This window comes from Phyllostomus hastatus, unplaced genomic scaffold (assembly GCF_019186645.2).
Source record: "Phyllostomus hastatus isolate PE091 unplaced genomic scaffold, TTU_PhHast_1.1 phas_contig_80, whole genome shotgun sequence".
Lineage (NCBI taxonomy): Eukaryota > Metazoa > Chordata > Mammalia > Chiroptera > Phyllostomidae > Phyllostomus > Phyllostomus hastatus.
The window spans coordinates 1,968,584-2,039,536 of record NW_025333960.1 but is presented as its reverse complement, the minus strand read 5'-3'; the positions used below and the strand labels follow the sequence as shown (position 1 = coordinate 2,039,536).

At 46.4% G+C, this 70,953-nt stretch overlaps 2 protein-coding genes across 7 annotated transcripts; one reads left to right on the top strand and one right to left on the bottom strand.

Annotated features, from left to right (window-relative positions):
• Positions 1-25,537: 25,537 nt before the first annotated feature.
• TPRA1 (transmembrane protein adipocyte associated 1) lies at positions 25,538-50,269 on the bottom strand. 5 transcript variants are annotated; one of them, XM_045850152.1, is made up of 13 exons: positions 50,106-50,269; positions 42,960-43,073; positions 42,366-42,654; positions 34,847-34,987; positions 34,515-34,647; positions 31,937-32,023; positions 31,771-31,843; positions 31,581-31,660; positions 30,891-31,001; positions 30,708-30,768; positions 30,389-30,491; positions 30,215-30,295; positions 25,538-28,881 (listed from the first exon to the last, which is right to left on the bottom strand). In XM_045850152.1, exons 4-13 carry the CDS (start codon positions 34,969-34,971, stop codon positions 28,638-28,640), a joined length of 1,098 nt encoding a protein of 365 aa, XP_045706108.1. In that variant the 5' UTR covers positions 34,972-34,987; positions 42,366-42,654; positions 42,960-43,073; positions 50,106-50,269; the 3' UTR covers positions 25,538-28,637. The 5 variants fall into 5 exon arrangements, with proteins under 5 accessions (XP_045706108.1, XP_045706105.1, XP_045706107.1 ...); XM_045850149.1 differs by lacking the exons at positions 42,366-42,654; positions 42,960-43,073 and adding an exon at positions 46,997-47,166; XM_045850151.1 differs by lacking the exon at positions 42,366-42,654.
• A 93-nt stretch (positions 50,270-50,362) lies between these two features.
• MCM2 (minichromosome maintenance complex component 2) lies at positions 50,363-70,190 on the top strand. Of its 2 annotated transcripts, XM_045850229.1 has the most exons (16): positions 50,363-50,448; positions 51,285-51,511; positions 54,941-55,116; positions 55,229-55,489; positions 56,246-56,465; positions 56,769-56,976; positions 58,668-58,802; positions 59,130-59,321; positions 65,156-65,249; positions 66,147-66,397; positions 66,511-66,637; positions 67,202-67,560; positions 68,339-68,521; positions 68,745-68,900; positions 69,369-69,510; positions 70,036-70,190. In XM_045850229.1, exons 1-15 carry the CDS (start codon positions 50,443-50,445, stop codon positions 69,477-69,479), a joined length of 2,706 nt encoding a protein of 901 aa, XP_045706185.1. In that variant the 5' UTR covers positions 50,363-50,442; the 3' UTR covers positions 69,480-69,510; positions 70,036-70,190. The 2 variants fall into 2 exon arrangements, with proteins under 2 accessions (XP_045706185.1, XP_045706184.1); XM_045850228.1 differs by having other exon boundaries at positions 69,369-70,190.
• The last annotated feature ends 763 nt before the right edge of the window (positions 70,191-70,953 follow it).

Sequence of the window (70,953 nt, the reverse complement as noted above, 5' to 3'; positions counted from 1 at the left end):
AGTCCCAAAGAAGTTGGACCCAAAGAGGAACACACCAAGGCACATCATCATCAAGTTACCCAAGATTAAAGACAAAGAGAGAATCCTAAAAGAAGCAAGAGGAAAGAAGAGAGTTACTTACAAAGGAGAGCCCATAAGGCTATCAGCTGATTTCTCAAAAGAAATCTTACAGGCAAGAGAGGGCTGGAAAGAAGTATTTGAAGTCATGAAAGGGAAGAACCTACATCCAAGATTACTCTATCCAGCAAAGCTTTCATTTAGAATGGAAGGGCAGATAAAGTGCTTCCCAGATAAGGTCAAGTTAAAGAAGATCATGATCACCAAGCCATTATTATATGAAATGTTAAAGGAACTTATCTAAGAAAAAGAAGATGATCAAAAATATGAACAGCAAAATGACAACAAACTCATAACTATCAATAACTGAACCTAAAAAACAAAAACAAACTAAGCAAACAACTAGAACAGAAACAAAATCACAGAAATGGAGATCACATTGAGGGTTATCAGTGGGGAGTGAGAGAATGGGGGAAATGGTACAAGGAATAAGAAGCATAAATTATACTACAAAATAGACAGGAGGAGGTTAAGAATAATATAGGAAGTGTAGAAGCCAAAGAACTTATATGTATGAGCCATGAACATGAACTAAGGTGTGGGGTTGGGGGATGAATGCTGGTGGGAGGGTGGGTGCAGGGCAGAGATGAATAAAGGGGAGAAAAATGGGACAACTGTAATAACATAGTCAATAAAATATACTTTAAAAAAAACAGATCAATAGCTGGATTTGTGTCTCCCAGTTCCTGGCCCTTCAGGAACCCTGTCCAGAGCAGGTCCTATCAACTTGTCATGCTCTGAGAGGCAGAAAGTCTGGGTCTGCTAAGCGGTCCAGGGCCCTTAGAGATCTGTAGAGTCCCAGGGGACCCCATGTGACAAGATGTTCTCACTGAAACCTTCAGAAGCTGGGAGTCCTGGGAAAGTACACCAACACTGGCTCCAGGCCTTGGGGAGCCAGAGTCAAGGGGCTAAGTCTTTCAAAGGGGCTCAAGCAAAAGGGAAGTCAGAGCTAGAACAGAGATGGCCTCAGGCTGGAAGGAAGAGCGGGCAGGGAAGTGAGAGTCACTTGCACCACAGACGAGCAGTCAGGTCAGATTCTAGAACAGAAGCAGCATGTCCCTAGCACTGTGAGGCAGCCCAGCAGCAGGAGGAGGTTACCTCTTGGCAGCTCTGTGTGTGCACCTTGGCTTAGCACCCATCCCCTGTTAAACAAATATAGTGACAGGCCTGCTCTATGCACCCAGGGACAGCAATAGCACTCGGGTGCCACTAAGGGTGGCCCATAATGGGAGCACTTATGCAGCATAATAGATTCTCTCATTCCAATGCAGTCTTGCAGTCTTGGTCACAGTCAAATGAGACATACTACACATGACACACCAGGGAAGAATCATGGGCCTGGGCCAAGGATGCTCCAAACTTGGGCCTCACACACATAGGTAGAAAGGAGGCAGCACCCACAGTCTCTCCTGCCCCACCTGGCACCTATTTATTCATCCAACAACTATCTAGTAAGCACCTATTATGCATGGTCACTGTTCTGGGGCCTGGGATACAATAGGCAACAAAGCCACTGAAAGCCTTCCTGAAACTTACATCCTAATGAGGGAGGCTAACAGTAGACAAAAACATAATGTCTGGGAGCAATAAAGAGCTAAAAAGGAAAACCACAATGTGAAGAGGATAGGGTATGACTGAGAGTGGTCAGGCATGGTATCTTTGAGGCTTTTGAGCAGAGACCCAGAGGAAATGAAGGAGCTGAGTAGGGCTCCAGAGGAATAGCATCCAAGCATATTGGGAATAGCACAAGCAAAGGCCCTGGAGCAAGGTTGTGCTTGCCATGTTCTGGGACTGGTAAAGAGATGGGTGTGATTGGAATAGAGTAAGGGTTAAGGAAAGAAGCAGGTCAAGAGGACAAAGAAGTACCCAGAACAGATTCTGTGGACATGTCCTCTGCAGAAAGTAGGGGCATGGAGGGACAGGATCTGACTTCAGTTTTGATGGGGTCCCTCTGGCTGCTGCAGGTGGGTAGAGGAAGTTGTGGCAGGGTGTGGGGGAAGAGGAGCTGACCCACTTCTTTTCTCCTGATTGCAGCAACCCAGGAGAAAAGGAGTGGGGCAGCTCAGACCAGAGTGCTAATAGTGGGGATGGGGAGAAAGGTCAATTCTGAGTGTATTTCAGAAGTAGAGATGGCTGAATTTCTTTACAGACAAGAATATAGGGAGGGATGTTGGAAGGAGAGAAGGCAAGGAGGGCACTGAGGAAACCTCACTGCGCCATAGGCTTTCCAAATAATGCTGAATTTTCTTATTGATTCCATCATTCATACATTCTTCTTTTTGGAGAGGGAATGGGGGGAGAAATAAAAATGTTTATTGCAGCATTAATTATAGGAGTAAAATTGGACACAAGCCACAAGCCTCAGCAATGACCTCATAAATTGTTGCTCAGCCCTAACTGGTGTGGCTCAGTTGGTTGGAGTGTTGTCCAGTAGGCCAAAAGGTTGCAGATTTGATTCCTATTCAGGGCACATACCCACATTGCAGATTCAGTCCCAGATTTTGGGTTCAGTCCTCAGCAGGAGCATGTATGAAAAGGCAACCAATCAATGTTTCTCTCACACAAAGATGTTTCTCTCTCTCTCTCTCTCTCTCTCTCTCAAAGCAATGCAAAAATATCCTCAATGAGGAAAATAATAAATAAATAAATAGATAGATAGATAGATAAATTGATAAATTGATAAATAAATAAATCAAGACTCAGCCATACAATAAAAGAATAAGCCTCTCTGAAGTTCAGGTCTTTGGAGAATTTCCCATCCATTGGTCTTTCTCTCTCCAGCCATGAGAAGGACACTGGTAGCCCTGAGACAAAGCAACCCCAGTCCAGCCAGGAGTAATAGCAGGTGAGCTGGAGTGACCCCAGACTGGCAAAGCAGTGAGAGTGGCCCCAGTCCTGAAAGACAAGGGGATTCAGCCGGGACAGAGACTTGCTAGCCAGCAAAGATCAGGAGGGAAGTGGGAGCAGAGGGCCTTTTGGAAAGCAGGGTCTGTGAGAGGCTACAAATCCTGAGACTTTAACCAGCTGGCTGAGGATGTGCACTTTGTCCTAAGGCCTCCTGGCAGATTTTGAAGGACTAGACATAACCCTGGTGGTCAAGTGGAAGGAAACTGGCAGCGCTGGTGCTATGATGAGGAAGAGGGGCATTGGCCTGCACTAAGGCAGAAAGAGGTCTCAGTCTGTTACCCATCCCACCAAAAGGACAGAGGTTTGTATGCCCTGCCACAAAGAACCCCATCACATCCTCACCCTGCCTTTGCCTACTGAGCTTATCCCTGCCCAGGCCTAACTGTGTGATGATGGGGAAGTCCTCTGCCCTCTCTGAGTCTCCAGGGAAGGCCTGAACTTATGATCTTGGACCAGCCAGTCCTGAATTCATGCTTCTCCTTATAGAGCCCACCAACACTGGGCCAAAAGGGAGCAATAGCTCTTGAGAGCAAAAAACTGTTTCCACCTTGGTGGTGCCCCTGAGCACCCAATTTCAGCACTTTTAAACAAAGCCTCCAGATGGACCTTGGCTGCTGGAGAGGGCTGGCCAGCTGCTGCACTAACCTGGCCAGCTGTTGCTCTGGCACTCAGGGATTTTCTGCTAACTGGATCCTCAGGGAAGGAAAACAGCTCCCTCCCCAGCCAACCCATCCATCCATCCACCCATTGAGAACCTCCAATGTAGATGAGGGAACTGAGCTCAGCTTTGTGGATGCTTGGGTGAACAAGATAAACTACTCACAGAGGGAGTTCACACACTGCTAGGAAGGCCCACAATAAGTGCCCAGGGAGAGATCCAATGCAGTATGCAGCAGGAAGAGTTCAAGAGAAAGGAGTATAGTGTGTTTATTTGGAGGGCTGCTTTTCTGAAGAGGTGGAATTTGAACTGAGACCTGGATGGCCAGATGGAATCAGTGAGGGGGAAGGAGGCAAAGGGAATAGCAGGTGCAAAGGCCAAGAAACCAGCTTGAACATGGGGGCTGCTTAAAGACCAGAAAGAAAGTCATGTGGCTGAGCCAAGTGGGCATGAGAGGGAATGAAGGGAGTAGAGTTCAGAGATGTCAGCGGGTGCCCACTCAGGTAGGGCTTTGTTTCATCTAGGAAGAAGATGGGTTTTATGTGGAGTACACTGGCAGCCCTGTGGAATGGGAGAGGGCAGGGACAATCCTAGGTTGCTGTGAACCACTCTCTCTTCATGGTTTGGACTGATAATGCTACTCACCCAGGCAAGCCAATCATTCCAGGTCCCTTCATATCCACTTACTCTAATTATCCCCCTCTAGGAGAGGGTATGGTGCTCATTTTACAGATCAGAAAACTGAGGCTCAAAAAGTTAGTTACTGAACCAAAGTGATAACCAGAACTTGATACTAGCAGGGACTTAAGAGTCCAGTCATTCCAGCTGGATCCAGCCCATAGAGATATTTTGTTTTCCCTGAATAGTTCTTAAAATTTGAATCAGTTGCCAACATTTAAAAATTGGGACGCTTCACATTAAAAATGTTTTGGCTTTCCAGCATCTTTTGAATAATCAGTCTGTGGCAGCACTGACCCCTTACGTGGGATCAACTATGACTGCCCCTTCAGGGGAGACTCTCTGGTTTAGCTCAGCCCCCTACTCCCAACTGTGTCACACTTGGCCTTTTCCTTCATTTGTGTCTCCCCTTCCACTGCCCCCACATACACACACAGCCCATGTGGCATCAGAGATTGCTACCATAAGCTGCTTCTGGTGGGGCCCACTAGCTGCTGCAAGCCCCTTCCTTTATTCTGCTGAAGAGGGAGTACCCGCATGGTGGATTCTCTTAGGGAACCAACAACCCCCCATCTCACTTCCGAATTCCATGGCTATCTCCTGACTTTCCTGCCCTAGGACTTGAGACACCAAAATGCAGCTTTCAAGATGTAGATTCAGAAGCCTTTCATCCAGAGACCATGAATAGGGACATTCATGAAACTGAAGCCCATCAGGGTCCAGGACCACTCACCCAGTCATTCCCATAACTCCTGGAGGTACACTGTAAAGAAGCATATTCTTAAAACCCTTGGCTCAGAGCCCTAGCCCTGCCTCCATTGAACTAGGAGACTTGAATTACAGGCTTCAGTTGCCCCATTGGTTCACTGAGAGGTTCATTGCGATGCTCTCTGAGGTCTCTCCTATCTCATGTACCCATTGTCTCAAGAAAGAAGTAGTTGGTCTCTCTGGATTCAAACTCAGTTGCCTCTGTTACTAGCTGTGTGACTTCAAGTAGATGGTTTAACCACTCTGAGGGTTGGTGTCTTTACCCATATAATGGAGATGTAATCCATGGGGTTATTAAAAGATCCCATTAGATGATTCAAGAAAAGTACTTAGAATGTAGTAAGTGATCAGTAAATGTGAGCAACTTTGGGAGTTGTGAGATGACCTTCACCCCTTTCCCCCAAGGGCTTTGGCCAAGGTCATGTGTCATCAGCAGGCCAGTGTCCCAGGCCAGGTATGAAGGCCAGCTTCCAGAGAAAGCCAAGCTCCAGGCCAACTGGTCAGTTGTCCACTTGCCTGAGTGATAGAGTTACCCTTCACACCTGTCAGTAGGTCCTTGCCATGTATAGGCAACCTTGTCAGCATTGAGGAGAGGTGTCTTGGAGACCAAGACTGTCAAGGCACTGCCCCTGATGTTGGGGTGGGAGTGTGGGTGGCAATGAGAATAAAATATGAGCCAGGGTTGGTGGAGGTTGGAACAGAAACAGCCAGTTAGAATAAGCTGGGCACAAGATGGCTGTCTGCATTCCTGGAGACAAAGAGGACAGGGGAAGGAAACAAGACGGTACAGAAAGGAAAGAGAAAGATGGCACTGGAACTTCCAGACAAGATGGAAGCATAGATAGATACACTTTGCCTCCTTGCACAACCAAAAGGACAACAAATTAAAAAAAAAAAACAGATCTGCCATAAATTTGAACTATATCAAAGTCCAACAACCAAAGACTTGAAGAAACATTCATCTAGACTAGTAGGAGGGGAGGAGATGGGCAGCCAAGGACATGAGGCAAGGTGGTGGCTGAAGGGCTGGGTGGGCAAGATAGTGACTGGTGACCCACATTTGCATCTGGATAAACCAGGAGGAACAACTGGGAAGTGAGACAGACCATGAAACCCATTGTTCTAGCATGGAAAAGAAAGCCTCAAAACCTCTGGCTGTAAAAATCTGTGGGGGTGTGGTGGCAAGAAAGACTCCCAGCCTCACAGGAGAGCTGTTGGAGAGACCCACAAGGTCTTGGAACATACACAAACCCGCCCACCTTGGAATTAGTACCAGAAGGGCCCAATTTGCTTGTGGGTAGCAGAAGAAGTGACTGAAAGATGGCTGAGAGCCAAGCAAGCAGCATTGTTCCCTCTCTGACCCTTCTCCCACATACAGCCACACAACACAGCAACCCACAACACAGCGACACGGGTTGCCCTGCCCTGGCAAATACCTCAGGCTCCTCCACCCCTTACAATGTAACAGGTGCACCCAGACAAAGAAATATGGTTCAAATGAATGAACAGGTCACAACTCCAAAAATAGAAGAACTAAGCAATGAAGAGATAACCAATCTATCAGATGCACAGTTAAAAACACTGATAATCAGGATGCTCACAGAAATGGTTGAGTATAGTCACAAAATAGAGGAAAAAGTGAAGGCTGTGCAAAGTGAAATAAAGAAAAATATACAGGGAATCAACAGTGAAGGGAAGAAATCAATGATTTCTTTAAAGGAACTCAAATCAATGATTTGGGGCAGAAGGAAGAAATTAACAATTACCCAGAACAGAATGAAGAAACAAGAATTCAAAAAAAAAAATGAGGAGAGGCTTAGGAACCTCTGGGACAATTTTAAATGTTCCAACATCTGAATCATAGGAGTGCCAGAAGAAGAACAGCAGCAGCAAGAAAATGAAAACTTATCTAAACAAATATTGAAGGAAAACTTCCCCAATCTGGCAAAGGAAATAGATTTCCAGGAAGTCCAGGAAGCTCAGAGTCCCAAAGAAGTTGGACCCAAGGAAGCACACATGAAAGCACATCATAATTATATTACCCAAGATTAAAGATAAGGAGAGAATCTTAAAAGCAGCAAGAGAAAAGGAGTCATGGCAGGTGTGGCTCATGAATTGAGCACTGGACTGTGAAGCAAAGGATCACTGGTTTGATTCCCACTCAGGGCACATGCCTGGGTTGCAAGCCAGATCCGCAGTTGGAGAGGCAACCACACATTGATGTTTCTCTCCCTCTCTTTCCCCCTCCCTTTCCCTAACTCTAAAAATAAATAAATAAAATTAAAAAGAGAGAGAGAGAAGGAGACAGTTACCTACAAAGGACTTCCCATAAGGCTATCAGGTGATTTCTCAAAAGAAACCTTGCAGGCAAGAAGAGGCTGGAAAGAAGTATTCAAAGTCATGAAAGGGAAGGACCTACATCCAAGATTATTCTACCAAGCAAAATAATCATTTAGAATGGACAGGCAGATAAAGTGCTTCCCAGATAAGGTAAAGTTAAAGTCGTTCATTATCACCAAGCCCTCATTATATGAAATGTTAAAGGGACTTATCTAAGAAAAAGGAGATCAGTCCTGGCTAGTATGGCTCAGTGGATTGAGTGCTGGCTTGTGAACCTCAGCGTCACTGGTTTGATCCCCAGTCAGGGAACATGCCTGGGTTGTGGGCCAGGTTGCCAGATGGGTGTGTGCAAGAGGCAACGAAACAAGGAATCCCCGCACATTGATGTTTCTCTTCCTCTCTTCTTCCTATCTCCCTTTCCCTCTTTCTAAAGATAAATAAACAAAATATTTTTTAAAAAGGTCAAAACTATGAGCAGTAAAATGACAACAAACTCATAACTATAAACTGAACCTAAAAACAAAAACAATCAAAGAAAACAACTAGAACAGGAACAGAATCACAGAAATGGAGATCACATGAAGGGTTATCAGCTGGGAGGAAGAGTGGGGAGACTGGGGAAACAGGTACAAGGAATTAGAAGAGTAATTTGTATGTACAAAATAGACAGGGGGAGGTTAAGAATAGTACAGGAAATGAAGCCAAAGCACTTATATGTACGACCCATGGACATGAACTATGGAGGCAGGGGAATGCTGGTGGGAGAAGGGGTTCATGACAGAGGGGAATACAGGGGAGAAAAAAAAATGGGACAACTGTAATAGCATAATCAATAATTATACTAAAAAGAAAAAGAGAGAAAGGAAGAGAGAAAGAAAGAAGAAATGAAAAGAAAAAAGAAGAAAAAAGAAAAGAAAAGAAAAGGAAAGGAAAGGAAAAGAAAAGAAAAGAAGAGAAGAGAAAGAGGGAGGGAGCAGCCAGTTAGGAATTAGGACTGCTCCAGATCTAGTGGTCAGGAGAATGTATTCTGGAAGCGGGAGAAGGATTATCAGGGAAGGGCATTGCAGCGGGAGGAAATTCCAAGTGCATGACCTGGAGTCATCACAACCTTGAAGCTTTGTTGGAATGGAAAGCAAGTCGATGTGTGCATGGTCCAGAAAGATAGTAGTAGGGGATGTCAGCCTGGCAGCAGGGTGTTCGTGCACATCTCAGAGCCAGGCTTTGGATTCTATTTTGAGGTGACAAGAGCCCCCCAAAGGTTTGGAGTGAAGCTCAGTGATGGGCTTTGCATTTTACAATAGGCCAGAGCCTATCCTGAGAGAGTATGGCTCCAAGCCCTTGGCCAGTGGCGGGGTCAGGGCAGGGGGGAAATGAAGCCAGAGTGAGTAGCTAGGATCAGGAGGACTAGGTGCTGGCTAAGAAGAGGTTGGCACTGGCCCAGGTCTAAGGGTAGGGGCAAGAGGTAGAGTCTGGGCAAGGGGCACTAGCGAGGCTGTGATCTGGGCTCAGAGCTGGGGTTGGGGGAGGGGTGGGTGCATAAGCTGGGTGGTGTTGGCACCTCTCTGGGTGTGCACTGGGCCACTTCCAGAGCCAGGTAACAGGGTGCACCTGCTAGATTCATGGAGGGCCCACCCGAGAGGAACCTCCTCAGCCAGCAATTTCCCCGCTGTGTCCCGCAGGCAGTGACCTATAGCTCCCTCCCGGCGTAGCACCCTCCCTTTCCGCCCGTGCAGTGTCGCACCAAGAGCTGCACTGTGCTGGGGCTGCTCATGGGGGCTGGCCAGGAGACCCCACAGCCTTGAGGCCTGTTGAGTGAGTGCAGGACATCAGGGTCTTGGGACTGTGAAGAGCAGGAGAGGTGGAGCACCAAGAAGAGCATCCTTGATTGTGATCCTGGCCCCACGTGTCCTGCGACCTAGGGCAGCTTCTCCCTGGTCTGGATTTTGCTGCAAAGTTGATACACCGCCAAGATCACCCAGTGGCAGTGGCAGGCATAGAGCCTGGGCAGTAAGGCAGCACTGTTCAAATTTGCCTTTTTTCATTTCTTTTTAGCTCTGGAATGAAACACAAGTAAAATTGAACTACAGAGTCTAGTATATAAAGATGATGATTTTAGAGAAGCAAGACCCAAATCCAAGTGTTTAGTCCTATTGAAACATGTCCAAGTGATGTGGGACTCAAGAGTTGGAAAAATTTAATTTCATAATCAATACATGTAAAAAGCTATTGTCCCAGGAACTGAAGGTATGACCCACCTTGACTTCAGGAGACCATAAGCATTTCCACCTTTTTGCCTCAGGAGTACTGCAAGTAATCATGATAGTATCTTAGCCACTGTATTCTAGGGTGAGACCCAGGACACAAATGAAAGAAGGCTGCAACTTTTCTCTGATTAAATTTTTCCTTGAATTCCAAACCCCTTACCTATACTTTTCTTCTCCTTATAAAAAGGTCAGTTTAAAATGGAATTTAAGTCTGTTAGGGTACAAACTCACTGTCTTCTCAGACCACCAGCCATCTGAATAAAGTGCTGAAAGAGATTCAATCCCTGTCTCTGCTTATTGGGTCTAGTAATGACAGGCAGCACGAACACTGGCTTTTCTGGCTTCACAAGGAACTATGTTAATATTTACTTAAAATGTACTTAAAGCAAAAGAAAAAAATGTCCAAAGATAAATGACAAACTGGGGGAAAAATTTGCAATTAATATCATAAAAGTTTAATATGGAGTCAGCAAGCTTTTTTCTAAAGAAACCACAATCTATAGTTTCTAGGTCATAAAGTCTCTGTTGCAACTACTCAACTTCTCTGTTGTAGTGTACAAGCAACCAAAGACAATGATTGTGGCTGTGTGCCCATAGAATTTTATTTTCAAAAAATAAGTCAATGGGCCTGAGTTAGCCCACAGGCCATAGTTTGGTCTAATTTAACCAATACATAAAGAGCTCCTAGAAATCAATAAAAGACAACCCAATAAAAATCAAAGAATATGAACACATGGTTGTTTTAAAAAGGAAACTCAACATTATTTTTAACTTTCTAAAAAAAGTAAATGGTATATTATTTAAATAAATAGGAAACTTTAAGGCCCTAAAGATATGACAAATGCCTGACTTCACATATGGTAAGAGAAATGGAAATTAAAGACATTAAGATATCATTTCTTCTGTCAGAATGGCACTTTTTTTCAGGTGCTGACACATTGCATTGGCAACACTGGGAGATTGGTTCATTGCTGGTGGGAGTGCAAAGTGGACACCCTCTAGAGGGAAAGCTGTCTGTATTTGTCCTTCATGTCACCCAGCAACCCCATTGCTGAGCTTGGGTCCTGCCGGGATTCCCAGGTACCATGAAATGATCTGTTTTCAATGGTATATCAGAGGAACTTCTAGTGCTATGTTTGGGATAGTGAAAATGTTGGAAACAACCCAGCCAGGAGCCAGTTACAGAAACTCTGCTTTCAGCACACGATGGAATACCACATAGTTGTTAACAGGAATGGGACCCTATGAGGCTGATATGGAAAAATCTTCAATCTGGTAGATATTGTCAGGGGTAGTGGGGAGCAACATACAATACAGAACTGTGTGTTCAGTATAAGGTCTTTGTGTAGGAGCCAGGTTTGGGAATAGACTGCCTATTTGTGTGTTTGTATTCACATGAAGAAACACTGAAAGGGAAAGAATCCCTAAGAAACCAGTATAAGTGCTTACTTGTCTGGGGTCAGGTAGAGAAGGTAGAGAGAAAACTCTCAATATAGATCATTGTAGTTTTTAAACCCTATGAGAATATATTTTCTATTGAGAAAATTTAAATTGTTCAATCAATGTATGTGGTTTTGATGAGGAGTGAGGAGAAGAAGTCAAATGCAGAGGAGTATATAGTATATGTAGACTTCTGCAATTTGTGGGGGAAAAGGCACAGCTCCTTATGTGTGGAGTACCTCCTTCCACACATAAGTCTCCCCCCACTAAAAAAATGCCAGCAATGGTGGCCTCTGGGAGCAACACAGGGCCAGGGGTTGGAGGGAGACTCTTCCTTGTTGATCCTTTTGGATAGTGGGATTTTTTTAACCATATATATGCTGTGAAGTTTTCAAATCAAAAAAAGAGATGATAAAGAAGGTAGATGAGAGCTCACAGGCTGCTGAAATAATACAGCAGCCTCCCCACCACCAGCCACACAAACACACACACACAGTGTCTGCCATGAACCAGGAAGGCTGTCTTCCATTCATTTGATGCATTAGCTCCTTTAACACACCAGCAAGTATTATTGTTACCTCCATCTCATAGCTGAGGAAATGGCCAAGAAGGTGAGTACTGTACCCAGCCTCCCTCACAGATGGGCACACTGCCTATCAAGTCCTTGAGATGGCCCAGGCCAGCAACTAGAAAACACTGTTACAGGCTCACAGTGCTCAACATTAGAATTACCTCTATAAAATCCTCTCAACTGGTTGCCCAGTCTTTGTCTGAATACCTCCCAGGACAGGAGGCTCACCACCTTACAGGCAGAGAATTCCTTGGCCAGATGGTTCAGTTGAAAAGCTCCTCCTCACTCAGCAGGTATACCTCCCTGCCCCTGGCACCTGCCCTTAGGACCACCTGTTTTCTTTGCCAGGGAAAGCCACATGAGCACACAAACCAGGGTACCTGGGCTGTTTTTCAGGCCGAGCAGCCCTGGCTCCTGTGGTAACTCCAGTTGGGTAACTTAGGCAAGGACCCTTCCCTCTCTGAGGCTATATGGATAACACATCCCCTTCCACAAGACTGCTGTGAGTACCACCAGAGCAGTGCCAGCATATTAGGAGGCCCCTGCCAGTCTCTCCTGACTCTCCACATTATTCCATGCCTTGGCCATTTTAACCTTTGGTGTTGCCCAAATTAGTCAAGTCTGGGCATACCTCAGGGTCTTTGTACCTACTGTTTGCTCTACCTGGAAAGCTCTTATGTCTGCATCTTCCCATCCTCAATTTCTTAACAGAAATGTGAAAACAGGGCTCCCCACCCATTCTGTTTGCTATCTTCCCATTTTATTCTGGAGTCATCTTGCTTTGTTATTGCTTTGCTTATTATCTGCCTCCCTGGTATAAAATGAGCTTGAGAGAACAAGGATTTTGTCTGCTCCATCTACTGCTAGATATTGGTGCTTAAAACAGTGCCTGGCACATAATAGGTGTTCAGTAAATACACAATTGGATGAATGAATACTGAGCCTGCATGGTCCAGCATATAGGGATAAGCCAGAAGGGGCCACATACCCACAGGGCCATGGTTCTAAGTATCCAGCTCTGGAGCCTGCCCTGAGCAGCATCCTCACCCAGGCACAATCACTAGCCCCTGTCCTTTAGCCCCTCTGCTCTCTCCACCACACAGGGCAGAGGTGAGGCCAAGAGGCCACCCTTCCACAGAAACATCAAGACTCTGAATTAAATTTAAAATAGTTTATAGCCTAATTGCTCTGCTCTTCAGTGGTTTATTAACAGAAGGGATTCTGCAGCATCCAGGCCAGCCAAGCAGAAAACTGGCATTTCAACAAGAGGGAAATAACAAGGCAGAGCACTGAACTGCCACTGCTCCCAGCTGCACAGAGGCCCCTTACACTACCCTGTACCCAGCACTGTGGGAGCCACCTGCAGAACATAGTCAAGGGAGGGAAGCACCAGCACTGAGCTCTTATGCACGAAGACACAACATGTGGGTCTGCCAGGAGGTGCTTGTATGTTGGGATGAGCAGATGCTTCTGCAGCATGTTTGGACCCCTCTGTGGTGTGCTTCTCTAAGCATGACTGTGCTTTTTCTTCATGTTTAAGTCATGCTTTTGAATAGGGAACACATGCAAATGGTGTTTAACTCAAGGTATAGATGGCTTTGCAGCTAACTTGAGCCTTTCTTTCTGCCCTCCTGATCCCAGACCACCAATTTCCTTCTCCAGGCATGGGTCGTTCTGTTTTCTGTGGGTCCTTCTAGAAATATTTTATGTTTATATATGCATAGAACTGTTCTTATACAGATGATCACACACGATAAACACTATTCTGCTTTTCCTCCTATTTTGTATATCTTGGAGACTCTTCCTCATCAGAGTGTATCTAGAACTTCCTCTCTTTCTAACAACTGCATCATTATCCCATTGAATGACTGCCCTTTGAATTCTTTCATCAACCCCCTACTGCTAGATATCAAGGTTGTTTCCAACCTGATGCTTTATAAGAAATGTTTCTATTTCAATCTGCATACTAACCTCATTTTCCCATGTAGGAGGGTATAGATGTGTAGAATTCACATTTATTTTCAAAATCAAGTTTGTTTGTTCCCAACTGCAATGCAATACTCATGTTCTACAAGACTAGGAAGAGCACCACAATCATAAGATTTAGGAACAACCTCAGTTATATCCAGTCCCTATTCCATGCTAATTCTCACTTCTATTTTACCCAAATGGATGTGTAGCATTCAGACTATTTTCAATCTTTTTTTTCATTCAACAATAAATGATGCTTATCTTGCATATAAGTAAACAGCTGTGCCTTTCATTCTGAGAGCTGACTAGCATGCTATCGTGTTCTACTACAGTGATTCAACTATTCCCTTACTGGAATCCAGATTGTTGTCAACTTCCTTTTTATTATAAGTTGCACTATAGAGAAATTCCTTGAAGCCAAATCTTGGGATACATCCTTTATTCTGTCCTTCGGGCAGCTTCCCAGAAATGGAACTTCTAAATCAAAGGATGTGTACTTTTGTTTTGGCTGCACATTTTTAAATCATTTGGAATTTATTTGTGCATGTGTGTTTCTGTTGTATGTCTGTAGGCTTGTGCCTGTAGGTTCATGCAGGTACCCAAGCAAATCTGTAGTGTGCTTTTGCATAAATGGGTGTGTGTGCTTTCTCTCACACACACCTGAATTAAGCCAACTTTCCTCTGTCCTGGATCCTCTCAGTAGCCAGTGCCAAAAACCCAACCCAGACTGGCTTTGTAATATGGTAGAGAAGTCCAAGTCATTGGAAGTCCAGGGCCTCATGCCCACATGGATGCAGGTGTTGAAGAAGTCCATTCAGAAGCCTATCTCCTGATTCTGGTTTCATCTGTGCCAGCTGCACTCATGCACTGGCCCTCCCAAGTACAGGTGAAGACTCCCTGCAGTGAGCTCCAGGCTTACAGCTTCTCACTTACGAGCCCAGCACCTTCTCTTTTTCCTACTGGTGCAGACAAAAGCTTGGGATTTCCTCTCATGGGACAAAGTAATATCATATGACCTTCCTGAACCATCACTGCATCCAAGGGACCATGGTGCTCTCATGGGCCAGCCTGGGCCACAGGCCACTTCTGCTTCCAGAGGCTGGAGGTAGCCCTCCTGCTCCACTCAGCCCAACTCTGAAAGCACCCCACAGAGCCCAGCCTTGCTCACTGTGTCCCTGCCCACATCTGCCCTCATGCAAGCCAACAATGAAGAGGTCAATAGCCAGTTATTCTCACTAGTCACCTCACTCCTAGGATAGATGCGGTCTCAAAGGAGACTTCCAGAAATCCAAAGGCTTCCAGCCACACAGAAGACGAGGAAGGAGCTAGGCAGGGAGAAGCATTGTTTCAAGTGAGAGAAATCACAGAGAACAAAGTTTAACTTGCTTTTCTTTTTTCTTTTAAGAAGTCTCAATTATTTTTATTTAATCCTTACTCAAGGATACGTTTATTGACTTTAGAGAGAAAGGAAGGGGAGAGAGCGAGCGAGAGAGAAACATTGATGTGTGAAAGAAACATCAACGTGAGAGAGAAACACCATTCAGCTACCTCCTGTCCACACCCCAACCAGGGATCAAACCCACAACCTAGGTATGTGTCCTGACTGGGGATCAATCCCACAACTTTTGGTGCACAAGATAACACTCTATCCAACTGAGCCACCCAGCCAAGGCTTGATTTGCTTTTCTTTGCAAAGCACTAAAGGATTTTGTAAAAGGGGTGAGTAGAAAACATTTGACTCTCACTGGTACACAGACATCTGCAAATGTCCCACCATTGTTCCTATTTTCCTGCATGGTTCCTCCCAACCTGAATGAAGGGAGGTCATTTGAGGCTAAAACTGAACCTTCACCACAGGTGATAACACTCCCAAACCCAGGTCCTATCAGGTTAGATTTCTGTGCTTCAGCGTGCTTCTATTCATTCTGCAAAACTTAACCCAAAGTTCCTTCTTCTGGAAGCCTTCACTGGCTCCCTCTGGCAGAATTAGTATCTCTGTCCACTGGCAGGTCTAGGGTGACCTGCCTCTGCCCTCTGAGCAACCATCATCTATCAGTGCTCTGTTCTTGGGGTCTGGCCTAGGGCTTCTGACTTCCCCCAGACTCATATCCCTTTAGTCCATAAGAGAGAAATATAGGGTGAAGTGCATATTTTGATCACCTAAAGGAAAAAAATGTTTACATTCATTCAATCAGTGTATATTGAGCAACTACAAAGGAGCAGGCCTTGTGCTGGGTACCCTAGAAGAGATCATAATAATCAAATATAACAAATAAATAATGCATTACAAAGGGTAATGAATGCAGGAGGGACAACATAACATAGCAGCTAAGAGCATGGCTGTGGAGCCAGGTGGCCTGGGTTTGAATCACAGCCCTCCCAGTTACCAGTGAGGTGAGCATGGCCAAGTCACTGAACCTCTCTAAGCCTCAGTTTTATCATCTGTAAGGAAAATAGCAGCCCCTTCCCTTTTCATTTGCTAGGAGGATTAAACAGGCCATTGGAGGTGAAGTACCTTAGAGCAGTGCCGAGCCCATGGCAGGAACTATATATGCATCTGTTCAGCAAACACCTGAATATAGGTAGAAGGGACACCTATCTTCTTTGGTAGGTCAAGAAAGTCTAGTGTTTGAGCAGAGGCTGGAGGATAAATAGGGATTAACCATGAAGGAAGAGCAGAAGCAGTCCAAGCAGAAGGAGCCACATGTACAAAGACCTAACCAGCTGGCATTTCAGGGATGAACCTCGCACTTCTGCAAATCATGGCTTAAGTGGATGAGAAGAAAAGGGAGGGGTGGAAGGGCAACCTCCATAAAGCATAGTGAAAAAGATGACACTTTATATATAAAGCATGACAACAGTAAACAAAGTAAAAGATATTCAAAATTGAGTGTACATTAAATTTCCAAATAAAACATTTTAAATGTGTAAATGAATCTTGAGCTGGCTTCTACACAGTTTTTTTTTATACCAATATATCAGATGTCATGCTTGAGCCAACTAAATACAGTGCCTCATCAAGATTTGTTTTATGGAATGAGTTCTGGCCAAGGTGGAGGGGTAGGTAGAAACCCTTTGCTTCCCCACACAACCAAAAGGAGGATAACAACTAATCTAAAATCAATAAACAACAAAAAGTGCCAGAAAATTAAACTGCATTGGAACTCCAACAACCAAGGAATTAAAGAAAAATTCAACCACAGAAACCAGACTGGTAAAGCAAGGTAGCTGAGGGGTAGGGCTGACTGCCGAACTCCAAGAGAGACTCAGAGACTGACTTAAGGGGAAAAACTGAGACTCAGAGCTGACTGTAGGCTAAGACTGGGGTTGACATGGTGGGAGGTAATTCCAGTCTCACTGGTTGAGTCTGTTGGAAAGTGTACTAGAGACAAGCAGGCAAGCTGCTTTGTTCCCCCTCTGCCCCCTCCCACACAGGCAGCACAGCAAAGAGGGTTGCCCTGCCCTGGTGAATACCTAAGGCCCTGCCCCCTTACAACCTATCAGCTACACCAAAACCAAGAAATATGGCCCAAATGAAAGAACACAGCAAAACCTCAGAACTAAGCAATGAGGAGACTGCCAACCTATCTGATGGAGAATTTACAACCCTGGTAATCAAAATGCTCACAGAACTGATTGAGCTTGGTCAAAAAATGAAAGACACCCAAAATGAAATAAAGCAAAATATTTGGGGAACCAACAGTGACAAGAAGGAAACTAGGACTCAAAGCAACAATTTGAAACAAAAGGAAGAAATAAACATCTAACAGGAACAGAATGAAGAAACAAGAATCCAAAACAATGAAGAGAGGCTGAGGATTCTCTGAGACAACCTGAAATGTTCCAATATCTGAATCATAGGGTACCAGAAGGAGAAGAACAGCAGCAAGAAATTGAAAACTTATTTGAACAAATAATGAAGGAAAACTTCCCCAATCTAGCAAAGGAAATAGAATTCCAGGAAGCTCAGAGAGTCCCAAAGAAGTTGGACCCAAAGAGGAATACACCAAAGCACATCATCATCAAGTTACCCAAGATTAAAGACAAAGAGAGAATCCTAAAAGCAACAAGAGGAAAGGAGAGTGTTACCTACAAAAGAGTTCCCATAAGGCTATCAGCTGATTGCTCATAAGAAACCTTGCAGGCAAGAAGGGGCTGGAAAGAAGTATTTGAAGTCATGAAAGGGAAGGACCTACATCCAAGATTACTCTATCCAGCAAAGCTTTCATTTAGAATGGAAGGGCAGATAAAGTGCTTCCCAGATAAGGTCAAGTTAAAGGAGATCATGATCACCAAGCCATTATTATATGAAATGTTAAAGGAACTTATCTAAGAAAAAGATAAAAAATACGAACAATAAATTGACAACAAACTCAGAACTATCAAAAAATGAACCTCCTGGCTGGTGTAGCTCAGTGGATTGAGCTCGGGCTGCGAACCAAAGTGTCGCAGTTTCGATTCCCAGTCAGGCCACATACCTGGGTTGCAGGCCACGGTCCCCAGCAACCGCACACTGATGTTTCTCTCTCTCTCTTTCTCCCTCCCTTCCCTCTCTATAAATAAATAAATAAATAATTTTTAAAAAATGAACCTAAAAGAAAAGAAAAACAAAAACTAAGCAAACAACTAGAACAGGAACAGAATCAGAGAAATGGACATCACATGGAGGGATTTCAGTGGGGAGGGGGAAGGGAGAAATGGTGAGGAAAGGGTACAGGGAAGAAGAAGCATAATTAGTTGGCATAAAATAGACAGGGAGAGATAAAAGATGGTATAGGAAATGGAGGACTCAAAGAACTTATATGTATAACCCAGGGACATGAACTAGGAGGGGGGAATGCGTGAGAGGGTTGAGGGGAGCAGGGTGGAGGGGGGATAACAGGGGAAAAAATGGGAAAACTAATAGTGTAATCAATAAAAAGTACTTAAGATTTGTTTTATGGACCCAATCTCTAGGCTCTTGATAATCACTGTGGATGAGACACACAGGTACTCAAAAGGGAGAGTAATTGTTCTGAAATTATGCCGTGTATGCTACCTCCCTGCTTCAGTGATGTCTGTGACACTTGGAAGGAAACTCTGGCAACAGCAAGTGAAGTTGAAGATGAATAGCCCGTGACACCAGCTGTTTTTTTTCCCCAGATACAGCTGAAAGAGCTCTTCCCCACACATGAGTAAACCAGAAAGTCAGACACAAGGCTGTGCATCAGAATGCCATCTGCTTTCAGAGTTTGGAGACAATCAGTCTGACAGAACTGATAAGTAAATGATGTTTATATATATATACAGTAGCTAGCAGTATCAACATAGGTAAGTCCCTCAAACAAAATCAAATGAAAAAAAGCAACTTGTGGAAGAAAAGGATCAGTATGCACCCACCTGATTAATTTAACGCAAACGAGACAGGGCTGCACATTGTTCATAGATACATGTCCATTTGCTGCATTGATAAACACAAAATTCAAGATAGTAGGATAATGGTTACCTGCTGTGGGAGTTGGGGTAGGGAATTAGGAAGGGAGGTCACATGGAGGGTTTCATTGTATCTGTGATGTTAAATTCATAAAGTTGTTTTAAAAATACCTATTTGAGTGACTGCGAGAAAGTGTAAAATTATGATAAACTGGTGATATGTGGTACCACCAGTTAGTTCATTTGCTGATTCTTCACATTCTTGAGTACATGTAGTGAAGATGGCCAGATGCCTCCCTAATATCCACTTACTTTCTTCCTTACTGATTTATTGGGGGCAGCATGCGACCAGCTCAAAACAACAAAAAAAACCCCTGCATATTCCAGGATCCCTTTCAGTGTGGTGGCCAAATCAGCAATTTTTAGTGAACAAGGTGAAAGCAAGAGTTACTAAAAGAAGCTTCTGGGAAAACTCCTCAAACAGAAGGTGTGACAACTGACAGCACAGTTTCTTTTCACTGTTCACCCCAGCCCTTTTTCCATCTTCCTACATAACACTAGAGAGGACAGAACTGTTGGAGCTACAGCTGCCATTGTGTGATGGCAAGGCCACCCTGAGGATGGGAGCCAAGAGTAAGATAAGATAGCAGAGTATAAATGTAGAGGGAGCAAGGCACTGATGAGATCATGGAGCCTGGCATGAGCCCTGGATTGCTGCCTCTGGACCTCACTTCATCAGGGGAAAATAATCTCTGTATTTAAGCCCCTTGGTTCAGGATGTATCCACAGATAGCAACTGCTCCTCAAAGCACACTCAGAGCCTGCCGTCTCTCACGATGGATGCAGGCAACAGATGCCCCAAATCCCTTACTTGCTAATCCTCTTCTCTTTGCCTTTCCAGAGTCTACAATTCAAACTTGTTGACCTTGCCTTTTTTTCCCCCCTCTTCTTGCCAAGTAACAAAATGTTAGCATTAAGCCTTGAAAGCTCCCAGCCTTTACTATGCTGGTAAAAGAAATCTCAGCAAGATAAGAAGGAAAATGTTCCCACTCTCCTACAGCTGCAAAAACACAGACACTCTTCGGAGTCACAAAGCTTGTTCCAGTAAGTGGGCAGTTGAGAATGTTCATCAAAAAATGTATATATGTTCTCTTCAGTGTGGAGACTGATGTGAAAGTGTAAACTCCTGTTCTACTTTCTGTCTGTACAAAAGTGTCTTTAGAAGGGTTATTAGTACAAAAGAGCCTTTGGCCCTGGCTGTTGTGTCCTGTAAAATGGGATCTACATCCCCTTTAAGGTTCTGAGGTCCATGATGGAAGGTCATATGTGATTATTTCTCACTCTGTAGGTAATATTAATGTGACATGTTATTTTCAAGAATTTCTGGATCAAACAATAAGAAGCTTGTCGTCATTTGCAAAAAAGAAAAAAAATTACAACTAAGATGTTGGATTCCATTTAAACCAAGATGCCAGGAGTCCTCTCGTTAAAATCAACACTGATTCTAGCAAGCTTTGCTCATAGGGTTCCTCTGCCCCCCAAAATGTCCTTCTACTCTTCCCCCCTTCATTTCACTAATACTGGCTTCCCCCTTCAAGCCCACCCAGTTTCCATTGCAAAAGGATCTTGTGGCAGAGCTGGGTTTCTTTTGCCATGCCTTTGGCCCTCAAGCATCTCCCCAGTGTAACTCCCTCTTCATTCACATTCATCAGGGCTCCTCTAGTCACAAGGCACAGAAGCCTGATCCAGACTGGCTTGGGCTAAAAAGGAGCTGCATTGGTTCCTGTGCCTGGAAACCCAGCAGGACCACACTCAGACAGAGATGGGTCCAGGCGCTGGGTATTCGCTTCTGTGCATTGTTCCCTATCTTGGCTCTGCTGTACTTTGTGCTGGCTTCATCTCAGAAAGGTGTTAACAAAGATGTAACAGCAGTTTCAGACAACATTCCACCAGCCCAGCCAACTCTGCAGAAAGAGATATCTTGTTCTCAAGGTCCAGAAGCAACTTGGTGATTCTGATTGGCTAGGCCCAAATCTCACTTGCATCCCTGAGCCAATTACTGCAGCCTTTCACAGGCTAGGCCTGGACCCACTGGTGAGCTAGGGAAAGGTGGGGCCCTGAGAATGCAGGAGGGCCAGTTCATGAAAGTGAGAATGGAGTTGTCAGTAGACTAAGCTGTCATAGGAGCACAACAATATGATGTTGTAATTTGTTTTCTTGATTGCTGTGTCTGGACCTCGAAACAGTAGATGCTCAGGAAATGTTTGTGGAATGACACAAGTGGGAATGAAGTCTGGGAGATGTCACTTCAATACTGTGCCATTAGAATTTCTCTGATATTTCAATTTTCATACATACTGGGACCAGGCAGAAGACAGGCAATTGGTGCAGGTCAGGGGACCTGTCAGAACTAAGAAGAAAATGTCCCAATTTGGGATTGTTGCATCTTGTGATTTTTTTTCTTTTTTTGAAAAACCAAATATCTGGAAATGTATGAGAAATCTAATATTTAAACTCTGACTAATTAAAAAAAAATTTAAAGCAAGCCCTGGGCCCTTGTGTTTTTGAGGGTGATAAGAGTAAATGTTTGAAATTAGAATGAGGAAAAGAGTAGAAGCCTACCAGAAGGCCACCTTTTAGGGTAGAGGGCTACTTGAATGACTGACTACGAGAGAGGGCAGTCAACCCACACAAACCCTAGGGGCAGGGCACAGTATGAGGGCCCAGCCCAAGAGGAAGGACATCTGCCCTGGGTGGCTCTCTCATTTTCCACCTGGAATCAGGCCTGTCTTCCCCAGAATGCCCTTCAGCCCAGAACACCTAATGAACGCTTCACTGAAGCAGCTTTAAACATTCTTCACAGCAGGTGACTGGGTCTTGATTTGCGGAATACATTCAGCTGAGTCACCAGCTCCCAACAATATGAGAAATAAAACACTGGCCTCACTTAGGGCCAGCAGTACCTCCTTATATACAGGACCAATCATGAAAGCATTCCCACCAGCAGTCCCCACCCGGACCTCTGCCAAGGTCCTGCTTAGAAACAGATTAGGCAACCCCCTAGATGGAGATGCTGCTGTGCCAGTCCCTGCACAGGATTAGGTTAAGAAGCTCCACAGAGGCCTAGGAGGCCTGATCAGTGCCACATTACAGGTGAGGAAACCAAGGTAGAGAAAGCAAGGGTCCCTGCCAAGGTTACCTGTGAGGGAAAGGCAGAGCTGGCACTGGAACTGGGTTGTCTGCTCCATGCCCAAAAGGTGTACATTCTGGACCCCACTCTGCCATAAATACCAGGAAGCTCTCTATCCCCTCCCTGGCAATCCTTTGGGGCTTTCTCTGCACCCACAGACTGGCTGTGGAGTGGCTGCAGTTTCCTCACCTGCAGCCACCCCAAGAGGCAAAGCTTGGAAACTTTTCTATGCAGGAGATATTTCTATGAGTCTTGGCCATGGGATACAGTAGATACAGAAATCTTATCCTGCCCTAGCCATAGGATTTCTCTATGCCTCAGCTTCCTCATCTGTGAAGTGTGTGTCTTAAATAGCATGGGACTGTGTAACCCACATAGTGTTTAGAACTACCAAGACCAGTCCTCTGGATGACAAACAACTGTCATTATCTCCTGGGATAACCAAGCGACAAACAGCCTTCAATTCTGACACAGGGCCCCTCCAAATGGCTCTGACTTCCTCTCTGATTTGACACCAGCTTCAGTTCACACCTTCCACACTCAGTGCTACTGGAGATGCAGTGTGGATACCTTCTCTCCTCTAGGCCCACCTCCCAGCTCCACTTCCTACAAGCTTTCTGGGCCTTGGAGTCTTCATTTGTAAAATGGGGATCAGTGAAGAATACCTGTCTTACAGATTAGTTACTAGGACTCTAGCAGAATGATCTCTGTTGGATGGCCCACAGCTATGAATGAGGGTAACTTGGCTCTAAAAGGAGACTGGCCCTCTGACCCACAGCAACCCCATGCAATCCAGAAGGGCTTACCTTGCCCCTGCCCCACTGGGCTGGGGCTAGGGGCAGAGTCCATGTACAAATCCCAGGGACACAAGGAACTCAGGACCTATGTCCTTTAGGTCTCGGTTTTTGTAGTTCTGGGGAATGTGGGTCCAGTTTCCCGCTCAGTGAGACCACCAATCTGCTCCAGGCCACTCACACCAATCCGTTCACTGGGGCTTAGAACCAAGTGGGTATCTCTGACACCTTGTTTCTCCACAAACCCACTTCCTAGACGGAAGACACACATTGCTGGTGGCTGTGGCTCCCATTCTGGTGGTTCTGCTTCTCTGGTCTGGCTGTGGCCACCTGGAACAGCCTGCCCCAGAGAAGCAGAAAGGCTGTGCCCTCCTGGGACAGCTTGCCCTGTGGAGGATGGTCTGCAGGGAAAAGTAAGAGTTCTCTCAAGCATCCCATCTGCCACAGACACAGTGACATGGTGCTAGACAGCCCAGATGGCAGATGCTGGCAACCTGAGTGATGTTGGAAACCAGCCCAGAAAGCTAGATGCTCTAAGAGGGGTGACTCCCCTCCTCCCTAGGAGAGAGCATGCCTGACTCTCTGGGGCTCAGGGCCTGGTACTGCAAAGTCCAGGCAGCTTGTCAGTAACACCGTCAAGGAAGACAATGCTTCCCATGTCAGCATTCCAGGAGGTGGCTTGGCTCAGGGTACTGGAGATGCTCTAATAAATACTACCCATGGATGTCAGTGTTTCCTCAACTTCACAGTCCCCATCTCCAAAAACAAGCCTGTGCCACCACAATGCATTAACTTCTCCCCAAGGTCACATAGGCACCATACCCAAAGAGGTGAGGCTGCTGGAACCTGAAAAAAGGGGGAAAGTTAGGGTGTTTGGGTTATAAGCCTGGCCCAGGTATCTCTGAGGAAGGGAAGCCACAAATGGGTGGGACAACTTGTGTGTGACACTGACAAAATGATCTGAGGTATGAAAATGAGGCCCATAGGCAGAAGATGAGACAATGATGCTGGAAATTCAGAGATGTTCCTTGTTCCCAGCTGAGGTCCTACTCTCCCTATTTATTGGAAACCAAATGAACTGAGCACCTACTGTGTACCAAGTGGCTTATCTCTGTTAACCCTTGCATCAGGCAGGATATACTGCAGCAACAAACAACCCCAAACACATTAGAGGTTAAAGGACAAGGTTTAGTTTTTATTCTGGTGATGTGTTCTGATCAGCTTAGCAGAAGCACTCTTCTCATGGAGGTCCTCAGGGACAGAGGCTCTGTTTTGACATGGCTCTACCATTACCATGCCAGGACAGAGTAATGCTCTGGGTCACACAGACCTCACTCCCAAGGGAGTGCCCACCTGTTTCTTTCCATAAGCCCCTGCTGCCCTCTGTAACCCTAGGCATTTGAAAACAAAGTCAGGAAGTCATCCACCAGCTTCAAAGATCCTTGGGCAAGAATGCCCTAAACCAAACTCCTGCTGATATAGGAGAAGGATGAAGTTCAGAAAGAAAAAGACACAATTAGGTTTTTTTGAAAAATTATGCTGTCTCCCTTAAATGACCATGGGGGTAGGCATACCATCTTCCCCACGTGTTTCAGTTGGGACTGGGTTTGCCGTAAACAAGTAAACAAGATAGTTTGTTTCATGTAAAAGAAGTCTGTTGGAAGCAGTCTAATGCTGGTGCAACATCACCATTATCAGTAAGGATAGATATTATTTCATCTATGTGATCAGCAGTCTCCAACCTTGTTGGCACCAGGGACTGGTTTCATGGAAGACAATTTTTCCACGGACTGGGGTAGGGGTAGCTTAATTGTCACTTGCCGCTCACTGGTAGGGTTTTGATGAGTCTGCAAACAATTGATTATGGTCTCTGTGCAGTCAAACCTCTCTGCTAGTGATAATCTGTATTTGTGGCCATTCCCCAGCGCTAGCATCACAGCCTCAGGCATTAGATGATCATAAGGGGTGTGCAACCTTGATCCCCCACATGCACAGTTCACAGTAGGGTTCATGTTCCCATGAGAATCTAATGCTGCCACTGATCTTCAGGCAGTAAAGTGAGCGATGGGGAGCAGCTGTTAATACAGAAGAAGCTTAGCTCACTTGCCTGCTGCTTTCCTCCTGCTTTTTGGCCTGGTTTCTAACAGGCCACAGACCACTAGCAGTCTGTGGCCTGAGGGTTGGGAACCCCTGTATTTGATCATTCTTGCCGAACAGCTTTCCAAAGTCGCTTCATCATCCAATATACCTGCTGGAGAATCAGTTATCATATCTGCATTCCATGAAGCAGAAAGGAGAGAGGCAGAACAAAAGAGTACATCTAGCTGAGTCAGCACCTTTGAAACAGTCTCTACTAAAATGTCTCTTCTACTTCTGTTAACATTCCATTGGCCAGAACTTATTTACACGAGTGACTGCAATGGAGGTACCTTTTACCTGGGTGCTTCACTAACCCATAAAACATCAGGGTGTGGTTACTAAAGGAGGAAAAATGGATATCAGGTAGCAACTAGTCATCTGCTACCTCACGTCACTAATGAGGACACTGAGGGTTATGAAAGGATTTGACTTACCCAAGGTCCACAGCCCATGAGCAGCAGCATTGAGGAGGTAAGACTGAAACTTGGGCCACATTTAGTGAACTCCATCATCATACTGTGGCTGCCAGAACCCAGACATCCTGGCCATTCTTCTACATAATGTCTGCTCCCACCCATGCATAGCACACGAGATGTGATCCAAGCAGAACAGACATTAATAGGGCTCCTCAGGAGGATTGGAAAATTTGAACAGCACATAGTGTTGGTCAGGCTGTTCTGGCAGGAGTTAAAACTAGACTAGTCCAGCCTTTATGAAAGGTGTGTTGGTTCAGATTAGGTTCAACTATAAGAAAAAAAATCCAAAGTAATTTAAACAAGACAGATGTTTATTTCTCGCTCTTGTTCAGAAAATCACCTGAAGGCAGGAAACCCAGGGTTGTAATGAATGTGCCACATATCAGGGACATGAGTTCCTTTTATCTTATTGCACTGTCATGGGAGGCTTGCATTCCCAAGATAACCCTATGATTCAAACGGTCACGACAATCCAGCCATTGCAACCACAGCCCAGTTCAGCAGGAAACAGGGCTTACCCTCTTTCTGAGGGAGTTGCATGCACACTTACATCCCATTAGCCAGAACTTAGTCACATGGCCACACCTACCTGCAAGGAAAGTTGGAAAATATAGTCTTTATTCCAGGCAGCTGTGTATCCAGCTAAAAATCAGGGATTCTATTACAGTGGAGGAAAAGGAGAGTACATATTGGAAAATGGCTATTAATCTCTGCCAGAAGACTATAAGACTAAATAAAACAATTTAATTAAGATTGTGTATTCTAACAATTATACTTACATGAGTTACCAAAAGCTTATTTATAATAATTTTTGTTGCCGCATTGTTTGTTGTTGTCAAATATATTAGAAACAAAAGCCTATCCTGAGGGGACTGGTTAAATAAATTGCCACGTATCCATAATGATACATACCACTGCCAAAGTGAATGATCACTACCAGATCAATTATCTAGTGGGGAAAACAAGCTACAGAGCATTTATATTCTCAAACCAGGGGTAATACACACACACATACACCTACTTCCACAAGACTACAGACACCCCTACCCACCCACCTCCAGCCTCACAGTGACTCTGGGAGGCAGGGTGGAAAACTGAATGTCAAAGTCACAGAGATTCACCTCCTACTGTATAACCCTTGTTGCTTGAACTTTTTTTTTTTGCCACCTACATGTGTTACTTATTTAAAGAAACAAACAAACTTTCAAGTCAGAACAAAAAAGCAGCAGGCTTCTAACTTACCTCTTTTCTTCTGTTCACACCTCCATGAGGACTTGGCTGCTTACTCAGTAATCTCACTGAGTAAACTAGGCTGTCACTATGATGTCTTAGATTGTATAAGCATCAAAGGCTCCCAATATTGAACCCAGCTCTGGATTTGACTGTCAGCCCCCACCACTGCCCCATGTGGCCTCCAACACTCTGAAGGCTTTCCTTTCTCACCCAACAGGATTCTTCAAATGCTGTGAGGTTGTAGCAAAGTGTACCAAGTGGAGAATCCTGCCAGGATCCTCCAGCAGCCCTGGGGTCCCCTCAACTGGGAGCCCGGCTAGCCAGCTGTGCCTTTGCCCTTGCCATCCCTATGCCACTGTCAGCCCTCTGGGCCCACGGTCCTGGGGAGATTGGCACATTGTTCCCACTATCACAAACTGTGTTGGAGCCGGTGCTCTCATGCACTCCTGAGAAAAGGGGCAGCAGCGGAGGTGAGTGCCAGGCCTGACCCTCAATACTCCCAGCCCCAGCTAAGACCTCCTCCTTTCTGACACTGGAAATTATAGAATTATAACTCCCTTCTTCCTCTGGCTGCCAAACAATTCAAAGCCAAAGTTAGCTACACCAGCAGTAATATGGACACATGGAATCTTCCTCTTATTTTCATTTTACCAACCCATTGTTTTACTCTGACTTTCCCCATTTTACCTCATTGCATCCATTCTTATCATGAATATCATCCCCCAGTATCCCGTCTTCTGAGTGCCTACTGCATTCCAAGCTCTATTCTAAAGGCTAAAAACAATACACTATCATTATTGTTACATTCCCAAATGCCAGTCATTCACACTATTTTCTAGTCCTTACAAAATCCTTGCAGGACAGGGCTTCTTATCCCCTTTTACAGAGGGTAAAACTGGAACTGCAGGAAGGAGTGGATGGCTCAAGTCAATGGAGCAGAAAGAGGAGAGATAGGACAGGACCCAAAGAGTTTATTCCAACCCCTACACTCTTCAACAGGGCAACAAAAAAGTCCACAGAAACACAAATCTTTTTCCACATTTGTCTCCTCCACTCAAATGGGGATGGCTAGGGTCAGATTTCACTCCACCTCCCAGCAGCCAGCAGGGCCTACCTGCTAGCAGTGTTCCTTGGTTGGACCTCCCTGGGCTCAGGATACAGAAGGATCTGCCAGAACATCTGAATACCCTGGCCCTTGAGCTCCTGAAAGGAACCAGTCGCAGTACTCCTGCAGAATCTCCACAGCAACACCTTCTACTCCTTTTCATTTTTATTAAAAAATATATCAAGAAACTATACACTCTTCAGCCCACCTACCAGAGTGGGCTTTAAGAAGGCCAAAGTGCTGTAGGGAGGGGATCAGTCCAAGATGCCCAGACTTTCTCCTTGGGAGAAAAGAAGTGCCCTCAGCTAGTCTAGCCAAGCCTTGCCCTGGGAGATCAAAGTCTGGGCCATGCTGCAGAACAGGGCAAGGGCAGATGGAAGGGAGAGGGGCAGCTAGAGCAGAGGCGGCTGAGGGGAACTAGGGGCCCAGTGGGAAGAACAGGGCCTGCACATTGCTGCCACCCACAAGGTCTCATGACCTTATCCTCCTCCTTCAGGGACTCTGTGCTACCTGACCTCCTCTTCCATCTGCCCTCCATGGGCCCCAGCACTCTTTCCAACCAGGACAACCGCACTTAGGCATTGAGAGTCTTCCAGCGCTCACTGTCCGTGCTGTTGATACTGCCCATATGGCAGGGCATGGAAGCAATGTCATCCAGGTAGGACACCCCGCCGGCTGAGTCGAAATGTGTGCTGGCAGCACCTGCTGCCTCTGGACCCTCCCGCCGTGTTACAGCATAGGGCTGGGGCAGGTGCATGTCTGGTTCCTCAGTTTCATCCACTTGGCATTTGTAGGAGAAGAGGATCTTGGGCTCCGAGCTGGTAGGGAGGACAGATGGGCAGGGGAACTTACTGTCTGAATCCAGAAAGGACCTCCCTCACTGGGCAATGAGACCATAAGACCAGGAGAATATGCACTAATGGCTGCCCAACACCCAACCTGAGGTACCTATTTCTTGAATTATGGAGTCCAACATGACTAAAACCCTCCTCCTCCTGGCTATGTGTGCTTATGTAAAAGGTTCTGGGCCTGCTTTCTCACCCAAAATGGGTGCAACAACCCCAACCTCAGAGGCTCTTTATGGAGGGTGAACAGCATAAAACAGTACCTGGCCCAATGTGCTCAGTAAATATTGGCTGTGACCTTTACCCCTGAAGCTTTTAACTATCCACTCTCAATTCAATGAATCCCTCAATCCTCAGAATTACTTTCCAAGGGAGAAAGCACTCCACCTAACCTATAAACAGGAGCCTGAGGCCAGGTCCAGGATAGGCTGCAATCAATCTAGCCCTTCTCACTCCACCTCTAAAGCCCTCTCCTAGATTTCCCATTCAGGAGGAAGATTCCTCCACCCCACCTGGCAAGTGGGGAAGGGTGGGGTTGGGGAAAAATGCTTGAACTTCCACCACCTCAGAGGTCTGGGATCTGACCCTTAATCCTGTACATCATTAGCAACCCATCTCCCTAACATACCTCCAAACACACATTTGAACAAAAGTGAACCCCATCCCATGCTCAAATACACAGTGGACTCCCCCAACCCTGCTCCTCTGCCTGGTCACCTCCAGCTAAAATACAAGCTCCATGAGCATAAGAATATGTGTATATTTGGTTGCCAGTTGTACCTGTGGCTACAGCTGTGCCTGGCACAGTGAATGTGTGCTAAAGGAATGAATGAGCTAATCTATTCTTAAATTAAAACAGTAAGCACAGAACAATGTGCATAGCCAGTCTCTCTTGTGGAGAAAGGATACATGTATGTACATGTATATCTATTTATGTGTATATATGCATATGTGGTTATATGTGTGTGCATATATGAATTTATATACAAGCATGCATAGATCTGCATGTATGTGTGCACATGTATTTGTGTGTATGTGTATATATATATGTCTATATATATATAGACTTATGTGTCTACATGTGTACACATATACACTCCGCCTTGTCTGTTCTGCATCTGGAGCAGGAAAGCCCTACAGGCCATCATACCATGCAGGTGCACAAGCACAGGAAGAAGGTGCGGTTCCACTGGCAGCCACGCGGGGGCTCCCGGAGCCCTCCAACCCCCGGCAGTGGGCGGGTAAGGCTCGAGCTTTGCCGAGACCTCCAGCCCACCAGCCCGGTGGCCCCTGTGGGAGGACTCACCCGAAGAAGCCCCGGAGGAAGGCCACGTAGATGAGGGGTGCGAAGAAGCTGAAGTAGAGGAACGTGGTGGCGTCCACACAGCTGGGGGAGGGGGCAGGTCAGAGCAAGCCTCATTGGGCGGGACCTCCCCAAGAGGGCAGGGCCTCCCAGTCCCAGCTCCCCCAGCCTCCATACCAGAGCCCCTGGATGATGTCAGCGCAGAGAAGCGCGCTTCCCAGCCCCTGCAGCAGGTTGAGCAGCGCCAGGATGCCTGCGTACACATAGAAGCTCCTCCTCGCTGGGAGGTGGGAGGCATGAGCTCCTGCCCTCTCCTCACAGTTCATTCCCACTTCATTCCAAGTGCCTTACCGGGATCCCTGGGCCCGGGGGGGGGGCTGGCTCTCCTTTCCTCCCTCTCTCCCTCCCACCCAGGGCTCTCCAGCTAGCCAGCAGGCAGTCCAAAAGGGACTGCCCCCTCCCTCCCTGCACCCAGCAGTGTCCCAGAGCGGCTCACAAGGCAGGGAGATACGCTCCTTCAGAGGGGTCTTGGGAAGCACAACCACCAAAGAGTATACCTGCAGAGACAGACAGGGGCTGAGAAGGGTGCTGAAGAGCACCAGGCCCAGAGCTAGGCCAGGCCTCAACCAACCCAGCCAACCCCACCACAACCAGGCCTGAGGCCCATCCTCTGCCTCACCAGGAAGAAGAAGCAGGAGCTGACCAGCCAGAACTGGCGGCCCCCATGCCCATAGATGTTAAAGTCTTCAGCTGAAAGATGGGCATCAGGGTACAAGATCTCCAGTGTCCCCTGCAGGGGCAGACAGGAGAGAGTCTCTCAGACTTCGGCTACTTAGAAAGTCCCCTCCCTGTGGCCTTCCTGAATGCAGAGCCCCAGATGCTCTCTACCACACCAAGCCCAGCCCCAGCCTGGCCCCCAGAGGTTCCTGCTCCAGCCTGCTCTCTGACCAAACCCTGCCCATTCTAGCTCCAGTACCCAGCATAGGCCTTAGCATGAGGCAGGGAACAGAGCTGGGCAAGGATCAATCCCTGTCCCAATCTAAGAAAGAGGCCTCTGGATACAGGGCTCAGTAGACCTACATTCTTCTACCTAAGTTGCTTGTTAAAACCACAGGGGATAGGCATCCTCCCCTCCCCCACCCTCCCCCACCCCACCCCACGGGAATCTGGGAGGGGCCTCCAGAACCTGCCTTGCTAATAACCACACCAGGTGACTCCTTAGATATACTTAAAATTTGAGAACACTGCACCTGCTAAACATTCAAACCTTTACCCAGGACCAGGAGGGAGTGGATACGTGGCCCTTGGTGGTTGTAGGCCTCCTCCAGGGAGCCCCCAAGGCTACCCTGCCCCACTCAACCCCTCTTACCTGGGTGACAGAGTAGGCCAGAGACAGCACAGTAGTGATTGCCAACACACGCTTGATGCTTGACTTGCTCTCCAGGTGACCTGGAAGAAACATGCTGGTAAGTCAGCGGAGTTCAGTCCAGGTAACTGTGGTAGGATTGACCCCAGCCAGGGAGGGGCAGAAAGAATATTGGCCCCAGCAGCAGACGCACCAAAGGCAAGGCCCAGGATAACCACACTCAGCTCGATGGCCAACAGGAAGAAGCGGGTAATCTCCCACAGGATCTGGACACAGAGTAGGTAGAGTGTCAGCCTGGGGTCCCCGTCACCCATCTCCCCAGTGCCCAGCACCCCCCTTGTCAACAGGCCCAGCCACACCTTATCAGCAACAGTTGCAGCATCCGAGGTGCTGACCGTCATACTGACCACGGCCCGAGCGATGCCCACCAGCGCCACCACAAACACCTGGCGGATGAGAGGGGGGTGTTGTGGAGTTGGGAAATGAGGCCTCTGGGAATCACAGGGACAGCAAACCCACACTTCACATCTGCAATAGTTTTGATTCCTTAAGAGTAGAAGGACTCCAAACTAAATAAGTCAGGAGGTGGGGGGACCACCCTCCACTGGCCTGCTCTTCCCCTCTTTGGCCTCAGTGTCCCAGCTATGGAATGATTAGTTTAGTGACATGGTAGAACCAGACTGACTGGGTTCAAATCCGAGTTCTGCTGCTTCCTGCCTCTGTGATCTCAGGCAATCAATGGTACCTCCATGCCTTAGTTTCCCCATCTATAAAATAGAGGTAATAATAGCACCTACTGCATCTGATCACTAGGGGGGGGCTGAATGGGTAAATCAATGTAAAAGTGTGCCTGACACCCACTAGGGTCAAGGTCCCCATCTGCTATTGGTCTTGTCATATTGATGGTTTGAATTGAGATGCAAGGGCTGAAGGAAAGCAGGCCACAAAGAAGAGGCATCACAGACCCTCTTCACGAGGAAGGTGCACAGGAGTAGGTTTTTCAGAAGTGCCTGTGCATCTGTGGCTTTTGTCAGCCTAGTATCAGCCTCATTTTTCTCCCACCCTCTTCCTTCACATGGTTTGGGGGGAGAGGCTGACCCCACTACTCCTAGCTTCAGGGACTGACCTATGACCTAAGGCCGGCCATTCTTGTATGCCATTCCACTGACTTGGGGATGGGGGTGGGACCCAAGGGAATTGAGTAAAAAGTCTCAGCCAAAACATCAGATGCAATCACTGGGAAAGGAAGCTGAGGGGATGCAAGCCCAGAGCTGCTGGGCTGCCTGGTTGCCAAAAGGGAGGAGACTGCTAGAGACAGGGCCATCAGAAAGATACCAAGCTGAGAAGGAGCTAGAGATAGTGCTGAACGGCATTACTGAACTTCCAAATCCAGCCATACCCAAAACCCTGGGATTATTAGTTGCTCAGTCAGTATATTTCTTCTGGCTTCTGTGGGTTTTAAGTTTGGTATTCTGACGGATACAAATAAAAGAGCCCACATTCATACACATACTCTGTCCTTTGTGCCATGAAAGCCATGTCCAAGACTTGGGGAGGCCTATACCACTCAGCAGGGCAGGCTGCAGAAGCAACAAACTGCCAAGTGCCTACCATATGCCAAGCCACCACTGGGCAGGAGCTGTGCACACTGTCATGTGGAGGTCACAGGAGTGCCACAAGCAAAATCAAATCCAACACACATCATATAGGATGGTACTGAGGCACCAAGAGGTCAAGCCACTGGCCCAAAGTCTCATTCTGCACAGCTGGAATTTGGAGGTAGTCTACCTAAGTGCACACTTACTGTTGCCTCCTCTCCATGGAAAGTCTTCAAGAGGAAGAGGGCAGGGCCAGTGCTGATTCCCCTTGCCTTGCCTCATGTTCCTGGTAATTGGCCCTGGGTCCCCTTTCCCTGCCTGCTCTCCCAGAAAGAGCATCTGCCTGACATATAGTAGGTGCTTAATATTTGTTGAACAAATACACAAAAAAGTACATGGTCAGAGAGGCTGTGGGAGAGGAAAGAGAAGAAAGCAGGCCTTGATCCCCATCCCTATTCAATACTACCTCACAAGAGTAGAGATCACCAACAGCCTCCCCTGCCTCTCTGCCTACCCACTACCCACTCCTCTGACTGGGAAGTTCTGACTCAGGCCACAAGAAGGAGACCAGGGAGCCACTTGGCTCTCATGTAGTGATAGCTAAGAGGCACAGAGGGGAGGACTCCTATCAGTCAGGCCTGAGCCCTGAAGACAGCGAGCTGGACACCCTACATGTTGGACTTGTACCTGGGGCTGCCTACTCAACCACAGCCATACTTTCCCTAGGTAACATCCACCAAGACCACTGAATAAGGAGAATATAGGCTCTCCCAATAGGCAGGAAGTCTGTTCCAAAGAGTCTCACAGAATGTGTGGATGGATGGATGGATGGATGGACAGATGGATGGAGGTTTAGTGGGTATTTTTCCCCTATCCAGACTCCATTTATCTTCCCTCTAGTAATGGTTCCCAATTTTCTTCCAGGCACCACTATCCTCTGCTGGTCTGGCTGAGCTAAACCCAACTTCCCAACTCCAAAATATCTCTTTCCCATCTAGTCCCTGTAATTGGCTCAGGGCTGAACACAGAATCCAATGTGGGCCAATCAGAAGGAAGTCCAGGTGTACACTGGAGGTACTTGGCTAGAGTTGGCAGGGAGGTAAGATATTAGCTCAAAGCTGCTCTTGGCTATCTTTGACACCATATGGGGAGAACTCATTTGAGATAAGGCCAGAGGAGAGCAGAGATGCAGAGAGATAAGAGTCCTGATGACATCACCTAATCCCCTGGATCCAGCCATACCTGAAGTTGCTTTTTCATTACAGAGGCAGTTAATATTCCCTTTTTTGTTAAAGCCAATTGGATTTGGGTCTTCTGTCACCAACTGGAGTAAACTCACCAGGATATAGAAGGTGATAAAAATAGGGCTGGAGGTAATGCAGATCTTGGCCCGAGCAGATGGAAGCTTCCAGAGCAGGAAAATGAAGAAGAGCACATTGGGGATGAGCAGCAAGAGGTCCCAGTACCGGACCCTAGTGGACAGGTATAGAAACCAGCTCACCAGTGAGGACATGTCTGCATTCTATCCCCACCTCTCTCTCTCCCTCTCTCTCTCTGTGTCTCTCTCTCTCTCTCTCTCTCTCTCTCTCACACACACACACACACACACACACACCAGGAAAACCCACTCACACATAGTCAACTAGCCCAACAAGGCTGTGACTGCTTTACCTAGAGGTGCCAATGTCCTCGTAGAGCAGCAGCAGACAGCGATGTGGCACACTGATGTTGGGAGCCAGAGGTTGGGGCAGCACTGTGCTCCCATTGGTCCATATCACCTCCTGCAGGATTTCCATCCCACCAGCAGCTGGCCTTGGGGAGTGAGAGCCACCATGTTAGCAGTACAGAGGCTGTATAGTCCTGGGCCTCTGGGTCTAAGGCTCCCAGTGGTATACAAGAGGGGCTGCCCATTCCCCATCACACCAGGCAGGAGGTGAGATATGGCACTCCCATACATGGCCCAAACCAACCCAACCCCTACACAGTGACCCAGTCCCTTGTCTCAGGCTGTCTTGTGACCCCCAAACAATAAAAGAATGCCCCCTCCAGTGACTGAGCCTGCCCCCGTGCCAGGCACAGCAATGCAAGCTACTTGGCATCACCCCAGTTAGTCCCTCCAATCCTGGGGGGCTGGGGAAAGACAGGGTTCACCTGCCCCTTACCTCCTTGTTCATCCTGTGCCTCAGTTTCCCACCCCTGGAATGGGGGTAACAATAATGTCCATGCTGCGATATTGTACATCAAGTGCCTCCAACAACCCACACACATTAAATCCTGAGTAGCTGAGCTTCAGCTCCAATCCCCCAAAACCATGCAGAACCCATCTGGAGGTGAAGTGCAATCACAGCTGCCAAGTGCCAGAGCAGGGTATCGTGCACACTTCAGGTGGCCCTCAGCCTTTGTCTCCCTCTGCTGCCTAACCTGGAAAGGCAGACACAAATAGAGGGAACACTTGCACTGTCCCTGGAAGATGCATGGAGGTCTCTAAGTGGAGAAGGTGAAGGAAGAGGAGGTACTGTGAAGGGAGGTAGAAGGAACTGCTGAGGCAGTGTGAGTGGAAGGGGATGGCACAGTCAAGCGCCCATGTGATGATCTGAAAATGAGAGGTCCAAGTCCAGCCTGGAAGACAAGAGACCTAGTAGTTTAGAGTCCTGGAGCCACCCTTGACTACTGAGGCAGGCTTGCAGGTCCCAGGACTCAGGTTGGGTAACAATAGAGCTGGTCCTGCAGTGACAGTGGCAGAGACTTCCACGGGGAACTCGGGGGGCTTAGGGCAGGTGAGTCAGGTATGGCCTGGTCACCAGGATGTAACAGATGCCAGCATTTAAAATGATAACTTGAACAGACTGGGCCCTATGACCCACATCTCCACTTCTGAGTATGTTCATAATAGCCTCATGACAATAGCAGTTTGCACAAATAGTGGAATACTGCACAGAAATAAAAAGAATGGATTATTGCTACAGGCAGCAACATGAAAGGGCTTCGTAGATATGAATGCGAGGGAGCCATGTACAGGGGCAGACATGCAGTCTGACCCCAGGCACATAGCTGGGTAAAAGTCACCTTTGTAGAGGATAGCGGGCAGAGGAGTGGAGGGAGGCACACCAGCTTCTAGTTGCTTGATCTGGGTGATGGTGGTGGGTGTACAGGCATGCTCTCTATCTTAATACATTGACTCATAGACCTATCATTCGTGTACTTGTCTGTATGGGTTACACCTCAGTAAATATTTAAAAACTTGAGATTTTTTTTGCACACCAAGAGCACAGGTCTCCCACTCAGGAAGGAGCAGTCCAGGATACTTAGTACCTGTTGGAAAGAAGGATTTGCAGCACTGCAACAGGAACCAGTGCTTATCTGTCACTAACACCATCCCTGAACAACAGCAGGCCCAATGCAGAGCTGGAGGGGATGCAGGGACATCCTCATTTTTTTCTTACAGCCATGAAACAAAAGTGCTACCTCCGGCTTAAAGGGACAGAAGATTCCAAAAGGTTAGGCTAAGACCTGGGGCTCAAGCCCCTCCATCCCTCTCTTCCACAAGCCAATGACTGGCTCTGAGATCACATGCCCACCTGCAACTTGAGGACATATCAACAGTGAAAAATATTAAAGAGAACATATGCCTGACACATAATAGGTCCAAAGAAAAAAGTTGGCTCCTTCTTTGTTATCTACTAATAAGAAAAGCAAAGAAGTCCGCCCCTTCCCTCATTCATGCATTCTTCACCACCTATAGGAGGTGCAGAGTACCTACTGTGAGCCAGGCAGAAGTCCAGGTGCTGGTACACAAGTGCCCCCACATGATCTTCATTCTAGAAGGGGAGGCCTACAGCCAGTACAAATGCCCATACTTTAAAAGCAAACTTGTCCTAGAGATAAGTGCTGAGATAAGAAGAGCACATAAGTGTGGGACAGAAGGATGGTAAACAGTAGAGACTGCTGCAATCCCCAACATGCATCCTTTCCTGGAGTGATAGAGTCCCTGGATTTTAGCTTGCACTTGCCTTCCCAGAACAATGGCCACTCTCCCAGGGCCGTGGCCACACAAACAAGTTTTATCCAAGTGGACATGAGAATAGTAAGGTTTGCCAATTTCAGGTTGTGCCCTTCTCCCTTCCAATTGGCTGGAATGTGGATGTGGTGGTAGGAACAAGAGCAACCATTTTAGATCACAAGACAGAAGCCACATATTGAGGATAACAGAACAATAAGAAAGGTGTCTGGGTTCCAGACATGACCGGGCTCTATTCTTGTCCTGAACAGACTGCACACAGACTATCACTCAACAGACATGAATAATCATGTTATCTCAGCCTTTGTTTCAACAGCTAAGCCTGAATCCCAGGGAACATAAAGGTGTGCTGCCTCAGATTGAGCTGTCAGGCAGCAAGACATTTGAGCTGAGATCCAAATAACTGAGAAGGAGCCAGCCTTGGAATAATCTGGACGAAAAGCATACCAAGCAGAGGAGAGTGGCACAAAGGTCCTGAGATAGAAACAGGCTTGGCCTGTTCAAAGGGCAAAAAACAGGCCGGTGTAGCTGGACATGAGATCAGAAACGTTGGTGAGGTCAGATCAGACAGGGCCACATGACCACATGCAATGTGATTTTATTCTAAATGCCCCAAAGAGGGTGTTCCAAAAGCAAGTGACAGCATCCCATTTCCCTGTAGAGAGGATCACTCAGCTGCTGTGGACAATGCACTAAAAGCAGGGAAAGAGTAAAAGCAGAGAGACCCAGGTGCTACGGCTCCAGCCTGGGCACAAGAGGATAGTGGCTTCACTAGAGGTAGCAGTGGGATAGAGTGGAGGGATGCAGGATACCTTCGGGAAGTTAGAACACAAGACCTGCTGACAGACACGCAGAAGGCAGACGTGGTGTCTGGCCTGAGCTCCTGGTTATTTAGCAGCTGAGAGGCCAAGACTGCCCATGGCATCTCCATCAGACACTACCCCCTACTTCTTTGCTAACAAGCTGCTATTTTGTTCCAGGGTGCCCCTCTATGATGTCCTACACTCTGGGCAGGGCCCCTCTAACATCAGAAGCTGAACCTCAATGAGTGTAAGTCAGTGGTTGTATAGAGCAATACTGGATACCTCAGCAGGGTGCACAGGTGCTCTAGTTTGATACAGGGACTTCAGGGGCAGGGTGCTACATATTTTTCATGCACAGAGTTCAGGACTGCTGAATGTACTGCAATGCATGAGACAGTCTACCAAATAAATGATGGTCCTCCCTTTGGCTGATAGTGCACTACAGAGAAGCTCTGGTCAGTCAAGAAGGGGGGCCCACTTTCCTTGTCAGCAGCTGTTAGGCAGAACATGTAATGTCAGCTGTGGAGTCTCCTGAGAAAAGTGTTCCTCCCTGACCAGCAAACACTCCCAAGGAAAAAAGCCCCCTTCTCTGAACTTGTATATGGCTATTGAGGTATTAACTGTGGCCATGCTGCACACATCTGAGGACTAGGCCACCAAGCTGAGCACAGGGAGCTTACAGCTGGCAGGGGATACGCCACCTCCCTCAAGATTTCTGGTGACCTGAGATAACTTGGAAGTGACTGTAAGACAAGGAGAGAGATTCCACAGCCCCTTCTGCCCCATTCCATATGGACCAAACTTCTGGACTTAGCCCCCACACCAGCTCTGGCATAGGGAATGTCAAGCAGCCCCAGCAGGGGCAGGCCAAGCACCCAGGAGTCACAAGGAAGCTTAAAGTCCCCTGTAGCAAAGAGAAACCAGGGGGGATGAAAAATGGGCAAGGAGCATGGGGTAGCTGGACGAGTCCAGAGTGGGAAGGCTCAGAAGGAGCTTCTCTTGGTTTTGCCTGCCCAACACTCTATTTTCCTGAGGGGGCACTTCAGCTCCCCCAGTATCTATCCCTATAGTTTAGGTACAGCTGACTCTACTCCTTCACAACTCCAGTGAATGTGCATGTGATCTAAACCTGCTCAATTAGGATGCTCATTGTCCTAGCCAATGAGAATCAGCCTTGAGTCTTCTGCTATAACTAGGAAAGATACACACTTTCTGCTGAAAGCAGTAAGCATGACCTGTATTACTCTGACCCTATATATGAGACCCACATGAGAATAAAACCAACACAGAGAAATGTATAGCTGAGAGACAGATGGAAATAGATTCTGCAGACAGATCCTAATGGATCCAGCCACACCTGAAGCTAGTTATCCCCCTGGACTTTTCAGTTATAAAATCTAAAAATTCCATTTTCTGCTCAGGCCAGTTTGAATCTGATTTCTCGAATTTACCACTAAAAAAATTCAAGCTACACAAATTATAGAGTTGGGCAAACATGGTCGCAGTTCTGGCTCTAACATGAACTTGCTATATGACCCTGTGTGAGTCACTTCCCCTTTGAGTGTCAGAGGGACAGTAACATCCACCTTACAATGTTGCTGTAAGGACCAAATAAGACTGAAGAAGTAAATGTCTACAAAAAGGTCACACACACAAAGCTAGCTGCTGCTTTTATTCCCAAGAGAGCACAGGGGGTGGGGGACCGGTAAGGTCATGAAGAGAATTTCAGTCACAGGTCCAAGGGCCCCTTGCAAATCCACTTGTACTACAGGGTCTGAGGTGACGAATGAGAATGTCAGCTACTTCCTTCCAATTCCCCAGCTAATTCTTCAGTAACAGCAGAGAACACTCCCTTAGCCCTCCGACTGTCCTAGAGAAGTACTTATATTATCCTCCCTGAGAAGTACAGATCTCAGAGACAGGTAATCACCTACAGGGCAACTCATGGTATCTGTCTCCAGAGCCCAGGATCTCAAAGAGCAACTTGCCAGGTGACCCTCTCCAGACCTCAGTTTCTTTACCTGAGATGAGAAGCTGTGCTTCTCAGACTTGAGTGCTGTTCAGCTCTAGCAGGCTTGGGGGGCAGGTTGACAGTTCACATTTCTAACACACTACCTGATGGTGCCACTGCTCTGAGTTAAAAGGCCGTCACCCACACCAGAACTGCCATTCTTACAAAAGCTCATAAAATAACTAACTGAAGCTATGATTTAAGAAAATATAAAACATGCCCTGACTGATGTGGCTCAGTTGGTTGGGCATTGTCCCACAAAAGGTCACTGGTTGATTTCCAGTCAGGGCAAATGCCTGGGTTTTGGGCCTAGTCCCCAGCTGGGGCACATGCAAGATCGATGTTTCTCTCTCTCTTTGTCCCTTCCTTTCCCTCTAAGTATAAATAAATAAGATCTTAAAAAAAGAAAGAAAGAAAGAAAGAAAGAAAGAAAGAAAGAAAGAAAGAAAGAAAGAAAGAAACTATGAACATTATGTGCAGACATGGGGCCAAGTGCTTTACATTTTGTAACACATTTAACCATTACACCAGCCTCTAAACTCCTAGTGTCTCCATTCTATAGAGGAAAGGAAAGGCGTAGAGGAGTTAAGTTACTGTCCCAGGTCCTGGCCAGGTAGCTCAGTTGGTTAGAGTGCCATCCCAGTATGCCAAGGTTTCAGGTTCAATCTCCAGTTGGGGCACATACAAGAATCAACCAATGAATGCATAAATAAATGGAACAACAAATTGATTTTTCTCTCTTCCTCCTCCTCCCTTTCCTTTCTTTCTCTAAAAATCAATTTAAAAAAGTTGCTGCCCCACATTTCCGCCCCTGGGCTCCTGGCTTGGGGTCACAAGCCCTGAAGAGACAGGGAAGGGGTCTGCAGGCTTAAGAATAGGAATGATGGGAAGGCTAGAGAACACAAGAGAAGAAGTGGAGACCAGACCAGAGAAATGGGGAAGGGGATTCTCAAAGGAAGTAGTCCTGGGATGCTGAGTGCCCTGGAGCAACCCCTACTAGATGGAGAAATCAGAAAGCCGAGAGGCTACACTTCTTTATAGTTGCTATTACGCCTTACAGTGCTTCCAAACCCTAGCAGGTTGTTGAGCTTTCAAACCCCTTAGCCTTGGTGGACACTATCCTTGAGAAGCCAACTCCTAGTAAACTGCCAGCAGCCCAACCCAGAACCCACAAGAGGCAGAGGAGCCCTGGGCCCTTTCCCTAGCCTTCAAGGCCCAACCTGATTTTACCCCTGCCTACTGCTCTGCCATATTCTCTTCCACTCTCCAACCCCTGGCTTTCATTTCGTTCTCCAAGCTTATTCTTCCAGCATTGCCTCACCATTCCGGCCACCTCCTCAGAGCAGCCCTCATTAACCATCTCTCACAGCTAGCCCACCCTGTGTTTTCTTTACAGCACTTGGCCTCTGTCTGAAGTGGCCCTAGCTGTGCATTTATTTGTTTACTGCCTATCCACCCAGGTGTGCTCATGACCCAATCGCCTAGAACAGGGCCACACACAATATTAGTTTTCAACAAATGTTATGATTTGAACTGAATCCCCAGCACAGTGCAGCTAAGCCCTTCTGGGGAGAGAAGGAACCATCTGAGAGGACCCCAGAGCCCCATCCCCATTACAGACTGAAAGGCATAGTCACTCCCCACCTCCTCCTAGTCTTGTGGAAGCAGAATTCTCCAGCCTTCTAGAGAGCCCCTCATGCAACAGCAAAACCTAGAAAGGACTGCAGCCTCAGCACATAAACAACGCTCCACTGCCCCTTTCAGGCTGCTGAATGCCACAACAAAGCTGGAGGCAGGCTCTGTTACCCTGTTAGTAGATGGGGACACAGGCCCAGATGTAAGGGTGTCTTGGCCTATATCTCTTCCAGCACAGCCTCAAGCTGCAGGGTGAGCATGCCCTGCTCACTAGCCACAGCCCTGGGCCTGTGCTGCTATATGTGTGGTCACTGACCAATCCCAGGGCTTTCCCTTCCCTCCCATCCCCCATGGGATTCCCAGTTACCTCGACTCCTCTTCCTTTTAGTTCTCACACCCAGGGGCCCCCTTGGCCTTCTGAAACTTCCCTAAGGGTGTTCTCTGAAGCTGTGACATGAGCAGGAAGTGATCACACCACTGAGGAAGGAACAGGGACAGGGGCCTTGGTCCAGCTGTGGTGATGGAGACGGGGTTCCCAGCCAGATCCGGGCTCCCTCACAACTGCCAGGGGAAGATCCTAGATGCACCCAGACTCCAGGGCCTACTCCCCAGGAAAGGGTCGGGGAAGGGCTGTAGGTACAGCAAAGGCCGGGGACCTCTCTGGAGTAAAGGTAGCAGCCCCTCGGTAGGGTTTCGTGCTGTGGAGCAGAGGGCCCCTGGTACCTGAGGGACCCGGGCCACGCTCAGGCCCCGCCACGTCACCCATTCGCGCCCACTAATGAGCGGACCCTGCACAGGCTGCAGGACTCTGGCCTCCAGCGCCTCAGACAGGCGGCTGGGGTCCGGGAACGTCGCAAGAGCCACGGGCAGCCGGCTCCGCAGAAATGAGAGTTAGGAGAGGGAGGCGAGGCGAGGTCAGTGAGCTGGCCTCACTGGCTCCCAGGACACCGTGCGGCTCTTCTCCACAGAGGCAACCCGGAAAGGAAGGTGCGTCCTTTCAGATCAGCCAAAACTGCAAAAAAAAAAAAAAAAAAAAAGCCAAGATCCCTACTAGGAGCACTCGGGCCCACCCCAGCCCCCAATATCCTATAAAATGGTGCTCCATAGAAAAGAGGGCCCACTCAGCAGAGCCAATCAGATGCCTAGTAAGCCGGAAACTCTTAAAGAGACAGCACGCGAGAGGGGACTGGAAGCCCCTGCAGAGCTGGGAAGCAGCTGCGTTTCTTCCCCAGAAGACGGTCGGGATCGTGGACGCTGACACCTCTCCAACCTCTCCAACCGCCCCCCACCCCCCCCCACCCCGGCCCCCGCGCCTACCAGCTGTCCACAGCTATCAATGGACCAGTTCGCTCTAGCTAGCGATCCTCCTCCGGGCTGGACTAGGGCCTGACGGTCTGAGGAGGAGCATAGGGGGCAGTCCCGCCTGATGACCTGTGGTCACAAAAGCAAGGAAGGTCGAGTAGGGACAGCCCCGCCCCCGAATGATGCGTTTCCACCTACGCGCCACTGCCAGGACGACCTCCAACAAAGTGCACTGGCGTTATTGAGCACCACCCACGTTCCAGGCACTTATTTTCACAACACTGCAGGGCGGTTATTAAACTACTACTCTCATTTTTACGAAGGAGGAATAGGAGGCTTAGAGACGTTAAATAACTTGCCCAAAGCCACGTAAATAGGGAATGACACAGCCTAGAGGTGGAATTTGAACGGCTCCTACTTACATTTCTAACTTCAACAATTCTTCAGTCAACTTCCTTCATGAAGCCTTCCCTGTCCCTGGCTTCCTGACACCTATGCTGTTTTCTCCTGCCTCTTCTCACGCTGACCCCTCATGGCCTGCACTCCCCCCATCTCCTGCCTCCAGTTCTCATTTCTCACCCACCCACCCCCATTCATTCAAGCCACAGTGGTTTCTGTTTCTCTTCCTTGACTATAGCAAAAGTATGCCTGCTTGCGGGTCCCCACATCTGCTCACTGCCTGGGGCTGGCTCTTTGTCACATAACACCCTTCCTGACATCCCAGCTAAAGTAGTTGTCTAGTCTTTGTCACATAATACCCTTCTTTCTTTATGAGGATCATCTCACTAACATTATATTCATTTATTTGCTTCCCAGTCATAAGCCCCCCCCCCCCCCGCCACCTCCCCCCATCAGACTCTCAGCTTCAGGATGACAGAACTGTGCTTTATCACATTCCCTGTATGTCTTGAGGCTGACTCAGTGCCTCATGCAAATGGTGGATTGCAACCAAGTACTAGAGACCCACTTACCACAGTGAGTTCAAGATACACATCCCATGATAAAAGTTGCCTCACAGTTGGGCTAGAATGACATGTGACAGACCTAGGCAGGACTAGGAGAAAGGAAAATCACCAGGTGGGAAAACTGTATGTACAGTGGGAAAGTGTAGTATGGGAAAATGCCTGCCTGGGAAACTGCCTGCTAACCCTACCCAGGACAAACAGACGCCCAGCTAAGATTGGGGTCTAGGGTGGGCCTATCTGGCATAACAGGATGCAGCTTTAACTTGAGCCTGACAAGATGTATCAAGAACAATGGTCAACAGAAATGGTACCCAGCAACCAGCTCTAGCCAGTCAGACACTGATACCCCAATCAGTTAACCTTCGTGGGTTTTTGTGCTTAAAAACTCTGCCCTAAAAACAACCAAACAAGTCTTAACCTCCCTTGGTTGGCTCCACGTTCACTCCTATTCCCCACTAAAAAACCCTGCTTCTTGGCTTGTTGCATGTCTGGTTTCTTGAGCAACTCTGACCTAAGAACATTGGGCCCTGTTCTTCACTTAGGTCCTGCTCTAAAAAAGGAAGCATTGCCCTAACCAGTGTGGTTCAGTTGGTTGGGCATCATCCCACAAAGCGAAAGGTTGCTGGTTTGATGCCCAGTGGGGACATATGCCTGGGTTGTGAGTTCAGTCCCTAGATGGGGCAGGTGCGAGGGGCACCTGATCAATGTTTCTCTCTCACATCGAGGTTTCTCTCCATTTCACCCTCCCTTCCCTCTCTCTAAAATTAAAATCTTTAGAAAAATTAAATTAAGTTAAATTAAAAATGGGAAGAGTTAGAACGTAACCACCCTGTGACCAATTAGGACTTGGTTTATCTAGGACTGTCCCAGCCTGGCCCTAGGCCAGAATGCACAGTTTCTGTGTCAGCCTGCATAGGCTGTGCTCCATGCCCACACCTGCCTTCATGAATGAGCTGTGGGGAGTCAAGGTCAGCAAATAGAGTTTCTGCCAAGAAGTTACACACATCACTCCAAACCACATTTAATTGGTAAAAGCAAGTTCTGGGCCACTTCTAACTTCCAAGAGCAGGAAAGCTCTTTCCTACCAGGTGCCAGAGGAGAAATGGAGTAAATGTGACCAGACTACCCTCCATTTTTAACTTTTATGCTTTTTGAGACAGTACAACTTCCTGAGAGAAAAAAAAAGTGTGCTATTACTATCACAATGCACAATTCTGCATTTTATACTCTGAATTTTGAGGTCCACATGTAGGCTTCTGTGAGATTTTATTTGTAGAATAACCGAGGGTTTTCTATTTCACCCCCTCCGTTCATGGCAGGCAGTGGCTACTTCACTATAGTATTACCACACAGAAGACATAGTAAAGCATCAAAAAACTCCAAAAAGTAATAGTTTAATAAACAAAGACCTGACTTCCAGGTTCTGTTCCTTACCCTACACCAGGTTCTGGGGTGGTCATCTTCTCTCATCCACGGCTGGCACAGGGAGGTCCTTCTACAGAACTGGTTTACTGATAGCAATGGGGGTGCCCAAATAGTAGAAACAAGATGGTAGTGCTCAGCTTGTTAGGAGCAAAGTGGGTACAATCACCATATAACCATTGAGGTCAAAGCAGTAGCCAGGAGGCTGAATAGATCACTGGGATAACTGGCAGAATGCCCACTTCGGTTCCTTGGTTTGAGCGGTAACAGTTTTCATAGAAGTGAAAGTAAAGTGAGAGTCCCTGACACTTCCCCTCACCCCCCCTCCCCAACCAGGATAAATAAAAAACAATATCCTGCCTTGCTCAGTTCATTGGAGCATCATCCCATAAACCAATGACATGCCAATTTGATCCCCAGTCAAGGCACATACCTAGGCTTTGGGTTTGATCCCTGGTGGGGGCATTTACTAGAGGCAACCAATTGATCTTTCTCTCACTGATGTTTCTTTTTCTACCTTCCTCTCTAAAAGGAAAAAAAAAGCCCTCCAGTAAGGATAAAACAAACAAAAAACCCAATATCCCATACCAGGGGAAAATGGCAGAAATTAGTGCCACCCTTAAAAACCTAAAACATGTGGAAAGGGTCAGGCCCCATCACATCCCTATTTAATCCATCAGCCTGGCCTCAAAAAAATAGAGATTGGTAGTGGATTGCAATCAAGTACTGGCCCTAATTACAGCTGCTGTGCTACCATCACAGCTACCATCACGGCTAACACAGATTAACATGGTCTCAGGAGGGTAGCCTTTGATCTAACCTTCCCTATCACAAACCACTGGCATTCACAGGTAGGAACAGCAGGATCTTGACCCAGGTCTATGGTCACTCTCCAACATTTTGTCATAATATACTCTGAACGGCTCTGGCTGTCTGGTTGTTTTGCAATATACTGCACTGGTTTATTGTATCAATCACATTTTGCTGATCTGGCAGGATAAACAAAAAGTAACAAATAAATAAAGACTTAATGAATCATTTTTGCTCCCAAAAACAAAAGATAAACCCCATGTTGGGGACTTGCCACACCTATGAAGTTTGTAGGGGTCTAATAGTCTGGGGCATATCTCTCCCAAAGCAAAAGACAAATGATTGCATCTTGCACACCCCATCAAAAAAAAAAAGGGAGTACCATGCCAGAACCCACTCTTTGGGTACTGGAGGCAGTATATTCTACACCTGGGACTACTGCTCTGGCCTATACATGTCTGCATGACATAAAAGGCTTCCAGCTTTGAGTGAGGCTCACAACAAGAAAGGGCGGTCCCACAGACCATAGGACTCACTGACCCTATGATATTAGAGGCATATGTGGTGGGAAAAGATGCTGTGTAAAGGTTATTGCAGGCCCTAGTGGGTGTCAATTAACTTTGAGAACTAAAACGGAAACAAAAGATATGGTGGGATTTTTTTTATTATTATAAATCTGGAGACACAGTTTTGGGTGGAAATCCAACTACACTCCTAGGGGGAGCTAAAGGAACAGAGATTATAAGGAGAAAAAAAAAGGAGGGTACCCAAAGGGGTTACACAAGTTGCTTTGAAAAAAACTGTGATTGGTGGAGACAAGCAGACATACTAAGCTACACAAAATTAATTTCTTACATCTATTGCAAGGCTCCATTTTAGATTGCTCTCTTGACAATATCAAGTTCATTTTGCTGTTTACATTTCACATTTCCTCTTTTTGATCAAGATTTTCCTTAGAAAGCATCAATGATCAACCATTAGGATATACATCGTTGGTCTGTTATCATTGAGACAGTACAGACTTCCTGGGAGAAAAAAAAAGTATGAAATCATTGAAAATGGAGATGACTTCTAACATGACTGTTTTCCCCAAGAAACCAATTTGTCAGGGTTCCAGTGAGTTAACTCATATACATAATGTAATATGTGATGTTGTAGGCAATCAGGGAGAAGGGGGTCACTGTTGGGACCTACCGGTAAGTTTCTTTCAAGGTCAAATTTACAGCCTTGTTTTAATCATTACTTTGTTTTGTTGAACATCTAAATGCTGTGCTTCCATATCTTTTAAATCTCCAGTTGCTTCAGTTGGTAGCATAAGTGCTTCCACTGGGGGGTTGATATTGTTTTAATGCTGCTAACTTAGCAGCAGTGTCAGCCAAGTGATTACCTTTGCTTTCCTCTGTGATTACCAATGAATGTTCAGGACTTTTATGATTGCTAAAGATTTAGCCTCTGAGAGTTGTAGAACATAAGAACTGCTTTTTATCTTTTGTCTGGAAAAAGTCAAGAATCATGTTTCCAGAGCATACCAAAGTCATGGGTAATACCAACGGTGAACCTGCTCTAGTATGTATGTTAGCTGTTTTACCTTTGGCCAATTGCAAGCTCAAATTAATGCATAGAGCTCTGCTTGTTGAGCAAAAATTCCCTAAGGCATTGAACTGGCCTCAGTGGTCTTAGTTTGAGACAACTGCACAGCCTGCTCCATAGTGGCTATTTCATATTTCAGGTAAGAACCATCATTAAACCCAACTAATTTAGCATTTTCAAGAGGTGTTTCCTGTAAATCAATTTGAGGAGTTGGTAGTTGGTCTTAATGTCAGGCAGTCATGACAGGTTTTGTTGGAGAACAAAGGAAGAAGAGTAGAATTCAGAGTATTATAGGGAGCAACAGTCACATTAGATAAAGACAATGAAAGAACTTCGTAGAAGGTTAGTCTGCTAGCAGAGAGGTGCTGAGTATGAGTTAAGTAAATCTTCCACTGAATGAGGAACATGAAAAGTCAGTGGAGAGACCTTCATTATCTATTCTACATGTTGTAGTAAATTGGCAGTGGCCACAATGGCTTTCAAACATGGAAGGAGACCTTTGGCCACTAGATCTAATTGTTGACTATAGTATCCAGTGGGTCCATGTTAGTTTCCATCTCTTTGGGTCAAGACACATAAGCCATTTCTCTCTCCAAACAACTATTTGAATTTACCCTTCTTACTTCCCTACTCCTCAACACATCCAATGTGGTGTCTGACACTGACCCAGCAGAGACTTGCTCTTGCCAGGGCGACCATTGGCTCCTGGTCCTTACCGAACTTGACCTCTTGACAGCTTGTCACGTACAGTCCCCATCTACGAACTTGACTCCCCTAGCGGGCAGCTTATGAGTTGGTCCCCAATGATCCCATCTCCTTGGCTAGTGGGCTGAACCTAATAACTGACTTCTAAGAAACAGGATATAGCAAAAGTGATAGGATGTCACCTCCAAGACATGGCTTCTGTCTTGTATAGCTTCTCTCATGTTCTTGTTCATTTGCTTTGAGCAAAGTGAGCTACCATGTTGTGAGGTACCCTATGGCAAGAAACTGAGATGGCCTCTACCCAAGAGCCGGTGTGAAACTGAGTCCTCACCAAACAGTCAAGGAGGAACTGAAACCTGCCACATGAGGGAGTTTAGAAGCAGGACCACCCTAAATTGAGCTGGGTGTAGCCTGTGAGTGACCTTGAGGCAGAGGCACCAGCCAAGTCGAACTCATATCCAGACCACAGCCACTGAGATACTAAGCAGTAATTGTTTTAACCTGCTAGATTCCCAGATAATTTGTTACACTTAAATAGATAAATAATACAATCCCATCCACCATCTCTCCTCTGGCTTCTCCCTCAGTGGTTCCCAGTATCCCAAATCCTGCCCACCATCCTGTTGGTGCCTCTTAACACTTAGGGTTTCCTGGGTTCTAGGCCTAAGCCTTCTTCTCTCTTCACTACACTATCTGGTTATCCAACCTCTCCTAAGGCTATTTACGGCTACAGCCCAAACTCCCTCTCAAGTCCCAGACATGAATTATCAAATGGTCTCCCAGATATCTCCATGCAAGACCCATAATTACCACTGCCAGAAACAAACTCATCTGCTTTCCCCCAAAACTCACTTGTCTTCCTCCTGCATTCTGCATCTGAGGTGGTGTCATCATCGGCCTAGTCTCCTAAACCACAATCCTGGTGTCATCCAAGGTATTTCCCTTTTGCTGTCCTCAATCCCTAAGGTTGACAGACTCCATATCCTAAATATCCCTTGGATATTTTCAGTCCCCAACATTCCTCCTGCCCCATGGTCTGGGTCCCACCCAAAGATGCTTGTTCACCACACAAAAGTAACAAAAGGGCTGAGGCCTAGCCCTGCTCTGCTTACCAAGGGACCTACCTTAGCCTGAGCTGCCTATAACTAGAGGAAAGACCACACCAACGGCCTCCAACCTGGTTCAATCCACCTCCACACGGGGCAGCCTGTGGGATTCTCCTAAAACCCACATTGGCCTTCGTCTCACCTGCTCAAAACTCTTCCGTGGTTCTCCGGTGCCCTCAGGATAAAGCTGCAACTCCCTAGAAAGATCTGGGAGATCTTTTCGAGACCAGGGCTCTCCAACCTCAAGTATTATCCCTTCCTGGGCATCACAAACTGTGTAACCTTAACTACGAAATTGTTTACAGATACACACTGTGCCATTCATGCTTTCTACATCTTTACAAAAGTCGTTCTTTAATCTAGAACATCCCTCTATTTTTAACTCCCCTCGGTGAGGATAACTCCTACTGTAACCTCAGAAGTGGCTTCCTACAGTTCCTTCTCTGAGCGTTTCTGTGCTTGAAGTATTCAGCCTAAGAGCTTTTGGAAAAGCTGAAACTGACTGTCCACTCATAAGACAGTAAGGCATCGGGAAACAAGGCTCTGAACTTCAGTTGCCTCACCTTTAAAATGGCTTGGTCACGCAGGCAGCATTTGGGGCTGGTCCTCACTGCCCGCACCGACACCTTCAGGTCCCAAACTGCTTGTCAGGACGGTCAGGGTAGTACTTGCAGCCAAGCACCAGAGGTCGGGAGCTCTCAAGACGTCGTGGGCGATGCCTTCCGGGTCGCGGGCGAGGCCCCACGCTTTGGCCCGCCCCCTGCGTCGGAGACGCAGGTGGACGCCGACGTCCTGTCGCTACGTTATTTCACGCACTTCCCGGGTTGGAGGGTCACGTGAGCCACTTTTCGCGCGAAAACTGGCTGTGGCTGTAGTACCGGAGAGGAAGGCGGCGGTAAGATGGCGGTGAGTTCAGGGGCGTGGGGCTTGCGCCAGCAGCCAGCAACTCTGAGGGTTAGGGAATGTTGCTACGCACTTGTCGTCCTTGCCTTGCCGGGCTCTTGCCCTGCCCATCGCCGCCTGGGATCCATTCTTTGGCAGAGGCTCGGCCCCTGGGCTCTGGTGTGGAGCTTATTTCTTCTGGGGTCTGCAAAGCCAGCGGGCACCGCACCATTCAAAGCCTGGTGATGTCGCCTCTCCCGCTCCATTTTGGTAGCGTTGGACTCCTGAAGCCTCTCTCAGACCACACTACCACTATGATTTATTCGCTACGCACATGCTGGTTGGGCCCTCTCGGTGTGCTTGGCCCTACCTGTAACACAGGACAAATAAGATCCCGCATCTTCGTGCACTTGTTACTGTAATTTTTTTGTCTTTTTGTCTTATTTACTATCTCACCCTTCCACCAATCTGTAGCATCAAGACCTTTAATGTTTTGGTTGCTCTTGTATCACGGTGGTTGGCACAGTGTGGGTGCTCAAAAGGGTAGGAATGCTTGCTTACAGGGAGAAAGAGACAGTAAACAGATATATGAACAAATGGGGCATCCTCAGTGACTTGTCATGGAGAAAACTCAGGGTATTGTGAGTGACCAGATGTTTGAAGAAATGATATTCAAGCTGGTTCCTGCGTGTTAAGCCCTTGGCACAGCTCAGAGGAGAGCATTCCATGTAGAGGGAATAGCAAGTGCAAAGTCTTGAGGCTGGAAGGAATTTGATGTGGTAGAGGACAGGATAACTGGTGGGGAGGGCCGCCTTATAGAAAACTAAATCAGCCCTCACTTTCTTGGTCTTCTCTTGCAGGAATCATCTGAGTCCTTCACCATGGCCTCCAGCCCTGCCCACCCTCGGCAAAGCAATGATCCTCTCACCTCCAGCCCTGGGCGAAGCTCCCGGAGGGCAGATGCCCTAACCTCCAGCCCTGGCCATGACCTTCCTCCATTTGAGGATGAGTCTGAGGGACTACTAGGCACAGAGGGGCCCCTGGAGGAGGAGGATGGAGAGGAACTTATTGGAGATGGCATGGAGAGGTACTTTCATTCAAGGCCCTGCAGTCAACAGTTTTGTAGAGAACTGATTATCAATGATCTGGCTTTGGGTGCAGGCAAAGGAGACAAATCAGAGCACCTTGGTTCTGGGTCTGGGGGGAGACAGACAGATTCGTGGGGCCAAAATATAGGTCCATGTAACTTGCTGTATCCAAGACTGCACCCTGAGGCCAGGGTGCAGTCTTGGATACAACTCCATGAGATGTGTGCCCCAGGGGCTACAAGGGGTCTGTAACGTGGTGGACCAAATCAGAGAGTCAGCTGGGAAGGACAGGGAGCAGGCAGCTGAGTGCTTTTCTGCAACTTCAGAGGAACATCATGTTGCCATTTTGGGGTAGGTGCTGATTAAGCAACATTTAGAATCAATTCAGCAAACATTTATTGTGTCTAATCTATACTAGTCTATGTGTTAGATACTTTCACACTCAATAACATGTGAACATATTAAAGGTTATCAAGGCAAAGTGTGGCACACTGTGGGTACTCAGTACAAAGACAATGGGAGTAAGCTTTGCAAGGAAGCAAGGTTATGTTTCTGCTGCCTTACCCCATATTTACAACAAATATTTGGTAGGTGTATTAGTAGAATTATGTGAATGCCCAGGAGCCTCGTGAAGAGTCTCCTTTTGGGCCTGCCTTTCCTGGGACTCAGTTCCAGGACTGCTATGTGTGAGAGGACTGCACAGGCCATTCCACAGTCAACAGAGAGTGTCCTTTGTGAGGCATCCCATGGACTGTCAACTGTGCTATAGACCATTTGGATCTTTGCTTTAAGCTCTGTCATCCTGGATAGTCAGATCTGTTGTGCAGTACATTCCATACTGTGGAAGGAATGAGGAGTCTAAGGACAGATCAGTCCTGGGCAGGTCCCTGTATGCTGTGGAGTTGTTTAGGCAGTATACCCCTCCCTACCATTCTCTACCCTCTGTTTCCATCTCTCCGTCCCTTCAGAGAACAAAAGGGAAGGCCCTTTGCAGGGGCTTCTGGATAGAGGTATCTGAGCTAGCTGGACCCAATTAGATTTTGTTGTTGGGGCTTTTTAACATGCATGTTTACTGAGCTATAAAGTTTATATATTCAAAAGTTTATCTGTAAGAATACAACTTAGTGCTTTTTAGTCAATTTCTTGAGTTTGGCAACCATTACCACAGCCCAGTTTTAAAACATTTCCGTACTGGAAATGTTCATCCTTTTGTGCCTGTTTACATTTAATCCTGGTTCCCATCCCCATCCCTGGGCAGCCAATAATCCATTTCTTTAGACTTGCCAATTCTGGCCATTTCACACAAATGAAATCATAATGCATGACTGGCTTTTGCAACAGGCTTCTTTTACTTAGTTTTACAAGATCCATCCTTGTTGTAGTGTGTCAGTACTTCATTCTTTTTTGTGGTTGAATAATATTCTGTTGAATGGACTGACCATGTTGTTTACTCCATGATCATATGGTGGACATTTGGCTTCTTTGCACTTTTTGTCACTTATGAGTAATGCTGCTGTGAAGTTTTTGTGTGGACATGTGTTTTCAGTTCTCTTCGGCAAATACCAAGGGTTGGATTTGCTGGGTTGTATGCTAACTCTGGTTAATCCTTTGAGGTACTGCCAGGCTGTTTTCCAAAGGAGCTGCAGCATTTTACATTGCCAGACATGATGTATGAGGGTTCCCATTTCTCCACATTCTTGCCAACACCTGTTATTTTGTGGGTTTTGATAATAGCCATTTTAATGTGTGTGATGTAGTGTCTCATTGGGATTTTGATTTACATTTCTCTGGTGCTTAATGATGTGGAACATCTTTTCATGTGCTTATTGGACATATGTATATCCTCTTTGGAGAAATGTCTGTTCAGATTTTTTACCTGTCTTGAGTTGTAATAATTTTTAAGATTTTTTATTCTGGATGTAAGTCTTTCATCAGATACGTGATTTGCAAATATTTCTCAATCTGTGTCTTGCCTTTTTTGTTGTTGTTTTTAAGATTTATTTATTTTGAGACAGAAGGGAAGGGAGGGAGAGAAACATCAACGTGTGGTTGCCTTGCACGCCCCCTATTGGGGAACTGGCCTGCAACCCAGGCATGTGCCCTGACTGAGAATTGATCCCATGACCCTTTGATTCCTAGGCAGGCACTCAATCCACTGAGCCACCCCAGCCAGGGCTCTTTTTTGTTTTTTTGATAGTTTATTTTGAAACACAGAAGTTTTTAATTTTGATCAAGTTCAATTTATCAAATTTTTATGAACTGATTAGAACTTTGCTGAGGACATTTTATGTGACATAAAATTCTTGAAGAGTCAGGTACCTTTTCCCTGAGAATTTAGGAATTCAGAAACAGATGAGCTTGGAAATGTGCCCATCTCTGGCTTCTGTTTCTGGCATGAGCAGTATAGGATTACTTGTTCTGAGAATGTAGTTTGACAGAGTAAAACACAAGCAGAAAACCCAAAAAGTAGCAGTTCCTCTAATTATCACTCACCTAGAAAAGGGGAGAATTCAAGAGGATTATCTTAGGGAGGCAGTGTGGTATCAGGGTAAAAACTTTGCAGTTTGTGTTTCGGCTATATTTTCACACCCATTGGCAAAAGTCAAATCTTCCTCTAATGCTCAATTTCCTCATCTTTTGAGTAGAACAATGATATCTATTTTACTTTCCAGAATTTCGGAGGGGAGAGCAGGGCTTGCTTTCTGGGAGTTCCTTGTTAAGACATCATTCCCCTTCAAATAATAGCTCATAGATGACATTGTTGAAAATGAGTACTTGGTGGTCTTAGAGAAACTAAGAGACTTGAGCCAGTTGGAGGGAGTACCAAAGAGGCTGGTTTGGCTGATGTGAACAAAAGACCTTCCCCAGGACTTGAAAGGGTTTGAGGCAACATTATCTGAGAGAGAGAATTCCTCCCGAGGGTGAGCTTGGATTGGTTCTCTGAAAGGCCTTTCTGTGTGAAGGTGTTGTGGTTCCTCCAATTCCTTTTTCTTATTAATTGCTTAAAGCTGTCTGGGGAGCCCCTCTTCTTTTTTATTGTGGAAAAATACATATACCATAAAATTTCTCATCTTAACCATCTTTAAGTGTCCAGTTCAGTGATAGTAAGTACACTCACACCATTGTATGACCATCATCACCATCTCCAGAATTTTCTTGACTTACCAGACTAAATTTCATAGGTTATTTCTTTTTGTGATTGGTTTTCACTGAGCATAATGTCCTTGAGGTTCATCCATGTTACGGCATGTTTCCTTCCTGGTAGATCTTTTTGATCCTTCTGTGTTTCTGGCCTAGAGTCTCTTTTGGCCTACTCAGGCCAGGGCTTGTGGGCCTTCTGGAACAGGTCTGTTTCCTGGATTGTGTTTGGGGTGTTTGTTTCTGTTTATGTTTTTAATACTAACAGGGTCCATTTGGGGGTCTTTCAGGGACTACCGTGCCATCCCAGAGATAGACACCTATGAGGCTGATGGACTGGCATTGGATGATGAAGATATAGAGGAGCTGACAGCCAGTCAGAGGGCGGCAGCAGAGCGGGCCATGCGGCAGCGTGATCGTGAGGCTGGCCGGGGCCTGGGTCGCATGCGACGTGGGCTCTTGTATGGTAGGTTGAGATGTGTGCAACCCTGATGGGACTAGTCCTGCTTCCAGAGCCTCCAGGAGCTGGAAGGAGGGCTGGGGGAGACTTCCCTTTAGGATGTCCCTTTTATCCCCAGACAGTGATGAGGAGGATGAGGATCACCCTGCTCGGAAGCGCCGCCAAGTAGAACGGGCCCCAGAGGATGGCGAGGAGGATGAGGAGATGATAGAGAGCATTGAGAACCTAGAGGACCTTAAGGGCCACTCTGTGCGTGAGTGGGTAAGTATGGCAGGCCCCCGACTGGAGATCCACCACCGCTTCAAGAATTTCCTGCGTACCCATGTGGACAGCCATGGCCACAACGTCTTCAAGGAGCGAATCAGTGACATGTGCAAAGGTTTGTTCTCTGTACTTGGCTTCTGCTTACCACAGTCTACCTTGTAAAACTCTCCTACAGAAAGTTATCACTTTGGCCCTGCAACACCACATTAAATAGAGACGTCAAGTGCAGGGAACATTAAATAACTTGCCTGTTACTGGACAGGAGCTAGGACCTGGAGCCCACCATATCCATCTTTCACACAAATACAAAAGATACTGCGCTTCTGCACTAGAACATTCTAGCTGACCGTCCAGGGAGCACATGTGAATCACAGAAGTGTATTTTAACATGTTTAAACTTTGGCAGGTTTTATGTAAAAATCTGGATTACTACTTTGATCAGAAAGTATTGACATATTTCTTTGTGACAGGAATTATTTCAAAAGGAGGCATGCGATTCTTGGTTTCCTGCTGTTCTTCCATTCTCTTTGTCCTATATTTGACACAAGTTATTCCTTGGTTTCCTTCTTGGCCATTATAGGCATTTCAGGTTGCAGCCCCGCTGTGTTAGGCACACTGTGTGTATTATTTTACTTAATCCCCCCAGTGACTTTGTGTTCTATGTGACATTCTCATTTTATAGATTTAGGAAGTTGAGGCCCAAGCTCTGTCACTTAATGTAAGGCACATAGCTAAAGCAAGGTAGACTTAGGACTGAGAGCTGGGCTTTCTAGCTTGAAGTCATGGACTTGGGTGGAACAGGCTCTCTCCTTGCACAGTGAGACGGAATTTGCCTTCTCTGGCTTGATGGTTAGTTTTTTTCTGTCTCTAGAGAATCGTGAGAGCCTGGTGGTAAACTATGAGGACCTGGCAGCCAGGGAGCATGTCCTGGCATACTTCCTGCCAGAAGCACCAGCAGAAATGCTTCATATCTTCGATGAGGCTGCTCTGGAGGTCGTGCTGGCCATGTACCCTAAGTACGACCGTATCACCAGCCGCATACACGTGCGCATCTCCCACCTGCCTCTGGTGGAGGAGCTGCGCTCGCTGAGGTAAGCTGAGGGCAGGATGGGGATTGAGAATCCAGTCCTTGGCACCTTCTAGCTTGGGCATCATTTGAGAGAACTTTGACAGGGTGGTGATGTGGGCAGATGGCTACAGCCAAGAGAGCCCTCTGCCATTAGTTTTGGCTTGCGCTGGATGTGGTGTGATGGATCTGATATGGTGGTGCCAGTCCCCAGATTTGGGGGAATCACAAGATGGAATTCCCTTACATGCAGTCATGACTTCTTCAGAGGGCATGGATGGGTTAAGCATCAGGACTCCAGGCCTCTGATGTGCCCTCATCTCCATAGGCAGCTGCACCTGAACCAGCTGATCCGTACGAGTGGGGTAGTGACCAGCTGCACAGGTGTCCTGCCCCAACTCAACATGGTCAAGTACAACTGCAACAAGTGCAGCTTCGTGCTGGGGCCTTTCTCTCAGTCACAGAACCAAGAGGTGAAGCCCGGCTCCTGCCCTGAGTGCCAGTCAGCTGGCCCCTTTGAAGTCAACATGGAAGAGGTGAGCAAGCACACAGCACTGGCTGCTGGCTGTCCCCATTTCAGGAGTCCCTGATATGCAGGGCCTGCCTAACATTTTAGGCAGTTTGGAAAACCAGCAAAAGCAACTGAGGGAAACAAGAGGGCATTGTGTATTGGCCACATCACAGGGCAAACCGCTTCTGCCTGGCCAGCCTGTTTAGGTTTGCTCACATGGTATTTTCAAAAATTCAAGCCAGTATTTAAAAATTGGACAAGTTTTGTTTAAAACATAAAAGTTTATGGCTTCTCTTGAAAAATGGGAAGATCTGGCTAAACTGGGCCCACTTCTTCCCCAGGTGCACCCTTAGCAGGGCACCTGCTTTTCAGTCCATCATTCACATGGGGTGCCTCCAGTCACACTGAGACTTCTCTTAACGTTTCTGGTACCTGCCTCTCTGGGCCTTTGGTTGGGGGCTTCTGGACTATAACCACTTTAGACACTACTGTGGCATATACAGGGGATGCTGCTGAAAGCCTCTGGTCCTTACAACCCCAGGCACATTACATATGCCTTTGTACTTGAACAACTTCATGTGTAAAGTCATAGTACCTGCCGTGGATGTGTAGATCTCCTTTGTGCCTTGCTGCCCTAAGTGTTGGCTGCTAACCTCTACTGCTCTACACTTCTGAGAAGTGCCCTTTCCAGAGCTGCCTTGCTAGAAAATGCCTGGGAAATTGTGCTTGTGATAGCCTACAGCCAAAAACTGACCTGGTTAAACATTCAAGTATGCCTTGCCTGGTGAGACATATCTGCCAGACTGGACCTCACCTGAGTCCATGCCTGTGCTGAGGCTTACCTGCCCTGTCTAGCTTCCCTCCTGTACAGATTCCACTTTACAAAAATCTCTTGCACAGGAGCAGAACTTGAGGCTTCGCTTCTAGGGAACTTGAGGCAGTAACTAGTATAAGATTGATAATTACAGCTGACATTTCTAGAGGACTTTTCAGGGGCTAGGTGAAAATTATGTAGTCTTTATCACAACCTATAAGGCAGACACTGTTACCCTGTTTTGCCACAGTGAAGAAATTGGCTAAGGTCAGCCAGGAAGTGACTCAGTATTGGAAGTCAGACATTTTGACCCAGAGCAAACTGCTCTATTAATGTGATCTCTCCCAGACAATAAGTGCAATAAGGGACATTAAATTGTGTGGCACAATGTTGGCACATACTTGATAATCAGAGCCCACACTAATGTAATTTGTTGTTTGGGCATCAGTTTAAGAGCTTGGTATGTGTGACTTGATTTAATCCTCACTGGGAGGTTGCATTTGGCAGTATTAGCGTCTCCATTCTGTCAAGAAGACACACAGAGAGGCAGTCACTTGCCCAAGATTACACAGTAAACCACAGAGCCAGGATCTGAACCTAGGCAGCCTGGCTGCATATGCATGAGGGCTCAGCTTTGAGGTGGTAACAGGTGCTTGACTGTCTAGCAGTCAGGAGGCGTCTGAGGGGTAGTGTCAAGAGTAGGGACCTTCAGTTGATGTGCTGGTCACAATGGGATCAGTGCAGAGATCTTAGAAAACAATAGACAAAAAAAAAATAGTCAACAGTACTGCTGACTCTTCCTCACTGGGTCCCAGTCAAGGTCAAGTGACATAATTCAGTGCTTGGAGGAGTATGAAGTCTGTCTCACAGTGATAGGTCCCATGGCTTTTTGTCCCTCACAGACCATCTATCAGAACTACCAGCGCATCCGCATTCAAGAGAGCCCTGGCAAAGTGGCGGCTGGCCGCCTGCCCCGCTCCAAGGACGCTATTCTTCTTGCTGATTTGGTGGACAGCTGCAAGCCAGGAGACGAGATAGTACGTAGCCAGGAGCAGGTTGGGAGGGAACTGAGTTGTTAAGATTTGTGTGAGTGTTTCTGGTGGGCCAGGGAGGGGTCAATGGCAGTTGGGGAGTGGGCTGAGATGAGTCCTTCAATGACCCTTGTACTGGATGGGCTGTCTGGATCACAAGGTTGAGGACTAGTTTTTCTTTGGTTTTACTGAGTTTCTCATCTTGGTGTGTGTAGCATGGAGGACTTAGTCGAGAAGCAATTGGATGAAGCCAGGTGTGGAGTAGGCCCAGCTCCCACTTTGACCCTGGGGCTGCCACCCACCCCGACCATGTGATCTCCCCTCTCTCTCTAGGAGCTGACTGGTATCTACCACAACAACTACGATGGTTCCCTCAACACTGTCAATGGCTTCCCTGTCTTTGCCACAGTCATCTTAGCAAACCACATTGCCAAGAAGGACAACAAGGTTGCCATGGGGGAACTGACTGACGAAGATGTAAAGATGATCACCAGCCTCTCCAAGGACCAGCAGATCGGAGAGAAGGCAAGTGAAATTCCTTGGGGCTGCCATACTCTGTGAGGAAGCCAGGGACTTGCTGGGGGTGTTGTGGGTGCCCAGGTCTTCTTGCCTAAGCTTTAGCTGCTACTCCAAGCTTCTCCTGAAATCTCCATCTTAACTGCCAGGTATTAGAAACTGATGCTCTCTTACTTTACTCTCAGTGGCAACTCAGTACACTTGCTTTGATGAGGGTCCCCACACTCAGTTGTTGGCATCATTTTTTTTTTTTTTTAAGATTTTATTTATTTACTTTTAGAGAGGGAAGGGAGGGAGAAAGAGAGAGAGAAACATCAATGTGCAGTTGCTGGGGGTCATGGCCTGCAACCCAGGCAGGTACCCTGACTGGGAATCAAACCTGAGACACTTGTTGGCATCACTTTGATGGAGGTCCCCACACTCAGCTGTTGGCATTGGGGATTGGTCTGAGCCTGTGGCCCCATCCGGTTAGGACAGGATTGTAAGGATTCATCAGATGTGTGGAGCCTAGGCTCAATGTTGAAATGGAGGCAAAGCAGTTAAGAATAACTTCCTTCATGTGGTTGTCCCCAGGTGTCAGGCTCCTACCCACAGTCTTCTCCAGGAAGAGTTCTACCTCAATATGACTTTTTTTTAAAGATTTTTTTAAAATTTATTTTTATAGGGGAAGGGAGGGAGAAAGAGAAGCAGAGAAACGTCAATGTGTAAGAGATACATCCATCATTTGCCTTTCAAGCATCATCCCATGTGAGAGGGAGGGAGAGAAACATTGATGTGTGATTGCCTCTTAAGCGCCCCCCATGATGGGACCAGGCATGCCCCCCAACTGGGATTCAAACCGGTGACCCCTCGGTTTGCAGGCTGGCACCCAATCCACTGAGCCACAGCAGCCAGGGTGTTGTTTGTTTGTTTTTTTATTTGTTTGTTTTTATGTAGACATCTTTACAGAAAGTTGGGAAGGAGATTAACATTGCAGGCACACAAATAACAAGTAGAATGTTAAATTTCTGTTCATACAAGTCCTCTGCTATTTTACCTGCTCAGGTGCTACCACCTACCAAGGATGTAAGTGTTCTCAAGCTCTCAGTTCTCTTAATTTTTTTTCCTTCCTTTTTCTCTGCTTCAGCTATCCACTTTTTGTTCAGTTTTTAATGCAGAACAGTTTGGCTGTGTCTTTGGCCTCGGCTCTTCTGCTCCTAAAGAGCCAGAGTCATTTTAGGTGAATCATTCCAGGTTCTAGTGACTTATTTAATGAATGGGATCCTTCCTTTTGTAAACTCCCAGAGGGCAGAGCCAAGTCTGTTGGACTGACCTCGGTCTAGGCAGCCTTTCTTAGTCTGCCAAGATTTGGGGCACCCACAGATGTTCTGCCAGCCTTGGGAGGACAAGAACCAACTACTCAGTCTACCAACATACTCAGTCTTGGAATACCTTCCAGGGCCACATTCTGGGATCTTGATGGGAAGTAAGATACGGTCTTTGCCCTCATTGGGTACATATTTTCATTAGGATTTGAATTTTGGCATAATCTTCCATAAGATCAGATGGGATTCCCCCATCTAAGAATGAGATGATATTGTCTACTCACAGAGTTGTTACAGAAGATTAAACATATGAACACAGTGGTGTGTGTAAGTACTCAATAGCTAGCTGTTACTATTATAGTTTAAAAAATTAACGGTTTGTACAAACACTGGATGGAGGTGCCAGGATAGTGTATTTGAAAAGCATAAAGGACCAGTGGAAGGATAAACATAGCCTGGGGCCTGGTACCTTAGACTTTTTTCAGCACATTGTCTCCTGCTCACAACAGCCATACAGGTAGGTGGGTAGGCATTCTGAGGGGTAATGAGCAATGTACACAGAGATGTAAGAGCATAAGCTTAAGGGTTAAGTGGAATAATTCATGGGAAGCACTGTGATACTTCTGGCAGGTCTGGATTTGAATTTTCCCTTTGTACCAGCTGTTAAGTTGGCCTTCCAAGATACCAAGATACCTTGGTTACCTTCCAAGATAACCAAGTCAGCCATAGGGCACATTGAGCAGTGTAAGCATTAACACAGTTGCCCCTTGCCTTCCTGCTCCACAGGGAGACCCACCTGTATGTGTGGGTGCTTTGCAGGAGGATAATAGCCTGGGAACCTGCCATGCACAGCAAACAGGACTCAGGCTGCTATTTATAGTCCTGGAGGGAGAAAGAGTTCACCCTGCGAGGGCACCCACTACAGAAACAGCTCTAAGAAGCAATCTGGGTAAAGAATCCAAGGACAGACAGTTTTGGCACACTCACACGTGTAGGAGGATGGGAGATCTAGGGCATACCATCTCTTAGTATTCCCAATGCATATAAGGGCTTAATAAACAAATTGTTTTATAAAGCACTGCACATCTGCTTGACACTGTCTAGGTAATTTCCAGGTAGTAATAATGATTCTATAATCTAGGTGTCATCTGTGTCTATTTTATTGATGAATAAACAGGCACAAGGGTTAAATAAGTTGCCCACATAACATAGCTAATAGTGGCAGAGCCAGGATCTACCCAGGCGACTTCAGAGTCTCCCAGTGCCTGCACTCTGCTCCCTCCATATAGTAATCAATGTTTGGGAGGGTGCATGTGTGAGTATTTGGTTATTATGGGTTCTGTGGGATACCTAGCACAAGTCCTGATCCATATTTTTAAACTTGATTACAAAAATGTTCATACTTTTATGTGAAGTGGTATAGTGAATCCCTAAACATCACTCACTCAGCTTCACCAGTTGTCCCAGTCTCTCTAGGCTTGTTTCCTCTGTACTTGAACCCACTCCCCCCTCAAGTATTTCCAAGCAAATGCCAGCATTATATCTGTAACTATACTATTGTGTGTCTCTAAAAGACTCTTTTTACTAAAGCCTAGTCACAATACCACCATTGCACTTTACAAAATAAAGCATTTCCTTTATATCAGTTATTTGTTTTGTGTTTACATTTTCCTAATTATCTTACTGTTTTCTTTTTCTTTTTTTTTTCTTTTTTTTTTTTAGTTTCTTGGAGTTAGCATTCCAGTAAAGTCCACACACTGGGATTGGTTGATCTGTCTCTTGGTCATTTTTCATCTCCTTTTCATCTCTAACTGCAATTATATATTTTTTTAATTTTATTTTATTTTGTAATTACATATTTTTTAAAGATTTTATTTCTTTATTTTTAGAGAGGGGGGAGAGAGGGAGAGAGACATCAGTGTGTGGTTGCCTCTTGAGCACCCCACACTGGGGAGCCCGCCGCAACCCAGGCATGCACCCTTACCAGGACTCAAGCAGTGACCCCCCTCAGTTGGCAGGCTGGCCCTCAGTCCACTGACCTTCACCAACCAGGGCCTCTTGCAATTATTGAAAAACAGAAGACAATGTGTCATTTGTCCTGTCTCATTTTCATGGTTTAGATATTGCTGATTATGTCCTTGTTGAACATACTCCTGTTGCTTTTTTTCTATAAATTGGTGGTCAGATACAGAGGCTTCATTAGACTTGTGTTTAAATTTTGTTTCCTTTTTGGGAGGGGGCCATAGCAAGACTTCTGCAGAGGTGACTTCACCAGGAGGCACAGCACCCAGGGCTGTGATGTTCAGAGTCACTGATGATCCTTGGCTAAATCTATCCATTCATGAGGGGTGCAAAATAACAGTCCTCTAATTCCAATCTGTCATCATTTATTTGCTGGACCACTTCTACATAGAGAAACTGCTCTTAACTATATGGACTTACTCCTAGTTGGAACTCCTATAGGAAAAGCAGGATGTTTGATTTCCCTCTATTTACCAGTTTTCAGAATAATGAATTCGTTTGAAGTGATGAATCGTTTATCTTATGAGGTGGCACTGAGTGTCTTATAAAGTGGTAGGGTTTAATGTCATTAAGGTTATTGCAGTCTCCTTATGTACAGGGTCTGGCAGAAGTGACATGTGCTGGAGTATGGTTGGTAATATGTAATATGGGTGTAATAATTTATAGTTTTAAAATTTGAACATGTCACCTAAAATGTCATATGGTGTGCTTGAGTATGATATTGTTATATTACAGAATTGCATGCTTATGATTTTAAAATAAAAAGGGCTTTTATTTGTACCAGATACTATATTTCCTGCTCCAGACCTGGAATCAGCTACTTCTCCAAACAGCCCAGTGGAAAGCATTCTTTCCTGTTGGTGGGAAACAGTATTTGGAAACATCGGCCTCTAGATGCACTAGGCTTGGATCACTGTGAACCACTAATGCTAGCAGTGCTAACAGCCTCTTCTTGGTCTAGGTTTGACACTAAATTTTAGAGTGAAAGGCAAAACTAGAAAAGGTGTAATGTTGTGGAAACAGACCTCCACTCCTGACTTCCTATGTAAAATAGTGGCAGGAAGCATTTCTGGCACAGCACTAGAGTGGTACGAGCAGGTCATGTTTCCAAGAAGGACCTGCCAGTCGCACTGTCCTGGCTGTGGTGAAGAGTGGCCATACACAGAATAGACTGCTGACGCCTACCCCCAGTTCCAGTCCCCAGAATTGGGTTTCCCCCATCTTCACGCTTCCAGGGAAGCCAGAGAGAATAACTTCCACTTGGCTGTTGGCAGAGGCAAGACAGCTAGATCCAGTGCTTAGGGAGTGGTTCTCCCTCACCACTTCCAGTGTTGTTTTCTATCAGAGCACCCATACTCCAGGGCCTGGTGCTTCCCAAGATACTTGGTCTGACCTGTGAGGATACAGTGCTTTGCAGAAGATGGAAAGGTAGAGATAGTGAGGGCATAACCATGCCACGGGTGGAGGGGGAAGCTGACTCCCATCAGCAAGAAGTGTCTTTTGTTTCATCTTTACCATTTAGCAGATTTTGCAGTCTTCTCCCTCTCCTTCCCTCCCCTCGTGTGCACAGAGAAATGGAGAATGTTTCATTGGCTCACACATTGAAATGACCTGAATTTCTGGTGACTGCGTCTCCCGGGCACTCTGTATTTACGTTTTAAGTGTACAGAATTATAGTATATCATCTGTATGTTGCATTGTGTGCTCGTCACTCCAAATGTAGCCTCTGTCCATCACCATATATATTTGACCCCCTTCACCCTCTTCAGTCCCCCCTTACCCTTTGGTAACCACAGTACTGTTGTCTATGTTGGTGAGTTTTGTTTGTTCATTTGTTGCTTTCTGTTTTATATCTCACATGGTGAAATCCTATGGTTCTTCGCTTTTTCTGACTTTGTTTAATGTGATATTCTCAAGATCTACCCATGTTGTTGCAAAGAACAGTATTTCCTTTTTATGGCTAACTAGTATTCCATTGTATATGTATACCACATCTTTATTCATTCATCCATCCATCAAAGGACACTTGGGTTTTTTCCACACCATACCTGACTTTGTATTGTATTTCTCCATCACAGCCCAGCCAGGAGCCAGATAACTTGTGTAAACACCTCACTTAGAGCTCACAAAAATCTGTGAATTGGGCAGTGTTACTCTTTCATTAGCGGAAACAGACTCAGGCAGGCTACAGAACCATGTTGGGGATCTTCCTACTGTCAGAACCTGGATTTTGTCTCCTTTCTGCTCTTGGTCTGCAACTTTGGGGTAGTCCTTTCTGAACTGGGGCAACATAAAGGAGTCTGACCAAAGTTCTTTTAAATTTCAAAGTTCTGTGACTTTCAGAAAGAGCCAACTAATGACAAGGCCCATAGTCAGAGCAGGGCGTAATGCTGAGGCCTGGTGGAATTTAAGCAGCTGTGGAGTGGGTGCTTTGGGGCTAGAGACTTTTCCATCCCCTAAGACCAGAACAGGTGGGTTATCTGCCCAGACTGTACCCATGCCTCTCCCTCCCTTTAGATCTTTGCCAGTATTGCTCCCTCCATCTACGGGCATGAAGACATCAAGAGAGGCCTAGCACTTGCTCTTTTTGGAGGGGAGCCCAAAAACCCAGGTAAGTAGAGTCTATAGGGAATTTAATAAGAGCCAGGTTCTACATGTCAGACAAGGAGGGACTGTATTTAAAGCATGTTAAGAGGTGGCCAGACCATGTACAGCTTAGTCGTCATAGGGAGAACATAGCCCATGGGCATAGCACCTCAGGCATCACCATGTCCCTAGTTCTACCACTGCCTTCCTTTGTGATGAGCAAATTCATCTTTACTTGTCTCACTTTAAAAAAACTTGGTCTTTTAAAGAATTGTTTTAACTTTAAAATAATATGTGAATTTGTGTTTATAGTACATCCTCTTATTAGTTAGAAGTCATAGAAAAGCCAAAGTTACTATTGACCACCCTTTTTAATTTTAGTCTCCTCCCTGTAGGTTACTTCTCTGGTCACTGGTATGTGTACTCCCAGACCTTTGTGTGGCTGTTATAGACTTAACATGCATACTTAGAAAACACAGTATTTCATAAAACATGTTTCTATTTACAGTTCCTGTATGTGTGTATAAGTGACTATGCATAAAATATCCAGGTTGCTTTTTATCACTCAAGTAACACATCTTATCTTTTGGCATTAGTGTATACAGAGCAAGTTCATGCTTTTAAGTTACTGTTCATGGTCCATATAGTATAATGTACTTGGTTACCCTTCTTGTTGAAGAATATGTAATTGCTTTCAGTTTTTTTACATTTATAAAGAAGATATTTATACTCACCTCTTTGTGCACCCATTTTTTGGGTTCGTTGCTCAGAAGTGGGATTGCTGGTCCTAGGGCATTGCATCCCTCTCTGGAGAGAATATTCCTTTGCCATTCATAATAGGCTGAGAAATTAGATATAAGCCCTATATCCCTCACCTTCCTTTTGTCCCCATTCCCTCCATTGACATCTTTGCCTCCTCCAGGGGGCAAGCACAAGGTGAGAGGCGATATCAATGTGCTCTTGTGTGGAGATCCTGGCACAGCCAAGTCTCAGTTCCTCAAATATGTTGAGAAAGTGTCTAGCCGTGCCATCTTCACCACTGGCCAGGGGGCTTCAGCTGTGGGCCTCACAGCATATGTCCAGCGGCACCCTGTCAGCCGGGAGTGGACCTTAGAAGCTGGAGCCTTGGTTCTGGCTGACCGAGGAGTATGTCTCATTGATGAATTTGACAAGGTAGGTCCTGGACCCTATAAGTAATGGGACTTAAAGTGTGTTGGCTTAGCCCTCAGTGGGGGACAAGTGTTACTGTGGCATGTCAGGGATAATCATGTATTTGATTCTTGCAGATGAATGACCAGGACAGAACCAGCATCCATGAAGCCATGGAACAACAGAGTATCTCCATCTCGAAGGCTGGTATCGTCACCTCCCTGCAGGCTCGCTGCACTGTCATTGCTGCTGCCAATCCCATAGGTATACCAGGCAGGATGGCTGGTGGGGCTCAGGGACTGCCAAAGGTGACGAGACCCTGCCTTTGGGAATCAGGAACCTGCAGTACCCGTCATCCAGTTGCAGATCTGAATTAGGAATTAAGCAACAGAAGGTAGTTCTGTCCTGTGTGGGACTCCTGGGTTTTTGTTGAGCCATGTTCTCAGAACTACCCATGGCCATTCTTTTCAGAAGGCCCAAGAGTCAGAATCGAGTTCATTGTCTAAGTAGGGGGTGAAGTTGCTTGTTGATTCCAGCCAGGCACCCTTGCCTGTCTCTTTGGCTGTTCCTACCAGGAGACAAGTATGCTTTCTATCTCAAGACTACTTTAGGCCATTCATTGCTTGGGGAAACCCATTTTCTATCTCTTATCTGGAATGCCTCACTGATAGCAGGCACTGAATCTCCAGCCTCTTCTAGTTCCTCTGCTAAAGTTCTTTTCCCCTTCTGTCACTGAAGCAACTTGGGGTTGGAGAGAATTTTCTGTGGTTCCAGAAGAGAGGATGATCTGTAGAAGCATGCACCCTGATAGGTTCTTTTGTGTTACAGGGGGCCGCTATGACCCCTCACTGACCTTCTCAGAAAACGTGGACCTCACAGAGCCCATCATTTCCCGCTTCGACATCCTATGTGTGGTGAGGGACACAGTGGACCCAGTCCAGGATGAGATGCTGGCTCGTTTTGTGGTTGGCAGCCATGTTAGACACCACCCTAGCAACAAGGAAGAGGAGAGGCTGGGCAGTGCCCCAGAGCCCACCATGCCCAACATGTATGGCGTGGAGCCCCTGCCACAGGAAGTCCTGAAGAAGTATATCATCTATGCCAAGGAGAAGGTCCACCCAAAGCTCAATCAGATGGACCAGGACAAGGTGGCCAAGATGTACAGTGACCTGAGGAAAGAATCCATGGTACAGGCCCTGGGAGCTGCGGGGCCAGGCGGGGCAGGAAGCAGGCAGCAGCTTTCTCATCCTTGTAGTCAGTTACCCCAGAAAGTACTAAAGCAAGAAGGCCTTATAAAAGAAACTTGCAAATCTTGTACCTGGAGAGTTTGTTTTAGATGGTACTTAAATGTGTATGCATTTATTTCTGTGGGTATAGGGAAGGTCTTTTAATGGCCACTGAATAAGTTCTATGTTTTATTTTGCATAAATTTCATTGAATGGGTGCTCTGAACTAGTTTTGGTTCTTCCATGGTGGGGTAAGGATTTAAAGGCAGCTTGCAAGCAATTGGAATACTGAATCCTTGTGGTTTGATATTTTCACCCACCTAATTAAGACAGCAACTTTTTCATTTTGTTTAACCTTTTAACTTCATCAGGTCTTCTCAGAGCATTCAGCTTAGTTTTCATAGAATCAACAGCTTATTTTCTCACGCTGCATTGGATTTTGCAGGTCTTGGTACATGACAGTAACAAGGACAGCTGGCCATAAGTATAACGGACTCTAGGATGCACATAAGTGAACTGATGGAAGCAGAACTGATGATAGTGGCAGGCCATAGCATAGACATCCACTAGGCATTACCATACTTTAAGAAGGAATAGAAAGTGAGCTCATCTGGTGGCTCTGTTGAGCACTTCTGCCATAGGGAGGTGAGATGTGCCCTCTGGATTTGGGCTGCTAGCATTGCCACTCATTTTCCTTGCTTCTCTCCTGCCTGAGAAAATCTGGTGCTATTCTCTCCAGGCAACAGGCAGCATCCCCATCACAGTGCGGCACATCGAGTCCATGATCCGCATGGCAGAGGCCCACGCACGCATCCACCTGCGGGACTATGTGATAGAGGACGATGTCAACATGGCTATCCGTGTGATGCTGGAGAGCTTTATCGACACACAGAAGTTCAGTGTCATGCGCAGCATGCGGAAGGTAGATGTGATCTGAGGCAAAGTCCCTTTGGAACTAAAGGTCAATTTAACACAAGAGGCTACACATGGGCATCCTGGGATGCTGGCCTGGCAACAGAAGCTTCCTGATCTGGCTGCTTTTGTTGGTGGAGAAGGGAGTAGGGCAGGAGTGGGGTGGCCACATCCTATAATGTCTTTGAGTGTCCTAGTAGGGAGGGAGTGAATTTTGCTCTTCTCTTATGCAGACGTTTGCCCACTACCTTTCATTCCGGCGTGATAACAATGAGCTGTTACTCTTCATACTGAAGCAGTTAGTGGCAGAGCAAGTGACTTACCAACGCAACCGCTTTGGGGCCCAGCAGGACACTATTGAAGTGCCTGAGAAGGATTTGGTGGACAAGGTATGGGCACAGGTGGGAGAGCAGAGCCAGATTGGCTACCTGGGGAGCTGTCAGTCATTTTGGGAAGCAAACGGTTCTTGCACTGCCAGTGAATGGGCAGGTCTTGGATGAGAGCCATTTATTAACTGTATAATGTACTGAGCAGTGTTCCATGTACCCAATCTTGACAGTCAAAAGAGGTGAGTTCTGTTCCTGTCATTCCATCCTACAGAGGAGACAACACAGGGCAACTAAGTAGCTCACCTGAGCTCACAGGCAGTTGACAGAGCTACGGTGGCAAGCTGTGTCTAACTCTAGACCATGACACAGCCAACCTCTGCCTTAGTTGAGTTTACTCTGCACTAGAGATAGGAACCCTGCCTGGCTTATGGTGCATGGGCCTTAGAAAGTGAACTGAACCAAAGATTATGTGGATTTGAGAATTCTAGAATCCATTTCCACAGCTTACCTGCCCTTTTCTTCTTTTAGGCCCGTCAAATCAACATCCACAACCTCTCTGCCTTTTATGACAGTGAGCTCTTTCGGATGAACAAGTTTAGCCGTGATCTGAAGCTGAAGATGATCCTCCAGCAGTTCTGAGCCTCCACAGTCTCCTCATTCTGGCTGTGAAGTAATTCTGGTGCTCACTTTACTTTGTACTTCAAGGATACAAAAACAAACCACTGGGGGACACAGTGTGGTGAGGCCAGGGCTGGCAGCTGAACCGTCTGACTTTCCGAAGTCTCCTGGGCTTGGGCTGTGGCTGTGGCTGTGAATGTTGCTTTTATTTCTCCCTTCCTTCTTGTCTTATCATCTTAGGGGTGGGCATGATTTGCCTGTGTTTCTTTTTCAACTGCTCAGTAACTCGCCACTCGAAGTCTGCTTCCCCTTCATCCTGGATCGAGTCTGGTGTGTTCAAGATACCCACTGTTTTTAAGTGACTAAGCATATAAGGGTGTTATGAGAACTGTTGCCTTCTTGGTTTGAATTCTATGTCCTTACTGTTTTGGCAACTTTGGCTGAAGAGCAAGTTCAAGATATTGGCAGTATTTTTCTGAAGTCTGTATATCTAGACTTCTGTGAGTAGAAAAATCATGTAAGCAGAAAAAGAGTACAGTCCCTCTACTCTCTAATGACACAGCTTGGTTTCCTACAGGTGGAAGGGTCAGAGGAGTTGATATGATAATGAAGATTACTGCATACCCTGGCTGTGTTCATCTATTTTTCCTACCTAGTTGTTTCCCCATTTTCTCATTGTTTGTACATTCTCTTTCTGTGATTTGAATTTCTAATAAAATTAACATCTAAATACTGGTGTCTGTTGGTCTCAGTTCTATCTCAGTATCATAATGCAGGCTTTCCTGGACTTCCCTTGAAAGCCGTTTTCATCTTCTGCCTTTGGTGTTCTGAAAGAGGTATATGAGACTAGAAGAGCTGTTTTGTTTGTGAATGAACAAAGCCAAAATGCTGTGGATCTCCCTAGGGAATTCATTTGGCAGTTGCTGTCCACATGATCTCTCTGTGGGATCCATGGGAAGCATAGAACATACTTGTACACCAGGAAGGATTGTAGGTAACCTGGCCTCCTTTCTGATTGGGGCAACATTCTTGCTGATGTCAGAAATGTCCAAGCCTATAGAGAATTTTTATGTTTATGTGAACCAAACTAAGACAATTACTGGAAAGCAAAATCTTAACAAATTGAGAAAATATTCTGGAGAATAGCAGTTTTGCAGTTTATTTTATACGTTATAATCAAAAAAGGAGGTGTAAGAAGGGTTATATGAAATTCATTGGTGGCAAGTTAGGGAGCCAGGAAAAAGGCAAAGCCAGGAAATCAGATTGGGTAAAGAAGAAAATGAGACAAATACTTTTACATTGGTGAGTATAGGACGGTAAACATTTACAACACATGGAGTTGTTATATTAGGCAATAATACAACGGGGGTGGGGGGGGGGGCTGGTTACTGGTTGGGTGCTCTGGTAGAAGATTGTCCTGAGGGATCTGGGTTAAAGGTGATTAGTGTGACATTCCAAAGGTATGTTATTGTAGATACAAAAAGACAACAGAGAG

Bases quoted from the DNA above. Each gene is read 5' to 3' on its own strand.
- MCM2 (XM_045850229.1), top strand. The intron at 59,322-65,155 runs GCAAGTGAAATT...CCCTCCCTTTAG, and splicing joins ACCAGCAGATCGGAGAGAAG to ATCTTTGCCAGTATTGCTCC. The intron at 67,561-68,338 runs GTACAGGCCCTG...TATTCTCTCCAG, and splicing joins ACCTGAGGAAAGAATCCATG to GCAACAGGCAGCATCCCCAT.
- TPRA1 (XM_045850149.1), bottom strand. The intron at 34,648-34,846 runs GTAAAGCAGTCA...CCTGTCCACTAG, and splicing joins GAGGACATTGGCACCTCTAG to GGTCCGGTACTGGGACCTCT. The intron at 31,844-31,936 runs GTGTGGCTGGGC...CTCTGTGTCCAG, and splicing joins CTGCAACTGTTGCTGATAAG to ATCCTGTGGGAGATTACCCG.